Source organism: Nelumbo nucifera, chromosome 1, assembly GCF_055504915.1.
Source record: "Nelumbo nucifera cultivar China Antique chromosome 1, China Antique-T2T, whole genome shotgun sequence".
Classification (NCBI taxonomy): Eukaryota; Viridiplantae; Streptophyta; class Magnoliopsida; order Proteales; family Nelumbonaceae; genus Nelumbo; species Nelumbo nucifera.
This window is the reverse complement of record NC_142649.1, coordinates 177,261,380-177,322,706: the sequence shown is the minus strand read 5'-3', so window position 1 is coordinate 177,322,706 and position 61,327 is coordinate 177,261,380. Positions and strand designations below refer to the sequence as shown.

At 37.2% G+C, this 61,327-nt stretch overlaps 4 protein-coding genes, 1 long non-coding RNA gene and 1 pseudogene across 7 annotated transcripts; all 6 read right to left on the bottom strand.

Annotated features, from left to right (window-relative positions):
• Positions 1 to 1,275: 1,275 nt before the first annotated feature.
• On the bottom strand, positions 1,276 to 12,143 carry LOC104600399 (plastidal glycolate/glycerate translocator 1, chloroplastic). Of its 2 annotated transcripts, none has more exons than XM_010263324.2 (8): positions 11,711 to 12,143; positions 11,301 to 11,616; positions 7,669 to 7,930; positions 7,446 to 7,561; positions 4,802 to 4,911; positions 4,105 to 4,282; positions 3,144 to 3,273; positions 1,276 to 1,686 (listed from the first exon to the last, which is right to left on the bottom strand). In XM_010263324.2, exons 1-8 carry the CDS (start codon positions 12,023 to 12,025, stop codon positions 1,536 to 1,538), a joined length of 1,578 nt encoding a protein of 525 aa, XP_010261626.1. In that variant the 5' UTR covers positions 12,026 to 12,143; the 3' UTR covers positions 1,276 to 1,535. The 2 variants fall into 2 exon arrangements, with proteins under 2 accessions (XP_010261626.1, XP_088751524.1); XM_088895398.1 differs by having other exon boundaries at positions 7,669 to 7,789; positions 11,711 to 12,127.
• Positions 12,144 to 17,702: 5,559 nt separating this feature from the next.
• On the bottom strand, positions 17,703 to 24,711 carry LOC104600439 (triacylglycerol lipase OBL1-like). Of its 2 annotated transcripts, none has more exons than XM_088895397.1 (5): positions 23,591 to 24,711; positions 22,817 to 23,082; positions 22,209 to 22,242; positions 21,362 to 21,882; positions 17,703 to 18,122 (listed from the first exon to the last, which is right to left on the bottom strand). In XM_088895397.1, the coding sequence occupies exons 1-5, from the start codon at positions 23,925 to 23,927 to the stop codon at positions 17,883 to 17,885; spliced, it is 1,398 nt and encodes a 465-aa protein (XP_088751523.1). In that variant the 5' UTR covers positions 23,928 to 24,711; the 3' UTR covers positions 17,703 to 17,882. The 2 variants fall into 2 exon arrangements, with proteins under 2 accessions (XP_088751523.1, XP_010261663.2); XM_010263361.3 differs by having other exon boundaries at positions 17,705 to 18,122; positions 21,362 to 21,972.
• Positions 24,712 to 24,836: 125 nt separating this feature from the next.
• On the bottom strand, positions 24,837 to 28,734 carry LOC104600400 (triacylglycerol lipase OBL1-like). Its single transcript, XM_010263325.3, has 4 exons — positions 26,864 to 28,734; positions 26,478 to 26,713; positions 26,054 to 26,087; positions 24,837 to 25,855 (listed from the first exon to the last, which is right to left on the bottom strand). Exons 1-4 carry the CDS (start codon positions 27,186 to 27,188, stop codon positions 24,987 to 24,989), a joined length of 1,464 nt encoding a protein of 487 aa, XP_010261627.1. The 5' UTR covers positions 27,189 to 28,734; the 3' UTR covers positions 24,837 to 24,986.
• Positions 28,735 to 28,869: 135 nt separating this feature from the next.
• Positions 28,870 to 30,199, bottom strand: LOC109114901 (UDP-glycosyltransferase 71K1 pseudogene; annotated as a pseudogene).
• An 8,842-nt stretch (positions 30,200 to 39,041) lies between these two features.
• LOC148804195 (triacylglycerol lipase OBL1-like) lies at positions 39,042 to 41,631 on the bottom strand. Its single transcript, XM_088899974.1, has 2 exons — positions 41,566 to 41,631; positions 39,042 to 39,392 (listed from the first exon to the last, which is right to left on the bottom strand). Exons 1-2 carry the CDS (start codon positions 41,629 to 41,631, stop codon positions 39,042 to 39,044), a joined length of 417 nt encoding a protein of 138 aa, XP_088756100.1.
• An 8,407-nt stretch (positions 41,632 to 50,038) lies between these two features.
• On the bottom strand, positions 50,039 to 54,233 carry LOC148804194 (uncharacterized). Its single transcript, XR_016085663.1, has 4 exons — positions 53,949 to 54,233; positions 53,838 to 53,871; positions 52,609 to 53,210; positions 50,039 to 50,380 (listed from the first exon to the last, which is right to left on the bottom strand). It is a non-coding gene; the product is annotated as an uncharacterized LOC148804194 (long non-coding RNA).
• Between the last annotated feature and the right edge of the window lie 7,094 nt (positions 54,234 to 61,327).

Genomic DNA, 61,327 nt, shown 5'->3' with positions numbered 1-61,327 from the left:
GGGCTATTGAGAAGCAAACACACACCTTTGAACGTACCATTGTCATTTGCTTCCATTTGTTGGTCCGGCCATCTGGGTCTTGGGAGGGGTAGACTAGATACAAACCTAACCTTTTGCCTTTGGCGTTTTATTTTTGTTGCATAAAATGATTGCTCTCAGTTTCTTTTTTTTTTTTCCTTTTTTTTGGTATTACACGTTGCAGGGGATTAAGGGGTGGTAAAGAGAGAAGGGAGCACGCAAGGTCCACTTACATTACCATGAGAGAGCCTGGAGTTTTACTGGTTCGATCCTGCGCCTTCATATTGGAAGGATGCCAAGTGGACATCTCAGCCATCGGGCCATGGGCAAATGGCTGCTATCAGTCTTGAACCTGCTTTCTCACACTTGTAAGCCTGGGATTTTACCATTACACTAAGTAATTTCCCTTTATATATATATATATATATATATATATATATATATAAGGCAGTTCATCTGGGCAACAGCCCCACCACATACATCCACCAGTTGTGAAAATGGTGCCTGCACAGAAGCTGCCTACTAGTATTCCTCTATATCACAAAGAAGAATGCTAATGCTACTACTGTAGCATTAGAATTCAGCAGGGGGAGGGGGGTGTCTACTGTCTAATCATCCACAAGAAATATTGAATGCATCAGTTTTACAAATAGTCCTTGTGTTGTGATGCAGTCACATTAACAACTCTACTACAGGGAATATTTTATCTTTTGGCTTGAGAAATTTCCATTTTTTTCAATCTATCATTTTAGTCACTTTGAGTTAAAAACCATTTGTACCACTTAAGGCTATACCATGAATATTACTGGTAATGGCATTGCTCATCTATGAGATGCCATATCCAGTTAGGTCTACTTGTTTGGCTGGAATAAGATTTGGTTAACTGATGACAAATGGTTTTGTCAAGGTATTTCCAACTATATATTTTTTTAATAATAATTTCAAATAAGGGGTTTTTTTTGGGTCTCCAATCGATGAGGCATGATAAATTGATTGGACTTTATTGTGAATAGTCAGGTTAAACATTCTTGATTGTTTTGAAATTTTATCATTTGGTTTTATTGCACTTAAGGAAATTCCAATTTACTAGCTTCTATGAGAGATTCACAATAATTTGACAGTAACACTACAACTGAAGTGGAATTTAAAGCCAAGAGATTAGTGTCCCTACTAGGATCCTCCTGCATATTATGATTGAATTTCTGAAGCATAGAATAAGGCATATGGGAAAGAGATCTAAGGGAAAATATGAATCTATGAGGTGAAAGCCTTAAAATTTAATTCTTTATTTTATATTCTCTCATGGATCCAATAGTCTCCTTGTGAATGACTGGATCTAAAAATCTGAGCTTATGGACGCCATACTGCAAAAGACTGATGCTCTTGATGCTGATGGGCTGTATTTTCCAGACCATTTCACTAATATAATCTTTTCTGCAAAGCTGAAAAATTACTCCAAGAGATGTGTGTAATGATACCACTACCCATACATGATCACAGATTAGTGGCAGGTAGTTTCACCCAACAATAAAAAGCAAGCTCTGCCTTACTGCTGGTACTGAGCAAATCAATGAGCCAAATATACCAGTGAGCGCATAGGCGATGGCACAAAATGGGAGAGCTTCAGGTTCCTTTGCTGATAATGCTGCTGTTCCCAATCCATGAGCACTGAAGCAACAAGCAGAATAAACAACTTTTAACATATATAGATTTGCACTTTGAATTTCCTTTACCTTCTTTTTTTTTTATTTAAAAAATGGACAAGCTGATAGAACCGCTCACTTTGGCAGTCAACTGATCTGGCAAAAAATCTGAACCTACCAGTTCCCTAAGTTTGAGTAGATAGAATTCAACCTGATTGCTCATTAGTAGAGCTTCACCTCATCTTTTACTGAAGAACCTAGCTGAACTGTCTACCCCTTCACCCTGGCTATTCCTAACTCAGACCTGACCAAACCTCTATACCAGCAAGCACTTTACAGGTTTGCAGAACATCGATACAGTTGAACTACACACACAATTCCTATCAAGGCCATATTACTTGAAAAGAAAGCTCTCTTCTGTGGACTTACTTAAAACTTTATACAACATGGAATAAAACTTCTATGTAGCAGAAATGGGTCAGGAATGTACTTTTAAGGGTCCGAACTTATCCACATACAATAGATTCAATAATTTATAAATTGGATGTTTCTACAAATTTAGAAATCTTAAAGTCAAACATAATGTACAAGAATTCAATTACAGGAAGTTGGTGATTATCAATAAATTTCCATTATGTTACTGATTAATCCTATAAAGAGAAGATTAGGAACAGAAGGATGCAGTAAATAAATTGCAATATGCTAATGACTAAACTATCTACTAGAAGTTTATGGTTCAAAAAGTTAAATTGATCTTAAATAGTGCAAAATAGTGCTGATTTGAAAGTACAATAATTTTCATTTTTTAACAGTGTATAATAATTAATGTTGGATGCTTGTTCAAATATATTGCTCCTACATACTCAACCCATCAAAACTAAAGACCAAGGTTTTTAAAACCGGACTAGACAGGGAACCGTTCTTGGGTCCGGTTCCCGGGCCAAACGGTCTGACCACCTGGTCCGAACAGATGGCCCGCTCTGAAAGAAAAAAAAAATTAAAAATTTAAAAAAAGTGAAAATGGCCAAAAACTGTTGTCTGGGTTGATGGTTCAACGGTTCGACCACCTGGGTCAGCAGTTTGCTGATCAAATCAACTGTTTTTGGCCCAAAAGCGGTTTTGGGGTAAAATGGAACCGGTCAGGTGACCCATTCCCGGTTTTTCGGTCTGACCATCCGGTCTGGTTCAGTTTTGAAAACCATGCTAAAGACCGAAAGGGGGTAGGTAATTAGTGAATCTGACACTTCCTATACTTATACCCATGTCATATACCATGTTGGCATCAATACTTTAGCACAAAATGATGGGTCTGGATATGATGTCCTACAAAGTGCATGAAAGATGTGGTTGTGGACCATAATATTTACTGCTTACATCATAAAGCTTAAAATTCTGCACTTTGCAGGACCCATGGTTTTCTTGCTCCAATATTGGGTTGATGAATAGAAATGGATTTATCATTTGCAAAGAAGAGGTGCATACCTAGAGGCAGTTGCTATTCCACGAGCAATAGGATCACTCAAGCGAAGTTTATCAAGCATTGCTTGCACAAAATTTGCTCCTATCAGACCCGTTAATACAACTACAGCAGCTGTTAGAGATGCATTGACACCTGCAACCAAAGAAAGCAAACTTGTTTTTAAGAAATAGTTACAGAAAAATAAAGTGGTAATACCTGTTTTCTGTCATTAGGCATTTTAATTCTTATGTGGTTTATATGAGAAGCAACAAATCCACAAGACAATAGCACTGATGAGGATATTAAGAAGGATGAGTTGTTGGACTGACAAGGATTGAATTAGAAATGGGTGCATTCATGGGAATCTATGATTAGCAGCAGTGGTGACAGGACGAGAAAAAGTCAATGTAGATGGGTTTGCCATCTGCCTATAAGAACCTATTGCAACAGTAAGAGACCAAGGGATGATCTGATGTAGGTTAAGGGTCCTAAAAGAGCTAAAAGGAGGATGAAAAGGATGTGAATTCAGTACCAAGAAAAGATCTGATGATTAAGTTAACAGACAGACAGTTTGACCCTTAATAGAGTGGAATAGGAAAGTAGGACTCATGTGGCTTACCTGTTGATTCAAGTATCTAGTTTGTAACAAGAAATATGATCACTACCAGGATAAATAAACTTAACACAAAGGTTTCCTGCAAAAAGTAAACTTGGGTGGCCAGGGTTCAAATCTTGAAAACAGCATCTCTATGTATGTGCAGGGGTAAGGCTGTGCACATCTGTCCCTCCCCAGACCCCGCATTATTAGGAGCCTCAGGCATTGGGCTGCCCTTTTTTACAAAGGTTTCCTGCAAACCGCTAATGGAGAACACTATGGTCTATTTCATATGATGAACTTAAAATAATTATGCTTACTAGGAACCAATATATCTTCAGAAACAAGATTATTCCTAATGACAACCAAGTATCAAAAGGCTACTATACCTTCAAAAAAGGATACAATACTGAGAGCTAATGCCACGGTTATACATCTGGGTAAAATAGATACAGTCAGAGAAGGTTCCAACCCGACAAGACGCCCTATGAGAGCAGTTGAATACAATGAGAATATTGTTGATATGATCACAGATGAGAAAATCTCTGTCGCATGCCTCTTGACAAGCTGCAAAAGAGTACATTACAACATAAGTCTCTTCCAACAGGCAATTTAGGCAATAACTAAATAGGGAGATTTGATAACATTCATCATCATCCATGCCTTATCCCAACATCCCAACAGTCAGATAACAGTCATATATATATATATATATCAGTGACTCCTCACGTGTTCTTTGTATACCCACAGCAAGCTGGTTCATATGGTGCATATACTGGTGGATTCACAAATAAATAATCCCATCTTGTATGTCTCTTACATTCCTAGGCTTCCCTTCGTACCTTCCATATGGTGCCATTAGTTGCATTCTTATGATCAAATAACTTGATGGATTTTGGACAAAGGAATTTTTCAAAGAATGGTTGTGCCATCCATGCATGAATTCTACCTAATCGTTATGCTTTGGTCTACCAAACCATACCATAAAGTTCACTTGAAAATTAAAAGCTAGCTACAATATATACAAAATGAAACAGCCATGTCCTCCACAGATTTGAACTCCACAAAATGAAAATTGCTTGTTACCTTTCTTTGTTTGAACATTGAAAAAGCAAAAGAAATAATTACAGATCCCAAAAATCCCATTAGAATGTCACCAGCTCCAGGATTAGATGATACTTTTGTGAGGTAGTATCCTGCACAAACGATGATACTACTACTTTAGCTACAGGGGGAAGAAGGATAAAAATCTCAACTGATATGCATAGAACATTAGGAAGCAAACCACAATTCTTCTAAAAAAATAAGAATTTTCCAATTTGGGAACTTTAGAAAATAATATTTGTGTCTCATTGAAAACCATCTATATGTTATTCTATTTGAACAGCATTTGAATGAGATACTGTAGGTTCTTATTACCCGAATCTCATGCATCACTAGCCATAGACCACTTATCATTAAGAAGATATTAGGAATATGCCTGGTAGACCTGACAATGACTCATAACTAGCATTCCTGTAGACTTGTTTATCAGGTAAATCTAAGATCCTAATCATTCTATGGTTAGAAGTAGGAAAGATATGATTCCTACATTTGGTGATCATAAATTTTACTAGAAACAACTTTGGCATTTCAGGAGCAGAGGACTTATCTATTTTAAAAAGAAGATACAGGGGGTTTTGGTAAAAAAAAACAGAATCATTATGGTATTTAGGATTCTAAAAAGGAAAAAGATGTATGTAAGAATGTAGGATAAATGTAGGTTCATGCTTAATGATTCCGAGAATCAAGGATTCCAGTAAGAACTTCAATATCAGTAACTAAATTACTAGAATGATGTTTTAAGGTCCATGGAGAAGTAAAAAAACTAGAAAAAATTTGATTCAAGAACCAAAAATCAAAATCAAGATTTCAAGAGGTGATACAATAGGAACTTCAAGATCAGTGACTAAATTTCTAGTATAATGAATTAGTTCAAGGTCCATGGAAAAGTCAAAAAACTAGAACTTAGATTCAAGAATAAAAAATCAAAACCAAGAACTCAAGAGGTGATATGGTAGGTTTGGTTCCATCCCTGTTATTGCAAGAAAGGGAAGAGAAAGAAAGAGATGAGAAAAAAAGGACGAAAAGAGTCATGTAATGAGACCAAAATACCTGGGCACATGCTCATTCATTTACCTCTTTTAAGAGAGCAAAAGGATAATTATTCCCTGACACAATAAAGAAATAACATATAATGAAAAAAGGCAACAACCCAACAGTTCTCAAGCTGAGCATAGATATTTATTATGCCCAGATTGACGAAAATATTATCTTTTAGTACCTTCACAACTCCTTTTCTAAGAATATCATCCAATTGATCTTCTGATTTACAAATGGCAAACAAATATCACCAAACATAACTTTTTCCCTGATGAAGTGATGACCAACTTCAATATACTTAGTGCTAGTCACAGCTTGAATGCTTGATTATACAAAATTAGAGGTGTTTCAAAGTCAACTCCTAACTCCATCAAAAGTATCTATAACTAGAAGAGATCAGACACCTTAGACAGGTAACCATGAATTGTAATATTGGCAACTCATTGTGATCTCTTCCATTACCTTGGTTTGATAATGCATAGCAAGGGAGAGAATGAGGATGGTGTCACCCATAGAAATGGAGTAGGATGGGCAAAATAGATGAGTGCATTTGGAGTCTTATGTGATAGGAGAACAATACTTGGGCTAAAAAGAAACTTTATAAAATGGTTGTGAGACCAACAATGTTGTATGGAGCAGAGTATTGGTTAGTCAAGAAACAATATGTCTAAAAAATGAATGTGGGAGAAATGACAATGTTGAGATAGATGAGTGGGAAAACTAGAAAGGGCAGGATTAGATATTAATTTACTTGAAGGAACCTAGGAGTAACTCCAATAGGTAACAAAATAGGGAAAAGTAGAGTAAGATGGTTTGGTTACATGTTAAGAAGATCGAATACAGCACCCATAAGAAGCAGTGATATGTTACAAGGGGCCAGAAGAGATTGGGACAGACCAAAAAGAACATGGGTTGAAGTAGTAAAAACTGATTTAGGGGCTCATAAGTGGGGACAAGGCTTAGATGATGACGATGATGTGCACAGTAAGACGATTATTTGATGTTCAATATGGATGCACTTTAAAAATTAAGCCATATTCCAGTGCTATTAATTCCTAAGATAACTTTAAGTATCTTGTCTTCTTGTGACATAACCCTATTGTTAACCAGAACATTCTGAAACCCTTGGACTGTAGGCTAGGGGAAACATGTACATGGGGCCATGAGACTATTCTTGGAACAACTGGTTGCTATTTTGCACTTGTGGATTAATTCTCCATTAGCGCACATAGAATATCTTTCCTATCCTTGAACAAACAAATCAGTTGATAATGACTTCACTGTCACACCATTTTGACCGAAATAATATGGCAAGTTGTCCACAAAAAGAATCTGACAACCAGATTTATGGGACCATAAAATTAGGAAGAATATATTTGACTAGAAGATGTCCTGGTGAGAATCTCCAAATTATAGGTTCCAACCCTGTGCATATGGTGTGGGAATCCATTGGTAGGTACCTTGGCAAGATGTTGGAATTCTAAAAATTATTGTACATAGTTTAAATAAATCTAACCTCTCAAAAAACATAAGGATAAGGACTAACAAATAAACAAAAGGATGCTATGACATTAAGAAAGTTTTAAACCTAGAACAGCATCCAGTCCAGACTGGGACAAATACCCAAAAGCAAATGCAGCAAGATCTGCAGATAGTGCACAACATATAATTGGATGGAAGACCTTCTTGACATCAGATGGCAACCTACAAAACCAAACAACATAGTGAGGCTGATGTGAAGAAAAATGACATTGCAAGAAGATTAAAATATATGCTGTTTTTTACATAATAAAAGGGAAGAAGCATTTTACCCAGAGCCAACCATGTAACCTAGCACGGTAGCTGCAAGTAAGAAAGGAAGGCAAGTTCTTGCATTTGTTCCAAGTGCTGTTGGATATAGCAATGCTGTAGCAAATGATGAAACAAAAATCCCTGTCCATGCCAAAACTTCAATTCGTGAGAATGGAGAAGGTTTTGCCATAGGCTCTGCAGCTACCATTTCTGTCTTTACAATCTTCCTTACAGCTATAGCTGTGTAACCTGCAACAGAAAGTGAAGCCAGCCAACCCCCAACTGCAAAAGAACAAAGGGAAGAGCCCCTCTCATTTTGTAGAAAGAAAAAAAAAAGAATTACCTACTCAAAATTCAACAAGAAATTGAGAATGAGGACAGCGATTCTATATCTTACATCATTAGATGTTCTAAAATCTAAATTAGCATGATCTAAATATTGGTTTTGATGAAATCCTTCAAGATCAGTTACTTTTTCTTTAGATATTTGTTTTCAAAGTTGAAAAATATAATTATTTTTCCAGTTTTACATGGCTAAAACAAATCTTCTGATAATAATAATAATAATAATAATAATAATAATAATAATAATAATAATAATAATAATAATAATAATAATATCAATTATCAATTTAAGCATTCGTTACATACAATATGGACATTACCTAAGGCTATCAGACTGTAATATATTACTTACATGAGTATGTAGGTTACAGAAACAATGAAAGTCTAGCCTAGCATATCTCTCTGTTAACATCCAACAGGATGCAGACAATCAGGCATGAAAACCAAAAGACAGAAACTAGCTTGGTCAGGAAGCATACAAGTTTCAAGATACTCAAACTAGGACATCCTGATGGCTTCCCGTGACAAAACATGTCATCAGAAGTAAATGAACCTTCAAATGATTCAAATAACCATTTGGAGATCTAATGCAAAATGACTTAATTGATATAAAAATTTTGTTCAAAATCTGAAGTTTGAGGTGCCTAATTTTGAGCTTCTAGAGATTGTTAAAGTCTCCCACTTTTGTGTGTGATATACTATTCTTTAATCAACCATGGAAGATACCTTAGAGTGTTAATGTTGTAGATAAGATACCTAACATATTCTCTGTCCTAGGAGAAAGAATAATTTTCTGATGTCCCATACATATTAAACCAATCTCTTAGACCAAGAGTCTAGGCAAGAGAAAAAAACTCTAGTCATTAACTACTAGTTCAAAAGAATCAGGATTTGACAAATATACCACGATATCAAAAGGAATGTGGGCTTCTGATAGATTTGTCAATACAGAACTGGAAATCTTACTGGTGGTTGTTACTACTGGTTAGAGTTTATGCTTGGCTTTCGGATAGGTATCAGAAGGATTGAGCTTAACAGCTAACAGCTTCAATTTCTGGAAACCCCAGATGAATAGGAATGACAACAGGGTGGGGCGGGGCCAGGTTTTGGATGCCTTGTCCCCTACCCTGAATTCAAATACCCTGACCTGTGTCAAACAGGGCTAGAAATCCCAACCCGATTCCGGTTCCCATGCCAAAATTTCCCCGCCCCATTTTTGAAATATAGTTGGGGTGGGGTGGACAAATACCATCCCCGCCCTGTCCCCAGTCACCAAAAGTTGGGGCGGGGTGGGGTGGAGCCCCACGGGGACGGGTCAAATTGTCATCTCTATGGATGAATCTGATAGTTCAATCTCCTCTCATGTGTCTTTTTTAAGAAGAGTCTTAGAGTGGAATCTCATAATATTATCTCAGAACTGATAGAGTTGTCTGTGCTCCTTTTAGGCTTGACCAGAGTCCATTAGGACCCTCTGGGCCAGTCTGGACAAAGGCAAACTGAAGTTAATTGTTTCACACTGACCTTACCAATCAGAGAAAACCCCATTTCTGATGCCAACTGGCATGGTTGTACACGGTATTTAATAAAGCTATAGTTTTTTCAAAATGTATCCACTTCATGTTCCAACACTGCAGTAAGGAATGGTTACTAAATAAGTTGTACATCTCATGTTCTTAAATCAAAGGACAATATCTGAGATAAGTTGGTAGTCTGATGAAGTAGAGAGCTAATCATCATCAGAATTGGTAAGACTCCAGAGTTGAGAATGGTATGTCATCTCAGTTAAGTCATTTATGAGATATAATTGACACAGGAGAGTTGGTCTATTAATAAATTATACAATGTCAGTGAAAACGTTGTTGATCATGATAGCCTAAGAAGAAAATCCTTGTAGATTAATGATGATGCAAGTCTCTCTAGTATGTTGTTTGAACTTAAGTTGCAGATCTAACAGATTTTTTTTTTTTTTATTACCTTTAACACAGAAATAAGAATGAAAAAGTTTTTTTTTTTTGTGGCTTAAGAAACATTCTCGGACATGATTAACATTGGTGGGATTTAGTGGAGTAAATGATATTTATCAATGAAGCAGAAGAAATGAAAAATACCTAGGATAACGTACTATAAAACCTCACTAATCATATCTATCCTCTATAATATTATTTGACCATTAATCTATTCATTGCACAGAAAGTACATACTTTTTTCCCTCAATGGAGAGCTATTTGGCATTAAGATGTAGAAAGAGACAGTAGGTACCATTTAAAGAAAAAGGATTATATCAAAGTTTGTGGTTTATTGGAAGCGAACTTGTCTCATTGATGAAAAAATGAGCATGATATCAACGTGAAGTATTCTGCCTTAGGCAATTATTAGACAAGATGGAGATGTTCTAAGAAGATACATCATTGTTTACTACAACCAGTGTTTTAAAATAAAGAGGCGTGATGTGAGGCTTTCCACTACCCAGAGGTGTGAGGCCATAGTTCAGAACTCTAGAGACATATAAGCCTGCTCAAGAGGAGGAGGAGGAACAAGAAGAAGTTCTTGTTCTTTTCTTTCTTTCTGTATGAGGTGTGCATGAGGTGCATGAGGCGTGCATATGTTCTTCACATGCCTTCAAAAACATTGATTACAACAGATACGTAAATAACAGTTTAAACTAATTGTAGGAAGTTTAGAACACTTGATCTTATTTTCTCAGCTTGGTTAGATGCAGAGGATATGAGGAAAACAGACTGACGTTCTAAAATGGCATCTGGTAGCTCTATTATTTATTTGATAGGTATTTGCCTTTTCAAGTACAGGGGCTGTGATGTTAGATAATAAAATACTTTTAAGAGAATTTCATGTTTCTTGTGGTCAAATGTCTTGATAATATGTGGAAATGTTTGATAGAAATATAGACAATGGCTCAGACTTTTGGAAGATAGCAACAACAGAGAGGACAAATTAGTTGTGCAACTTGCAGTTTTGCTAGTTGTTTACAGTTCGAAGAACTATTTTTGTGGAACTCCATTAATGTATACGAATGATCCATTGCTTTCCATAAAATAGATACTGATCTTTTGACTTCAGTCACAGTAAGCAAACTCACTGAATGACTCAAAAACCCATGTTTACTATAATTCCTGATAGACCAGTCAGAGAATCCAATTGCACGGTGAAAAAGATTCGTCCCATTCCGAGAAAACCGCAAGCCATAAGCATCCATACTACATTCTAATAAGTAGCATTTTGAATGAATTTCACAAGCTCAAATAGATTTAGATTGCAAAGAAACAGAAACAGGATAGAATTTATATACCCAGGATGAAAAAGATCTTAATCCCTGAAGCAGCAGGGATATCCTTCACAGCCAGAGGTAAAACCACCAAAGATGGAACGTAAAACAGCGGGAGCCATCTCTGAATAAACAGATTTGCCGGCTCGAAGAACTTCATCAAACCCATCGCAGCAGAAGGAGCAACAGAATCAAGAATCATCAGAATGGAGAACACACAAAACATCCCAAAAAGGGCACTTGGGAACTTAATGGCAGCGGCTACAAAGGCCCGTTTCAAGAATTTATCCATCGCTACGATGATCCCCAGTGAAATGGCGAGATGCAAAACCCCAAAAACCTGGAAGACACTTCTCCATTATATGTATATACCAACACAAAAGAAAACATGCATCAACCCAGTATCCTAAAAAGGCAGAGAAACCATCACTTACGCTTTGAAATCCAACAGAAAGAGTCTCGCCATTCGCACCCATGGGTTTCTTGAGCATTTGACGATGAGTTCTGAACTCATTCTGGCTCACTTGCAAGAACCTAGAACCAGCGCCTATGGCTTTACTTGGGAGCAGGATTCTCCCTTTTTGGGGCCATTTATGTGAGGCTGGGTTGATACTGAAAGCAACTGATGATGTCTTCATCGCAGTCTTGTCAAGTTTGGCCACTGAGATTCTGGGTCGTCCATGGAACCCAGTTGAGTAATTGGGACATGAAAGAAGTAACAGCCGGGAATTGAAGGAAGCAGCCGCCATGGAAAGAGATGGAGAGGCTGATCTACGCTTGCTCTCGAAACATAAACCATTTCTGGGTTCGAAATATTTTGTGGATTAAAATGCCGTTTGAATAAAGATCAGGTTTCATCCCTTTCAACGGATAGATGGCGAGATGGCAATTTTCCTGGGAACTTCAAACTCTAGCCAGGTTTATTTTTAGTACCAAAATACCCTCATTATTTCAGAGAAAAGACATACTCGGAAGCACTTGCAAAGTTGTTATTAATAATCATTATAAAGAATAGATAGTGAGATACCAAAAAAAAACTAAAAGAAGGGTTCTTTTGGTATTTTGCCTATAATTCCGCAAATTAATAACGGAAAAAATAATTTGAGAGAAATAAGGGGTGGTTGGTCGGTTACATTGGAATTGGTGAACTCTACGTGGGGTTTCTCCTCCTTAATAACAACAATAATAATAATAATAATAAAATACAAAAACCTCCTTGAAGTTTTTGATAATCATAAAAATTTTTTCTATAATTTTATTATTTTAACAAAAACCTCTTTTTTATTTTTAAAAAATTCAATAAATACCTTTTTTTCGTCAATGATCAAAGACAGAAAACGTTTTTTACCCTTTTTATGAATTAATGTGCATATGTTTTTATTAAAATAGCCCTATCTTAGCAATTCCATAATCTGTCTGAATATTGTTCATCTTCTTCCTCACAACGCTGCCCGAATATTGTTCATCTTCTTCTTCATGATGCTACTCGAACACTGTCCCGCTCGACTAATTTGGTTCTACCTGGTTGACTGCTATTGAGTTTAGAAAATGGCACATTGATTATACAAGGAGAAGAGTCTCGTCTCCACCTCTTCTAGATCAATCTTCTCGACTACGATTCTCTAGTGGCCGTGATTAATGGAACCATCGGCGTATTCCACCTTGCTTCCCTTGCAATGTGGATAAAGTCAAAGACCCTGAGGTCCATTCTCGGAGGCTCTGAGGCAGAACAGGTGAAATTAATTTTATTTAATTAATTGAGAGAGCTTTTAGATCTGGCGATCAAAGGGACGATTAATGTGCTGAAAGTGACGCAGGAGTGTAGGGTGAGACGGGTGGTGGTAACATCATCGATCTCCGCCATCATACCAAGTCGGTATTGACCTGCTGATGTCGTCAAAGGGGAGGACTACTGGACGGATATCGACTATTGCAAGCAGAACGGAGTGAGTTTTCTAATTAACTTTTTCGCCGTTTCTAGTTGAGGTTTGAATATTCGATTAAAAATGAATTCCCCAGATTTTTTGGTGTAATACTGTTATTTGGGAATGTGCCTTTGAATTATCGAACCCATCCATCTCCTTTGATGGAAAAAGTAAAATTTCATTCACACGTCTATAAATTAAAATTCACGCAGTTAGTCCAAAAAGCAGTGCAGGATTATTAATACAAATCCTAATAAATCAAAGAGAGAGAAAAACTATGAGGAGCCTCTGCGAATCGGATGGAGGTTGAAGCCAGAGCACGTTGTTTGTCTGGTCAAGAGCGAAGAACTGAACCCTAGTCTCGAAGCACCCACATCCAAATGTACAAGCTTCTTCTCCAATTGAAGTGTCTTCGATAGTTCGATGCCTGGAACCACCGTATAAGGCCCATTGCCGAAGAAAATAACTCCGTCCAATGCGGTTGACGATGGTAAACAGATAGTGAACTTCCGATCGAAATTAAACGTTGCTGCAAGTTGTGACGGTAACCCAATTCAGTTGAGACCGAAGCCCACCATTCCCTTGACACCGCTCCCCAGATGAGCCAAGACGGGAGTTGGGGCACACGAGAAGAAGAAATGATGGGCGGTAGCAATTGGGCTAGGCTTTGATCCGTACGCAGAGGGAAGGGCTATCACGTCTGCTGCAAGCTCGCCGCCAGTTATAGTGTCGGTGACAGTGTTCTCTGGGGACAACGACACCGATGTGGTTGTTATAGCCAGAGCGAGGAGTAGAGAAGCAAAAGCTGCAACATTGGGGAGAGTGAGATAGAATCAAAGGGAAATTAAAGAAGAGGGAAGGTTGGACAGGGCTATTTTAGTAAAAATAGGTGCACATCAATTCGTAAAAGGGCAACATAGGCAATTTGAAAAAAGTGAATCTTTTTAATGTTTTTCGTCTTGATCATTGACGAAAGGGAGGTATTTGTTGAATTTTTAAAAAATAGAGGGGAGATTTTTGCTAAAGTGAAACTATAGGGGAGGTTTTTGTATTTTACCCTAATAATAATAATAATAATAATAATAACAATAATAATAATAATAATAATAATAATAATAATAATAATAATAATAATAATAATAATAATAATAATAATAATAATAATAATAATAATAATAATAATAATAATAATAATAATAATTACATATTAGTACATATACTTTGGACGTAGTGCTACTTTGGTTCCTAAACATTAAAACGTGTCAATCTAATACCTAAATTTTCAAAATGTGCAAATTTATCACTTACCATTAGTAGTCGTTAGTTATCTATATCATGTGTAGAGATGGCAATTTCCCCCATCCCCAATGGGAACCCGACTTTCCCAACGTATCGGGTTGGGGATGGGAATTGCTTTGGCAGGGTGGGGATGAGGAATAGGATTAATAGGAATCCTCGGTCGAGGTTACGGTCAGGGATGGGGATTGAGGTCCCTGCCCTGTCCCGACCCCGATTATATATATTAAATATATATTATTATATATGATATTATTTATGCATATCAAAACTTGGACTTCGTGTTTGTGGACTCCGTGTTTGTGGTTGTTGGGCTTGCCGAAAACTCCACGAAACTTGGACTCCGTGTTTGTGGTTGTTGATCGGTTTTCTAAGATGGCACATTTCCTCCCATGTAAGAAGACTGCGGATGCAACAACAACAGCCAAACTATTCTTCAAGGAGATTGGCCGTTTACATGGGGTGCCTAAGACCATTACGTCAGACAGAGATACGAGGTTCCTAAGTCACTTCTGGATGACCTTGTGGAGGTTATTTGACTCTTCATTGAATTTCAGCAATATAACTCATCCGCAGACTGATGGACAGATAGAAGTGGTGAATCGAACTCTGGGTAACCTGATCCACAGTATTTGCAGAGAGAGGCCGAAGCAGTGGGACTTTGCTGTAGCTCAAGCAGAGTTTGCCTACAACAATGCAGTTCATAGCTCTACAGGTAGATCCCCATTTTCTATTGTTTTTATGAAAGTACCTAACCATGCTTTGGATTTGGTGAAGCTACCTAGGGTACCGGGTCTTAGTACTACAGCGGAGTAGTTGGCAGGTCAGATTCAGTCAGTACAAGAGGAAGTACAGTAGAAACTTCACAGGGCCGATGAGAAGTATAAACTTGCAGCTGACAGGCATCAAAGGTACCAGGTGTTTGAAGTTGGTGATGAAGTCATGGTATTCTTAAGGAAGGAGCGATTACCCGTTGGGAAGCATAGCAAGCTAAAGCCTCGGAAGTATGGTTCGTACAAGATTTTCAAGAAGATCAATGACAATGCTTACGTAGTGGACTTGCCAAATCACATGGGTATTTCCAAAACGTTTAATGTTGCTGATCTTCATGATTATTTGCCTGAGGTCATATTTGCATACCCTGATCATGACTCGAGGTCGAGTTCTTTCCAAGAGGGGGTGAATGATGGAGTACCAATACGTAACCACCCGAACCAACCGGCGCCAGCTCCGCCTTAGAGAGGAGTCCCCATGCTAGAGGATTCCTTACGCTACCTGGCGTTGGATGATGGGCATCAAACGGCGGACATCGAAGGCATGCTCGAGTTACCTAGTTGCTTTACAAGTTCAAGTTACCTAGTTGCTTTACAAGTTCGAGTTACCTAGTTGTTTTACTTTACAAGTTTGTCAATGTTTTGATACATTATAAATATTTCTGTTTTAAGCTTTAATAACACAAGAATTTCTTTCATCAATTCTCTCTACTGTTGAGGCTATACGCCTAGTATTTTATGTGAGTCTTATCGAGTCCAGAATCAAACTCGATCGAACGGGTGTTCGTAGAATTATCTCTGTCTAACGCCTCATGCTCGTCAGGATCTCTCCGATAATAATCTCACTAAACCAATTCCACAAGAGCTACAGAACCTAAAGCTTGCCCTTCTCAATGTTTCCTTCAATTATTTTCATTGGATTACTTAAGCACTTCTAAAATTGTCAATATATTGGTAAAACTATGTTACTTTGCCACGGGCTATTATTTATTAATGCAATTCTGTTTTGATTCTAATTTATCTATCAAAGGAGCAAACCAAGATATTGCAGAATAGGCAAACAGAACTGGTTTACAATTAACACAAAGGCAACTGTTTTACCAGATACTAAAAACTTTGAGCATAAACCGATTGGAGGGATGGTTGTGGGGATGTAATTAATGAATTGCATTCCTTTCCACGTGATTTAGCTTTGATGAGGCATGAGGATACCGTAAATAATTAGATTTCTCTTATTTAATTGTACTCTTTTTAGTGAAACTGTTTTGGCTAATGCAAAGATTGATGTCTTTTTCTTCTTGGTTATACTCTTGTTAGTACTATTTCTGAAAATTTTCTTGAAGATCCTACTGATGAATTCTGTAATCTATTGGATATGCGAGAACTTTTACAAATGGCAACAGGACATCTCCCTCCCCAACCCCAATTCTGAAATTAATCTCCATCCTCGATTCTTGACAGGGATGGGTTTTCCGTAAGGACCCGAATCCTCAATTTTTTTTAAATAACATTATTTTTTGAAAAATAAATTTACTTAAAATAAATAAAAATTATAAAATATAAACTATATTTTAAATATGTTTTAATATATATATATATATATATATATATATATATATAAATGATGTAAATAATTTCATATATATAATAATATATTTAATATATATAATCAGGGTTGGGGTAGGGTGGGGACCTCTCTCCCCATCCTTGACCCCGACCCCAATCGTGGATTGCTATTAATCATTGTCCCTGCCCCACCAAAGCAATTCCCATCCCTGACCCCATCGGGTACATTGAAGCCTTTTTTATGAAAAGATCCTGATCCTGGTATGTCATTGCAATAGTGAAGCCACTCTACCCTCTTTGGCCAAAATGATCTAGGATCCAACCAGAGAGAGATCTGTTGCAATAGAATGGAGGTGGCATTTTCTTTTGAGGGTTCGTCCCATTGTGTTGAGAGTGAAGGAAGTAATGCATCGATCGAGTAAATCGATATACATTTTCCTTGGGTTGTTACTGTTTTTTTAATTATTGTGCTTTTTTTCTTTTATTTATAATTTATAATTTTATTTGGTCTTTAATTTTACACTTCATTGCCCATGATTAGTACATATAATAGTTTTTTAATCACTTTGTATTATTTATTCTTTTTCTTCATTTTTTTACTCTCAAGTACTCGATATTACTCGCCCGTGTTGAGCATGGGCACCCCTCGCTAGTTTTTATTTATACTAGTACAAATGCATAGGAGTGTAAATGTAAAGAATGCAAATTCTGATTTAATTTTGTTTTGAATTTTACTTCATTCTATTTCAGGTTTTATTTTACTTCATTTGTAATGCAATCAAATAACATAAGGCTCATTTTGGAAGTACAAATGCAAATATGTACAACATAAATACATACAAAATATAAAATTTTATATTCTACATATTTGCATTTGTACTCCTTTCAAACTCAGCCTAAGATAAAATTTGAAACAAAAATAAATCAGAATTTATGAATGAATTACAAATTCACAGATATTTGGGCCAAACTTCTCTTATTAATTATGATAAACATAATCACAACTCCATGAAGTCTCATCCATGTTGCCAATCATGCAACAGTGATTAGGTGTGGTCTGGGCATAGCCTTGCGCAATTAATATAGTCTCTTGGAGAATGGGAACTTACACCAGGGATGAGGAGCCCCACAAACCTTTCAAGTAATGAGAGTAAATTCTCTTCGAAACTTTCACCTTGTTGAAAACCCACAAACAATGCCCTAAACAGGTCCATCCAAGCATTCCAGTGCATGGGAATGAAGTACAAGGGATTGAAGTAATTTTCATCTGGTTCTTTTTCCAAAACCTGTAATAAAGCAATTATGATTTATGAAAAGAGCTCAACAAAGCAAATTACAATTCACTTCTCTAAAGATTGTCAAAGCTCTATCTATCTCTGTTGTTTTTTCCTTTTGCTATTGAATTTATCAGTGGGATGTTTCTTGGTTATTGATTAGTTTTTCAAGTGGACAAGTAATAAGGGAGGAACTCCTTTATTTCTGTATGATTTTCTGTATATAACTATTTGTTCTCTCAAAGACAAACTGATCATCATAACCAATTATTCAGTTCAACCAATTCAACAATCATCAAATGTCCTCCCAAAGGGTCGTCCCACAGCACATCTCGACCTTTGTATTGAAAATATCTCTTAATGATAAATACGGGAGATGATAAGGAATCATCGGGAGATGTTCTCAATACAAGATTGGGATGTGCTGTGGGGCATTGTGGGGCACTGATGTGAACTCGATAGTTGAACTTGCTAATTTTATGCTGGCCATAATTTCATTGCTTTGGTGGGTTTTGAGTTTAACAACTATGCCTACTTTATTGTGCCAAATGCATGGTTGGAACTTGGAAGGAAAGTTTTCTATATTTCTCAAATGCACAAGCATTGGGACAAAACAAAAATTTCCAAATGAAGTTTCAAATCTACATCTACATTGTATCACAGTATGGCTATTAGGATTGTTAATTAGGCTCCGTTTGGAAGGAGTACAAATACATACAAAATACAAGGTTTTTCTCTCTATATATTTGTATTTGTACTCCTTCCAAACTGAGCCTCGATTTTTAATGTCTACTTCTAGTAAATTAAACCATAGCCAGGGAATTCCTATTGAGTTCATCAAGAATGGAACTCACACAACTTGGCTAATTATGTGTATGTGTTCGTGTAGTTTGCAGAAAACAGAATATGTTGTAGCTAATGCTAATTACGTTCGGATAAACTTCTGGATTTCTATTTTTAAGGCTCAGTTTGTTTGGAAGTAGTACAAATACAAATATATACTGTGCAAATACATACAAAATACAAAGTCTTGCATTCTATAAATTTGTATTTGTACTCCTTCCAAAAGCCTTAGACTCAGTTTGGAAGGAGTACAAATACAAATGTGTAGAGTGCAAAACCTTATATTTTGTATTGTTTTGTATGTATTTATACTGCACATTTGCATTTATCATTTTTCCAAACTGAGCGTAAGGCTTAGTTTGGGAAGAGTACAAATATAAATATGTACAACGCAAATACATACAAAATAAGGTTTTGTACTCTACATATTTGTATTTATACTCCTTCCAAAAGCTCAGTTTGGAAGGAGTACAAATACATACAAAATGATATAAAATGTAAGCTTTTGTAGTCTACATATTAGGCTCAGTTTGGAAGGAGTTAAATACAAATATGTAGAGTGCAAAACCATGTATTTTGTATTATTTTGTATGTATTTGTACAATACATATTTGTATTTATACTCCTTTCAAACTGAGCCTAAAATACGAAAGCACAAAGCCCCGATTTTAGTACCTATTTGGGAAGGGTTAAACTTTGGTTGAAGTGCTTTGAATAAGCCCCTAAGAGAAGTTTTAACTGAAAGTTGTTATTTTGCTGAAGGACAACAAATGTGGGCTTTCTGGGCTTTTAACCAAACATTGCATATAGACTGTCTTGGTGGTGCCCACCTTGCAAAGGCAAAAAGCCCTATGGGAAAGCCCTTCCACACGAGCAACTAGTCGAACCCTAAAAGTGTTTATGGCTTTGGGTTGTTATGGTTTTAGGGTCTGATGGAGACAAAACATGAACGGGCCAAGTTGTAATGATTTTGGGACTACGCCCCAAAGCTCAAGTTCTTAGTGGCCCTATTAATACCATTTGGGCCCAGATAAAGGGTGCTATGGGGCCATGATCAAGAGAGGTGGGTGAAATAGCATTTGGGCCTGGTTAAAAGGTGTTTTGTGGGCCAAGAGAGGTGGGTGATTCGTTTTTGGAAAGGGCTGGGTGTGAGAGTTTGAGCCCATTGAGGATGAGGAGACTGTGGTGGATCCTGACACCTTGCATTTGGAGGGCTTAGTTAGGGTTCGGTCCGATCTGACAGACCCGAACCAATTGGGTCAGTTCTGGTTCCAGGACCTGGGATATTCTACCCAATCCCAAATTGATTCAGACCCGACCCAAGTGTGGCCTGTTTGGGAAGGCTTCTGCATTGATTAAACTGAGTTGAGTGAGCTGCTTATCTAATATAGTTTCACTAGAAAATCGATTTTTTGGCTCAAGTAAGTCTATTTTCTGCTTTTCGAGAGCCAAACATGCTTCACAAGTTCTTGGTTTTTCATCTCATGTAACACCAGAAGCCACTGTGCAAAATCCCTCCCAAATAGGTACTGTAGTATTTTGGCTTTTGAAATTTATAAAACAAAAGGGAAATTGTCTAAAACTCACCATGAGTTTTCAGTATTTCTCTTAAACTCATAACAACTTTTCAAAATGTCTAAAACTCATCATGTCACTAATTTGACGTTAAACAGACTAGCGGGCGGTAATATATTACCATTTTAACCTTCATAGAAAATATAAAATATAAAATATATACAAAATAAATTAATGGGTGTTAATATATTACCATTTTAATATTTAGACATGAAAAAAGGAAAAAGTTCAAAAAAATATTTTCAAATATAAAATACGTAAAAACATAGAAATTACAAAAAATATAAAAAATTATAGAAATTGCAAACAAACTAAAAATTATTTTCAAATTATAGAAACTATAGAAATTGAAAAACAAAATCAGAAAAAAAGTGTAGAAAAACACAAAAAATTATAGAAAAACACAGAAATTGTAAACAAATAACAAAAGTACAGGAAAATTTATAGATTGTAGAAAATTAAAAAAATGTAAAAAAATAGAAATTATAAAAAAATTGAAAATTGTAACAAAACATTAAAAATGCAAAAAAAAAAAAACAAGAAAAGTTGAAAACTGAAAAAGACCATTTTTCCTCTAACTCACTATTCAAGAGTAATTTGGTCATGAAAATTGTTATTTATGTTGACATGGACCCCTCTTTTAAGAAGCATTAAGGGTGCACTAATGAAAGGTGAGTTTTGGAAAATAAAAACTTATTGACATGGTGAGTTTTAGACATCTTAAAAAGTTGTGGTGAGTTTAAGAAAAACATTGAAAACTCATGATGACTTTTAGACAATTTCCCAAAAAAAATTCTTGCCAAACACTGGAGTGGAAACCCTTATCAGCTTACCTGTTTCTGATACCAATTGGTGTAGTAGATGCATTTTCCAAAGTGGGCAAATGGTGTAACGGGAGAACCAAAAGGCAACCGAGGAACAATATCATATCTATAAACCACTCTCACGTACTTCCCTTTCAACCTTCTAGCCATGGAGCTTCTGAATGTCTCATCTCCAACTCTGGGCTGCCCAAAGGTATAAACACGTAACAATTTGTTCAATATGGCTTCTTCCTTTTCATGCACAAGTTTAGCAACAAACAGGATTGCCAGTGCACCACCCAAGCTGTGTCCTGTTACTAGTATCTTCACGGCTTGGTTTCTTTTCAGCAATCTCTTCAGCTTTTCTCTTATGGTGTAGTATGCCAAGCTTTTGTTCCCAGCTTCTGCATGCTTCCTTGACCCAACTCCATTGGTTTCAGCTTGATGAAGGCCCAGGGCTTTCATGAATCCTTGGTGAACTTTTCCAATTCCAGGGATGGAGGCCCAAGAGATGTCGAGGTCGGTCAGCCAATCCGCGGCATTGAAGATTTCTGTGCCACGGAATGCTACAACTATTAATCGAATGCTACTTTTCCTGTCGCAGAATATGAAAGCTTGGGTATCGTAGTTCATTGAGCATTCTGTGACAATCCATAAAATTAATTATTTCATATGAATTTTGATGTATGCACTTGTTTATATATAAAATAATAAAATAAAGTTGAAAAATTATAATAAAATTGGCTTAAAAGCATGTTTAAGTTAAACGGTTTTTTAGAATGCACATGCCTAAAGTAATTTTTTTATTTTTTTTATTTTTTGCTTTCTGTTTTGGGGTTTTAAGATATACAAAGAGAGTGATCATCAAGGGCCTTACCATTATAGAATTCAAAGAACCCCACCAAATGCATCTGCATATAAAAGTAAAGCCATAATTAGAACCATGGAATGCAATTTGCAGTTATTTTAATCCACTTTTACAAGTTCCAACACTCAAACATCAACTGAATAATCACAAAAGATGCTGTAAAGGCTGCAGAAGCTCCTCCATTTTCTGATAACAGATTTGTTTTTTAATCTTTGGACCAATTTTTTATAGCCCATTGAACTTGACAAAATTTTGTTTCTTTGTTGAATGTTTAGAATACTTATTTTTCTCTCTTCTTGTTTATGTGCCAGGCATGGTACATACCTTCCACTTTATTGTTTAGAAGTTTTCATAGTGATGTAATATTTTCCCTTTGTTTTTCATATTTGTGCAAATTAAGCTGAAGTAATCTCTTTTTTCCTTCATTTATTTTTTTACATTTTGATTATCTATTTAGGTTTCCAAAAACTTGATTCTAGAAATCTAAGTTTCAACATATGAAAATAACCAGGCTCAAAAAAGTATAAAAATAACAGGAAAAATATAAAAAAAAAACAACATACTTCTTTTAATTCTTAGTTAAATTTCTTATATAAAACAGCAATTAGTAAGATTACCTTCCAATGTTTAGTGACCACCTTGTGCACATATGCTTTGTTCTCATAAGCTACTTTTGCTGCCATGATGCAAAGATCTTGAGTATTGATTCTATTGATAGTCCTCTCGTCCAATTCCGCCCATGGAAAACTAAGAAGCCCTGAAACTGATCTATGGAGTTCAGTTCGTCCATCTACAAGGCTAACAAGTGACATGAAATCTTCAGAGCCTCGGTTGGGAATTACTAGTGTAGGGCTGTGAATGGATCGGATCAAATTGGATATACCTAGATTCAAATTTGATTCAAATTCAATTATTTTCAAAATGAATTGAAAGGAACTTGTATGAATATTGAACTATGAAAATACAACATTCAAACCAATTTTACTGATAAATGCAATATATAAAACTTAAGGGAAAATCTATGATGCCAGAAAGACATGGTATACCTGAAAGGCTCTGAATCAGAACCCTCCGTGAATAAAAACCCACCTAATTGGCCATCTTTATGATCCCGGCCGGTTGATTGGTTGTAAGTTTTTCCGGTATCATAGTTGAACCCAAATTTTAAATATGTACATGCATAAATATAAATTGAATTGAATAATATCATATTAAATTTTAGGGTATGGATATATATATCCATATTCAATCCAATTTGCAGCCCTACACAAGTGAGAAATTATCAATCACTTGATGCAGAAATACAGGTAAGTTACTAATTAAGTAAAATGTAAATGCAAGTCCACCGGATGAACTGCTCAAGAAAGATATACATGATTGAGTAAATATACCTGATATAGTCCTCAAAACCATATGTACAATGCCACCATTAAGATAAACCAAATTCAAAGTGAACTCCAGTTTGTCACCCATTCTTTTCAATCGTCCACTCAAAAGTAGCAAAATCTTCTGGATCTTGCAGACTAGAACAATAAACCAGCCAGCATTCGGATTCTCAAGAAGATTGATGGTCTCATTGCATGCAGCCATGGAATAAGAATAGAAGAAGAAGATCCAACTAATTAAGGGGTTGGTGAGTTCTTGCAATTCTGATACAGAGCATCTTATATGGCTTGAATCCCCGAAAGAGACACGATACCATCTTTTTTCAGTTGCTTTGGCCGCCATGAGAATGAAAGACAACTGGATCCACCATCAATCAATCGAAGAGAATAAAATCCAGAAAAATAAGACGATGACATTGATTTGAATATCTCAGCGCAGGCTTTAACTGATGAACTTTTATTGATCTTTGTGAATGAGTTGGTACGACGACTTTGTACTGAATTATTGAGCTTTTCTAAATAGTTCTGATTTCGGAATTGGGTTGAGTTCTTATTTCTTTTTCCGGCAATGAGTTGTTCAATTCTAATACTTTATTTTTAAATTCCTTCAATTTCTTTTGCTACACGAAGAGAATCAGCGAAATACTAACTCCAGTTAAATCTGTTTGTTTGTGATGCAAAAGTATATATAATCAAGAATAACATATTCTCGTCAAACTTTGCAAAGCGGGAACATATATATATATATATATATATATATATATAACATGAACCTATCACTTGTAAAAATATAATATTTAAATCAATTTTATTGAAAAAAACATAAATTTAAGTATATATAAGCATATATTTTAAATCCGATTGAATTTGAATTTGATAGTCTTTGATAAAACTGAAATCTGAAAAGTAAAAACAAAAAGTTCTTTTTAACTGTCTAAAGTTTAAAAGCAAAAATCTACTTTTTTACAAATGCGTGAAAATAAGATTGAGATCGGGTACGGTGTTAGGCTAAATCAGTGTAATATTAAATTTAATAATGTTTATAATTAAATTATTATTGTAAGCTTATGTATTATATATTAAATTTAATAATGTTTTGAATCTTATGCGAAAGATAATAGATAGTTTATGTATTTTTCACATGTTTCAATTAAATAATTAGAAATTTTGATATATATTCATGTTATTTTGTTTTTTTTTTATTGTTTAAATATAACCCGCTATACTACCCAGTTTGGTGGTTGATAAGATGTCCAACCCGATGAAAACAATAAACTATTCTAATATATCTTACAGGAAATGCAGCAATAAATTCAAATCAATATCGAATGCGGATTTTGAATTAAATAATTAAAACCCTTATTTGCAGAGGAAAAAAAAAATGAAAACCCTTTAGAATCAATCAATCATCTTTTCTCTCTTCTTCTGCTTGGTCAATTGTTGTGCTCAGCCTTGCGCTATTGATGTAGTCCCTAGGAAAGTGGCTACTCACACCAGGAACCAGAATCCCTATAAGCCTAACAAACAAAGATAGGGAATTCTCCTCAAAGCTTTTCCCTTTCCTACCCACATAGAAGGCTCTAAGCAGGTCCAAGCAAGCATTGAAATGCATGGGAATGAGGAAGAAAGGATTGATGTAGTTCTCATTTGGTTCTTCTCTCAACACCTGTGCCTTGTACCAGCTACTGTAGTAGATGCAATTTCCAAAGTGGGCAAACTGTGTAATGGGGTCACCAAAAGGCAACCTGGGAACAATGTCATATCTGTACACAACTCTGAAGTACTTCTGCTTCAACTTTGCTTCCATCAATCTCCCAAAACTCTCATCCCCAACTCTGGGCTGCCCAAATGTGTAGACACCCAGCAAGCTGTTCAGCAAGGCAGCTTCCTGGTGATACACAAGTCCAGAAACAAACAGGATTGCAAGGGCACCACCTAAGCTATGTCCTGTCACTAAGATCTTGGCATCTGGGTTTTCTTCCAGCAATGCTCTCAGCTTCTGTCTTATGGTGTAGTATGCCAGATTGTTCTCCCCAGAATACTCCCTTGGCCGAATTCCATTCGTTTCATCTTCATGTAGGCCAAGTGCTTTCATGAATCCTAAATGAACTCTTCCAATTCCACCGAAAGAGATCCAAGAAAGGTCCAGGTCTGTCAACCAGTCATCAGCATTGAACATCTCTGTGCCACGGAATGAGACAATGATCAACCGAACCTTCTTTGGCTTGTCACAGCATATGAAAGCTTGGGTATCATTCTTTTTCGTATAATCTGCAGCACAGAAGTTGGAAAGAGAAGAATGTATATCAGCTTATTAGTGCAATTAATGTCAAGAGGGGAAAAGATCTCAGCTGACATAGCTGACCAATTAATCCAAGTCCATTAATTAACCTGGTCAGGCTTGGTAAACTTGGGCCAAATCAACCCAACTGGGATCTTAAAATTCAGAGATAAGGTGAACGGGCTTACCATTATAGAACTGGAAGAATCCCCCAAGGTGCATCTGCATAAAATAAAACCACAATTATTATTAGACCAGAATATGGAATGAACTTAGTTTGTTATTTTTTCTACCCTTAATCAATAGTGAGGCTGAGATTGGTCTATCTCAATGAACCGTTCAACTTAAAAATATAAGCAAGGCTTTTATTTTCTAACACACTCCATCACGCGAAAGCTTATTGGACTTGAAGTATAGACAAGCATAAACCTACCCGTACTTGTGCTAAAATTTTATTAATTATAATCGGGGTAATAAGGATTGAACACCAGACGACTTGATCAACAAGATCTGATGCCATCTCAAGGCACCAAGAATTAGCTACTCTGAGTTGAGAGAGAGAGAGAGGTTATAATATATTGCTTGAAAGAGAGTATTGGGAATGGGAATTACCTTCCAGTGTTTATTAACCACGACTGTGGCATATGCTTTGTTCTCGTAGGCTACTTTTGCTGCCATCATGCAGAGGTCTTGAACATTTATATCCTTAATGGTGTTCTCGTCTATCTCCGCCGGTAGAGAGCTAAGAAGGCCGGAAGACGCTTTGTAGAGATCCTTCCGTCCATCTACATGGGCGAGAAATGACTGGAAATCTTTTGAGTTTTCTTTTATGGGTTTCGGAAGTGATCCTTCACAAAGAAAAACAATTGCACGAATCAATTAATTATGATGCACAGAGAGAGAGAGAGAGAGAGAGCTGTTGAATTGTTTAATGTCGGAGTGATTAATTGGAATTGATGAGAAATTATCAACTATTCAATGGATAAACAAGTGAATACCTGATATAGTCTTCAGAAACAACTGCACAATGCCTCCATTTCGAGAAACCAAATTCAAGATAGCTTCCACCAGATGACCCAGTGTTTTTAATGGTCCATGGAACCATATCAACATCTTCTGCAGCATCCAGACTAGAACAGTAAACCAACCAGCCTTATTCATGAAATTCTCATCAGAATCGTTAGGCTCATGACAGTGCTGTACAAACTGATAACTTTCTACGCTTCTCCACGACACTAAGAGCTTAAATATATCCCATACTGTCAGCTTGTGAACATGGTAGATTGTATGATAATTTGAACTCTTAGTGCTAGAGAATTCCATGGGAGAAAGAAATATTAAAGCCTGAAACAAGAATTCCTTCTCTACTTTTGGGGAGGAGGGATGGTTGTTCTGAACTTCTAATGCAAGGTTGTGGCGATCTAGCTAGACAGCATCTTATAAAAGCCTGAATTCCTAATTAGCAATAAGAGAGACTGGGTCCCTTCCATCACTCACTACTTTTTATTAATTAATTTCATGCCAAAGATGACTGCGTCTTCCTCAGACCAAAATATGGTATATATGGAGAGGTTGAGAGAATAAATTCAACGCGCTCTACCATTCAAAATTGGACAACTAAGACCATCAATTAATGCTTTCAGACGCGAAAATAGTCCCGCCTTGTGAAAAGCAAAAACAAAAACAAAAGAAAAAATTGGTGTTTTGTGTAGACCCATAATTAATAGTCAAAAAGTAATTTGCATAAAGAACAATTAATAATGGAGTATGTCCAAAATAATAACACCCAGAAGTAAATTATAGCATCCGATGAAGTCTGTAATCTGTAGTTGATTGAGAAAGTTCAATGTTTGGAAATTGAAATCACCGGGAGGTTTCTGTTTAATTTTGAAACGACGAGGGTGCTTCAGTTTTGACTAGCTACCGCGCGACTGCTGAAAAATTCAATGAGAGGCTAATGGGTATGTAGCCAACCAGTTGACTGTTTCGTGGAAGTTAATTAGTTCGCTCTCTTTCCTGTGTTCTTCCGTCTTTGTTTTCTGCTATAAAAATGTTTGAGAAAAACTAGGCACAGTTTTCTGTTAATTACCCACTGTCAATAAAATCTTGGAATAATTTTTATAATAATCAATCCAACCTCAACTTTATTCAATAAAAGACATTGCAATAAACAATTGAGTAGTTCAGCCACTTCATTTTCTATAAAACAAGACCACTAAAATACTAAGGTTACAACTTGTGCTGGGTTAGCTCAAATCCAACCTGTAAAGGTTCGATTTAAAATATGAACATATGTAGATGTAGATGTAGGTATGCATTTAAAAACAAATTATGTAGGTTGAATCTAGTTCAGGACATGGTAAACCCAATCCCTACATGATGAGAATGTCCAGAACTAATTTCAAACCAAAGCCCATAGTGATGGAGGGCCAGCCCATCATCTAGGCGACAGCTCATAGGATAAGAGGTACATGCAGGATAAAGATAATTCCAAGAAGATCAGATAACCCATGCATGGATAGAACTAGGGAGATTGGACGGTGGAGATCAAGGCAACCTCAAAGAAGACTTCGATCCTAGCTAGAAGAGTAGATGTTTAGATCACTTACAACTTTTTCGTTCTTAGTTACTCTACAATTTTCCGGATGTATTATAAATACTGTTATTTCCAAGCTATTAGACACATTCGAGTTTTCGCCAACTTTCCTCTCTCTTCTAGAGATTCATGTATAGCTCTAACCGGCTTTACTACGAAGCCTTGTGTTCGCCCGGTACTTGCATAGCCAGCCCGGTTTGTTGCTTCCACGCTGCGTCACATAGGGTCTTTCGACTGGGTCTAACCTGAACTGGACTTGGTTAGTTTGATATCTGTGGATTCGTCCAAAGTTGCAACCCCTTAAAACTATTTAATGCAATATTTTAATGGCAGTAGGGCTGTAAACGTGTTGGGTCTGTGTAGAATTGAAGAAACCAATATGAAAGAAATATTAAGGAATCCGAATCAAACCAAACCCTATGTAGGCCTGTCAATAATATCAGAAAATCAAATGCCCGATTCAACATCTGATCCAAATTATTTTGGATTTGGATGGTGTATATATGTAATCGGATCGAATTCAGATGTTACAATCTACATCTGATTAATAATCAGATCACATTTGGATTTGACCATCTGATCCCATTAAAATCCAAATTTGATTATAATATAATACTTATTAGTTTTAATATAATTATATTTAAAATTATAAAAATATATTTTATATATTATATTATATATGAATTTATATATATAATAAATTTAATAAATTAAAAAATGGATAAATCTCTTAAACTATCCCTACTATTTAGCGTAATGACATGCCGTACCCCTACTGTTTTGCTATTCTCTTGTTGTACCCTTAAGTTTTACGACGGTTGTCATTATCGTTAAATGGGGACAGAAAAATTGATTTTACGTTTTTACCCTTTCGTTAACTCTCACTCAGATCTGCCGTTGCTGTTAAACCTTTCCTCTCATCTGTCTTCTCCCACTTCGCTTGAGGCCAATGGCTATCTCTTTTACCTGGGCTTCATCAAAGCCGCCCATGCTGCCAAAGCACAGGAGCACCACCGACTACAGAGGCTGGTCTTCGAGACATTTCATGATCTCGCTGTATTGGGTGTGGGTGCGGGTGCGGTCGGACAACGAGTGCGACAGACCCTCGAGTTGAAGCAACGACCCAACCGGGTAAATCGCTGGTGTTTGACCATCAGACAGCGCGTTAACGGCATGGGATTCAAACTCTGCAAATGTGTTAATTATGATGCCCTTCGCCTCCTTGAACCTGCGACTGTGTTAGACGAACCATGTATAGCCATCTTCCTTCCTGTTCCACAAGGACTTAGGCAAGGAGAACGGAGGAACTGGGTTGACAGGTTGGGAATTTTAACTCAGTCTCCGCGTCCTTTAACTCGATGCCAGTGGGAATCTGAGTATCGAGTGTTGGAAGGTGGAGCATAAGATCGAGCAGCCCTGCGGTAGAAGTGAAGAACAAGTACGAAGGGATTCTGAACTCGTTCGCTACATCGATCATGGAGGTGCGGAAGAGATCAATCACCATCCCAGCGACTCGAACCGTGTCAGCATTAGAACCGGGCGACATAAGGTGGGTGAGAGCGTGCCTAACGTGTGGTTTGTAACTTTCAACGAAGAGGGATATGAACCCATCTTGACCATTATAAACTTCCGGCGACGGGGGATCAACCTGCGGCAGACCAATGAAACGGATGCTAGGGTTGGAGGCAGCAAGGGATTCAACGTAAGGGTCAACATCGGAAAAAGATGGTGGCTTCATACACAGGACGGTGATGGAGAGGCGATCATCTCGATGGATAAGTCACTTTGCGAGCTCAACCGTCGAGAACAGGTGACCAACTCCATATACTGGAACGAACACGACCTTCGTTTTCTCCATCGCTTCTCTCTCTTGTTTTCCAATCCGTTGTAGCCGCAACTCGTTATACCTTTTTATCTTCCACAAACCTGAAAAGGAAGTGCAGCAGTTGATCATCCACAGATGGACAGATCACACAATTTGCGACACATTTAGGATAGGATCACGACAACCTTTAACCAGGTAGACTGCTTGGCTGTTGTGATTCGGTAAATGGGAGTTTAACCAGGTAGACTGCTTGGCTGCTTGGCTGTTGGATCTCAGCTGAATCTAACATTTGAAAAAAGGTTTTCTCCTTGTTTTGGATCGCTCCCAAATGGGAGTCTACTGGGCACAACCAACTCGGAACACCACGAACCACAATCGCAAGAACAAGCGGCGAGAGTCATCGAAAACTGCGGGTTTCTTCTCTTCTGTCGCAGTGGAGGCTTCGCCAGTCCACATCTGCCCTGTTGTTAGTTAGGAGGCCATCCTGAGAAGAGCGCCAGAGAAGAGCCGTGGTTGCAGCGGTTCCAAAGAGAATGAGAGGAGCGCCGACCTCTGTAGTTCCGGAGAAGGGCATCGATTTCGGAGAAAAGCGCCGGAGAAGAGCGGCGGTTCTGAGAGATCTATAGTTCTGGCCTCGTTGGCGTCATGGTGATGATTTGAGTGTGCATGCCTTGAGAAGTAAAGAGGAGCGCCGACCTCTGTAGTTCTGGAGAAGGGCATCGATTTCGGAGAAGAGCGCCAGAGAAAGTGGCGATTGCAGCGGTTTCAAAGAACGAGAGGGGTGCCGACTGAAAAACTACAACAGAATAGAGACAAAATAAAGTGTAAATAAAAAGCTGCAAATAAAGAGTAACTCCACTTGAACTTGATGGATCCGACAATACTTGAACACAATCTTATACTTCACAAAGCTACAATCCGAATTAGGCAGAACCTTGTTGGAGGTTTTGATAGCCTTCCAATAAAGTGAATAATTTTGTTGGGGAGGGCTTTGTGACTTCTGCACATTCCCTTTTATAGGCCATTGCCACAACGTCTCTCCTATGAAAAAAGGAGATAAGAGTCACTGCAAAAGATTTACTCACCAACACTTATCTTGTTCTACCCCTTCGGATTGATACAAGTGTCTCAATGATCATGATTTTAAACCACATGATCACTCAACCCATTCTAAGCCAAACATCCTCTTGCTGACTTAGTCAAAAGCTAGTCAAAAGCTGAAATGGATCCAACTTAGACCCAATAACCACCCTGTGAACAAGTCAAAAATAGTTTATAAAAAACATATTTATTTATTTATACTAGAAAATAAATAATAACATAGAACAAAAATTATAATTGGTGTGTGTTGTATTGTGTTCACAAAGATGATATCATTAAGCTACTCCATCAACGTGTGGCTTTTCACATGGCCAGTGGATTCTCCTACACATTGAGGATTCCAAATCGAGGGCCTATGGCCACCTGTTCCAACATCTCCCACTTGGCTAGTTAGGCCCGAGATGTTTGGTTGCTTCTCAATCCCATTGACACCACATGCCTTTTAAAATCACTAATCCCAATGGGCTTTGTCAATGGATCAGCAACCATATCATTCGTCGGCATGTGCTCTACTAGGATCTCATTCCGTTGGTAGATATCATGAAGATACCGGTATTGCAAGTCAATGTGTTTTCCTTTTGGACCAATTTCTCCATTTTTTATCATCTTGATGGCCGCTTCATTATCATTGAACATTCTGATAGATCCTTCAGGTGCACCTGGTATTTTTAATTCTTCCAAGAACCTTTTTATCCAAATTCCTTCTGATGTTGCTGTGCTGCAAGCTATGAACTCAGCTTCCATAGTATATTTGGTTACACAGCCTTGCTTTTTGCTTGCCCAAGAAATGACTCATCCTCCCAGAAGGAAGATGAACCTGTTAGTAGATTTTCTATCATCCGGGTCTCCTGCAAAATCAGCATCACAGTAACCCATCAATTCTAATTGATCACAAGAGTATGTTAGTCTATAATCCTTGGTTTGTTGTAAATATCTTAGAATTCTTTTAATGGCTGACCAATGTGCAGTTGCTGGATTACTTTGGTATCTACTAACAAGACTAACAACATAAGACAAATCAGGTCTTGTACATAACATTGCATATATTAAACTACCAACTGCTTGTGCATAAGGAACATTCTTCATGTAACTTTCTTCTCTTTCATTTCTAGGTGACATGTCCTTAGACATTTTAGTTCCTTTGCAAATAGGAGTATCGATTCCATTACAATCTATCATGTTAAACCTTTTAAGTATCATTTGTAAATAATTTTCTTGTGAAAGAGATAATGTTTTATATTTTCTATCTCTTTCTATTTTTAATCCAAGTACATAGCTAGCATCTCCCATGTCTTTCATTTCAAAATTAGTACTTAACCAATGTTTTGTTTCATTTATCATAGATATATTATTACTAGCTATTAGAATATCATCAACATATAAGGAGAGTATAATAAATGAACTCCCACTATTCATTGAATAAACACAATGATCAAATGGATTTGGGATAAACCCAAGTTTTGTGATGGAATTATGAAATGTGTAATACCACATCCTAGAGGATTGCTTTAGTCCATATAGAGACTTGTTCAATTTATATACTTTATTTTCCTACCCTTCTCTTATGTATCCTTCTGGTTGTGTCATATAAATTTCTTCATTTAGCTTTTCATTTAAGAAAGCGGTTTTTACATCCATCTGACATAACTCTAAATCAAAATGTGCAACTAAGGACATTAAAATTCTAATGGAAGTAAATCTTGCTACCGGTGAGTAAGTTTCATCATAATCTATACCTTCAACTTGTGTATATCCCTTTGCTACAAGCCTAGCTTTGTATTTTTCTATAGAACCATCTACTTTTAATTTCTTTTTGAAGATCCATTTGCTTCCAATTGGTCTTCTATTGCTAGGCAAATCTACCAATTCCCACACTTGATTTTTATTTATTGAATTTAGTTATTCATTTATGGCTTCTTTCCATTTTTCTTTATCGGGTGCTTTCATAGCCTCCGAATAGCTTATTGGATAATCTATTGATTCTTCATTTAAGAAGGTATAATAATCTTTCAATTTGGAAGAGGGAAACCTTTCTCTTTGAATTTTTCCTAATGTATCATTCTTTGTTGTATATGTTTCTTTTTGTATATCTTCCTTTTCTATTTCAAATAATTGAGTCAAGACACTATCATTTTTATCTTTTATTTGGTCTTCTAAGAACACGACATCCCGACTTTCTATGAATTCAATAGATCCATCAGATTTATGATTTATGAATTTGTAACTTTTGTTGTTTTCTGAATATCCTATAAAGGTGCATCTTATGCTTTTTTTATCTAGTTTGTTTCTTAGTTGACTAGGAGTTCTAACATAGGCACTAGAACCCCAAATTTTAATATTATATAGGTATGGTTTTCTACCAGTCCAGATTTCATGAGCTGTCAATTTATTCACTTTAGTTGGTATTTTGTTTAGAATATAAATTGCTGTAGTTAATGCTTCAACCCAGAAATGTGTTCCTAGATTGGAGTGTGATAACATTGACCTTACCATGTCAAGTAGAGTTCTATTCGTATGTTCAGCAACTCCATTCTGTTGTGGAGTATAACTCATGGTTAATTGATGTTTTATCCCATTTTTTATACAAAAATCATTAAATAGATTAGATTTATACTCACCACCTCTATCACTTCTTAATATCTTTATTTTTCTTCCTAATAGGTTTTCTACCTCTAACTTGTATTCTTTAAATTTTTTTAATACCTCAGATTTTCTTTTAATCAAATAAACATATCCATATCTAGAGCTATCATCAATAAAGGTCACAAAGTATTCCATTCCCTTGTGTGTCTTGACATTTAGTGGACCACAAACATCTGAGTGTACAATATCTAACAATTCTTCTGATTTTCTTCCTTTATTAAATGGTAATATGGATAATTTTCCACTAAGACATGGTTCACAGTATTTAAAGTTAATTTCCATCTTAGGTATTAAGCCACTTGAAGACATCCTCATCATTTTGTCTTTATTAATATGGCAAAGTCTCATGTGCCATATATAGGCATTTTCATCCACATTATAGAAACCACACAAATGATACCTTTTTTGGATTTGCATATATGGCGAGAAGAACCCGAATCAATGCACCAATCAACATAATCAATATCAGTAAGTAATGATATAGAAACCACACAAATGATACCTTTTTTGCTGATTTATTATGATTGTTATCTTTATTCTTCTTGTTTTGATAACAATCATATTTGGTATGGCCTGGTTTCCCACAAATAAAACATTTGCCTTTAGTTTTCTTGAACTTCTTTGAAAAATTAGGTTTATTATGATACTTCTTTCCTTTACTTTTATAGTTCTCAGTTTTTTCAGTAGTTTTATTAGTTTCAATTGGACTAGTGGCAACTATCAATGATGATGATTGAGCCTTTTTGCTCTTTCGTTCAGCTTCCAGGCCTAGCAAGGTTGGTAGGTTTTTCATATTAATGTCTCTTCCAGAAAGATTTAAGGCAACAACCACATTATCCCAAGAGTCTGGAAGACTATGCAATATAGTAGACACCTGAATCTTTTCGGGGATGGGATTCTCAGTTGCTGCTAATTCTTTTGCAATAACACTCATCTTATTAATATGATCTATTACTGAATCTCCATCTTTCATCTTACAAGCATAATATTTTTCTATTAACATTTGAACATAAGATTCAATTACCTTTCCATAAGCTTCCTTAACTGCATCAAATAATTGTTTAGCATTCCCATATTCTTCAAACAAGACTTCAATGTCTGGTTCCATAAAAGTTAACAAACAAGAGCGGGTTGTTTTATTATCTTTTAGGTATTTCTTATAGGCTTTTCTACCAGCCAACGATGCATCATCATCAGGAACAGAGGGAACATCTTGTTCTAATATGTATTCAACATCTTCTTGATCTAGTATAAGTTTGATCCTACGTTTCCAGAGAGAAAACTTACTACCGTTAAGTTTTTCAGTTTTGCTTAATTCATTTGCTATTGCAGATCCAACCATTATGTCTATGAATAAACAAGGAGGCTACAAGAAAAAATAGAATGAAATTTATAGTGTAATGGTAAGCTAATATGAGCAAGCATCTATTTTCAATCAAAAAAATTGGTGAGATCTAACTATGATTAACAATTAACTGAAAATCATAAAAAAGAAATCAGCTTTCTTAAATTTTGCTCCGTAAGAATAAGATTAATATTTTACCCAAGATAAAGCTAAGAAAATTTATAGAAGCACAAAATAAATGCTTAGCACACAATAGCACAGAATAGACTTCGGTAGAGGTATCAATCATACCAAGCAACAAGTATTCAGGAAAAAAAAGTTATTAAACACTACTTGAATGTTTTCTCAAAAAAAGGGTTGAAACCCTAAATGTAAAGAAAAAGTTTAGAAAATACCCAGATAGATCTCTGTAATAGAGATCTCAAACCTTTTATGTTTTCACCGAATCTCGATGTCGTTTCACTAGACCGGATGTTGGAGTTGTAAATCAAATAGGGTAAGCTTTGTCCTTATTGATAACAAATATTTTCTTTTGGGAAGACAAATGTGTAAGAGTAGTGAAGAAGAGAAGACTCCCTTTTTGGGGTCTAAGAAAGAAAGCTGCCGAACCACTTTTGCTCTTTCTTTTTACTTGCCCATAGTCCCTTTTACTTTAAAGGACTGATATGGTGTAGCACATGCACATGCACACCATAGATAACAAAGCTCTGATACCAATGAAAAACTATAACAGAATAGGGACAAAATAAAATGCAAATAAAAAGCTGCAAATAAAGAGTAACTCCACTTGAACTTGATGGATCCGACAACACTTGAACACAACCTTGGACTTCACAAAGCTGATGATACAATCCGAATTGGGCAGAACCTTGTTGGAGGTTTTGATAGCCTTCCAATAAAGTGAATAATTTTGTTGGGGAGGGCTTTGTGACTTCTGCACATTCCCTTTTATAGGCGATTGCCACAACGTCTCTCCTATGAAAAAGGAGATAAGAGCCGTTGCAAAAGATTTACTCACCAACACTTATCTTGTTCTACCCCTTCGGATTGAGACAAGTGTCTCAATGATCATGGTTTTAAACCACATGATCACTTAGCCCATTCTAAGCCAAACATCCTCTTGCTGATTTAGTCAAAAGCTGAAATGGATCCAGACTATGATATAGCGAGCTGCTTTATAGGCTCGTTACTTAGCCGTTACCAGACTATGATGCTGAGCTGTTGCTCGTGCTGAGTCAGGTCCACGTGTCATCATTTCGTAGGTCGGGCCAAATTATCCTCTATCAGAAGACAAAAGTTCCATTAATTGATATTCCAACTAGTTATGTGGAAGGCATGGTGGAATGGAATAAAACAAAGGCTAAACTTTGGTTTTTATGGGAATCAGATTCACTCTATCATCATATTATGGCTGTCTGATTCACTGCACATATTGGAATAAATCCTCTTGATGATATCCAAAAGAACTGATTCACAATTTCATAGAAAAATTTTTTAGGACTTACTTTGAAAGAGTATAAATACAAATATGTACAATGCAAAACTTTGTATTTACACTGCACATAGAGTTGAGCTTCAGTCAATGCAAAACCCATTCAAACAGCCTTTACAGCGTTGGATTGGGAATATCTCCATACTTATATACTTTATTTCATGGGGAGATTTTTCTGTTCGAACGGTATGAGCATGGCCGTGCATTGGCCGAAGCTGAACTCTTTGTATTTGTACTCTTACCAACTTAAGCCTTAATTCTCTTCAGACCAATATGGGATATGAGAAATGGGCAAAATCATGGCGAAAAGATTCTAAATAAAGGTGGAGAGTGTACATCTTTATTTGATTCCAACATTAATCAACTTCCCCAGAAACAAGTGTTGCATAATAGCCAACACAAAATCATCTATATCACTTTATGTTGATGGATCCTTCAGAACGGAATCTACAACTGCTGCAACTGGTTATGTAATCTAAACAAATGATGATCAATTTTTTCATGCAGGAAGTAGAAGAGTTAACACAACCAACAGCCTTCAAACTGAGTGGTGGGCTCATTGAGAAAGGCAATCCAACTAAATCTAAAGTCTCTTTCTGTTTTTTTCTGATTCAATAAGTGTTGTAAATGGTATATCTAATCATGAAGGGGTAGATTAGTCAATCAAGGAAATCAATCACTTGCTAATCTATTTTGATATAATATGTATGAATCATATGGGTAGATCTTCTAAGTATGGCAGCTCATGAACTAGCTAGCTTACAATGCTTGTAAAGACAACCAAGAAAAATGTACCACACCTGCCTTTCTAGATATATTGATGTTCTTAAGGTTCCGTTTGTTTGCGATATAAACACTGAATCGGGATTATGTATCCTGGTTCGTGTTTGCGAGCATTTGTTTGATATGTAAAAATGTAATGATTATCAGATCAAAAATGTATTTTTTGACATTTTTATACTTTGAGAACAGAGCATTACTGTACCTATTTTTTGATACAATTTTGTGTTCTTTTGATAATTAACTTTTTGACCAAAGTTAAGGCATTGGAGCATAAGATATAGTTGGAGCATTTAATGATGGGTCCACACTTTGCACCAATTTCAAACAAACAAGATGAATACAAAAATGGTTTAAAATGTGATCTGTGTTTGCATTCATAAACCGAAAACTAGGTAAATATGTAGTTTACATATTTGTGTTTGCATTGCAACTAAATGCAGCCAAGGCTCAGTTTGGAAGGAGTACAAATATAAATATGTAGAGTGTAAAATCTTGTATTTTGTATGTATTTGTACTGTACATATTTGTATTTGTATTCTTTCCAAATGGACCTAAATGAATGATATTTCTCTATGTTTTGTTGTGGCCAAAAGAAAATAAAAAATCTCTAATTTTGTACAAAACACTAAGGCTGCGTTTGGTTTGAAGGAAAAAGTAGGGAAAGGAAGGGAAATGTGAATTGGGATCTGCTCCTCACACATGACGCCTCACACCAACCTCACAGGCTCATCTCACCATGCATTGGGAGCACCTCTCATGAATAATAATGTATAAGCACGGGAGATGTTCCTAATACATGGTGGGATGTGCCTATGAGGTCGGTGTGAGGCCCCCTATGTGAGGAGCAGATCCGGTCTCAAAAAATGTGGAAAAACCTTTACAAATCTTGTATAGGTTTCCCTATCTTTCCCTTCTTTTCCCTACTTTTTCATTTAAACCAAACATAACTTAAGGGTGTGTTTGACAACATGGTTGATTTTGTTTTTGAAAACAAAAGCTACGGCATTTTTTGTTTTCAAAAACAAAGCCAACCATATTGTTAAACACCCCCTAACTAAATATAATTCTAGAAGAGATCCATGCAACAACGGACTGGTATTAAAAGATACCCATCACCCATCTTTTAATAAGTTCTCTGACTAGTTGTAGGGGAGAGTTGGGGTTTGCCACCGGAGTTGGGGGTTATGGGTATGGAGAATGGGCTACCCCTATTGTGTAGCCACATGAAGCCAGAAAAATGGAAACAGAATTTATTATAGGCGAATTTAAGTAGTACCATTTTTGATATTTTTTATTATTATATTTTTAAGTCAATGGAAAATCACAGAATTTTGAGGGGTGGCAAAGAAAAGGGAGGAGGAGAGAGGATAAGATGACATGGACCAAGACCACTAACTTGTGCCTTTGTACCAGCTGCTGTAGTAGAGGCATCCACCAAAGTGAACAAATTCTGTAACTGGATCACCAAAATGCAACCTAGGAACAATATCATATCTATAAACTACTCTGAAATGCCTCCTGTAATCCGTATTCAGCTTTTCCTCCATGAATTTCCCAAAATTCTTATCTCTAATCCTTGGCTGTCCAAATGCGTAAACAGCCATCAGATTGTTCAGAATGTCATCTTCCTCATGATGTGCAAGCCCAGCAACAAAAAGAATTGCAAGTGTACCACCTAAGCTGTGTCCTGTTACTAATATCTTGGCACCTTTGTTTGTTCTCAGCAATCTTCGCAGCTCTTCCTATCAACCGGACGTTCTTTGGCCTGTCGCAGAACATGAAAGCTTGGGTTTCGTTATAGTTTAGATAATCTGTACGTAACACCGGGAATAGTTCTCATTAATATTACTTCATTCGTCAATAGTTTTGAAATTTGCCCAGTATGAGCCCAACAAATGGTGAGTCCTACTCCTACCTTGTAGATCAGTTGGACAAAAAATCAGTATGTATAGAAGATTATCAATCACCATCTGGTTATACTGGACTAGGAAGCTTAGTAGATAAAAGTCCAAGTCAGGTAGTTGGAAGATATATGTTTAGGCTGATCTTTGGCATAGGCAAGACCCCATTTTATGTTGAATCAATTCTTCAAAAATGGGTAGATGCAAGGTTTTTAAATCCGGATGGAACAGGAAACCATTCTGAGGATGAGTTTCTGCATCGAATGGTTCAATCGTCTGGTCTGAATGGATGGCCCATTCTGACAAACAATAAAAAAGCGACCAAGAAACATTGTCTGAGTTGACGATTTGACTGCCCAGATCAGCAGTTTACTGATTAAATCAACGGTTTTTGACCAAAAATGGTTCTGGGGTGAAATGGCTTTTCCAGTCCAATCGTTTGGTCCTGTCCAATTTTGAAAACACTGGTAAGATGGCAAGTACTGAGGGCCACATGCCCCACCATACCCAAGAAAATAAAAACAGAAAGAGAATCTGAGTCTACATAGTTATGCCACTACTCACTAGGGGTGAAGATAGGCTTGGGCTTGATAAGTCCAGTTCTGGTCTGATTATTAAATGGGCTTACAAGTTCTGCTCAGAACCACAGTGGATTCGTGATGTTTTGGGGCCGAAACAGGCCCATATCTATTATACATACTAAAGCGGAATGGCCTTTTCTTCCCGCAAGAAAAGGTATCTGCACGTGAAATCATTTTTTCCGTGCAAAAATAGCATTCCCTGGCGAAACCGATGAAACTGATGAAACCATTTTTTGTATCTGTTCAAAAGGAGTCATGGTCCATCTGTCCTGTTCCCCGATTGCATTCAAGGCGTCTACGTTTGTAACGACGCCGATCCCCTGTTCGAGCCTGTCACCGGTCACCATTTCTTCGATGGTGACGGTATGGTTCATAGTTGTTAGCATCCACGACCGCTCGACTAGCTACGCTTGCCACTTCACTGTGAGCTTCACCGGCCATTCTGGTATTGCTCGGCTCCTTCTCTTCTTTGGCCTTATATCTAAATGATAATGTCTGCATATAACTCTGTGGCCTGTACTACTACTGAGAAGTGAGAAACTGAGAATACAAATGAATGTATGTAGGTTAAATTTTACAGAGAGAGAGAGAGAGGAGGTTGACCTTAGAAAGCTCCAAAAATTATCAAAGAAAGGAAAAATAGGAATAATGCTACGTGGGGTCATAGTAAGTAGGCAGTGCGTAGCTGCCAGAGTCATCACTCATATATCAGGTCAGATCAGACATATAACCTATCTTCTTCAGTAGATCCACACGGCACACGCAACACAACCATGGGTGCGGAAAAAAACAACTGATTTTAATGTCTTTGGGTTTCATTATAACATGAAAGTACAGGGAAGGCGAGGGAAGCAAACAATGCATGCAGATCTTCGAATCACAAGAAGGAAATGAGAGAAAGACGTACATTTTCGATTTTTATACATGCTGGGTAGTATGTAAATCCGCCTGAGAGATCAAAGGGAGAAGCTACAACACTGAAAGCAAAATTACAGAGAAAACACTAATAAATGATTAAGGGTTTAAAGTAAGAAATCCTTTACAGGAAAAAGAAAGCTGGCTAGAACCCTAGAGTATCATCAAGGACGATTGGAAAGATAAAGAAGTTCGAGTTGGAGCTTTTTGGAAGACGCTGAGATGGCTGAAACAGAATATACGTTTGCATGCAAGAAACGAATGGTGGGATCCCTATTTACAAATTGAACCCACAAACATACCCCATTTACAAAATGGGAAAGCAAATAAAAGAAAGGAAAAGATCAGAACTAGAGAAATGATGTAACAAAGAGAGTTGAGAGAGTTCCATCTTATTTTCGCGTGCACGTTCCATCTCTTCTGCTCTCTAAATCCTCTCTTTCTTTCTTTCTCTAAGCCAAGAGAAATACAGAGATTCTCTCTCTCTCCTCTGAATTCACATCTCCTCAGGCCCTCACCTTCATACTATCGGCTTTCGTGGTAGCCTGGTAGGACAACACTTTTCCGCTTTTACCGGCAGCCATAGGTAGCGGGGTTCCCACTGTTTGTTCATTTGCAAAATTCAGTAATTAACTACGATTGTACGAACACAAAAGTTTCCGTTTTGAGTCATTTCTTAAATACCTCATCATCATAATCATAAATAAATAGCACCGAATACCATTAAAAAAAACAGCTAACTAATCTATATATATGGTGTATAATTAAGTTCAAATGTGGGCAAAATCTGTTAAATGGTGTATAAACAGCACCGTCAAAAAGAAAAAGAAAATGTAAATGAATAATATCCAAAATTCAAAGTATCAACATGTATCGACTTGTATTGATCGATATGTATTATTCCGGCACCTCATCGATATGTTCCTACAGTAGGTGTATTGGTGGTCTGACCGGTTCAGGGTGTGGCGAAGACCTAAACCGGTTCCTCTACAATTGGCGAAAAAAATAAAACCAAAAGGAGTATCGATTCACTTGATACGCCCATACCGGCGTATCGATATTTTGAACCTTGATAATATCTTTAATGTCGTGGAAGTTACTAGTCTTGAAATATGAATTAATGAAAAATAAATAAATTATGAGATTTCTTTAATATATGATTAATCAAAATCAAAATTCAAAATTTCAAATGTCATAAATATTCATTTCGGTCTCTACTATTGTCAAATTCTCGCTCTCCAATGTATTCTTTATCTATTATTTTAATAAAACTAGCATAGATATTTCATAATTTGTTTTAAAAATAATTTAGCAGCACAGGACCGGATTACATAATAGGATTTGATAGAGAATGAAAGAGAAAGTTGAGGTAAAAATTTTTAAGAATTTCCATCAACCTTCTTATTCTCTTATTTTCTATCAAATTCATGCCGTGTAGGCGTTGCAATCATAAATTGAAGAATGGGATTAGTCCATATTTTCTAATTACCATTCATAAATTGTACTGAGCAAATATCGGAAACTGACACCGTGGCAGTTTTCCTTGACCGCAATATTCCACATTCTGACCGTAATATTTGGTTAATCATGGTAGCATAAATTTGGCTCGGATTTTCTCAACTTGAATTCAAAGGTGTTGTGGAGGCTTTGAGCACATAAACACAGAAGGACTCGTTTTCAAATGATTTTTATTTTTATTTTTAATTTGCATTACTTCAACTGGCGAATATGTAGAAGGGTAGAGTAGTTTAAAGCTGTCAACTTAGGTGAGCATTAGAGATTTTGCATGGTTGGGCTTAGACTTTTGGATTCTGAATTTAACTTGGGTTGAGGCTTCGGGTATTTAGACACAGGCCAAATCCGGCCTAATGGCTTTAATTCAATATGTTGGATTAATGTTGAAATGCAAATGCAAATTTGTATTTGCAATTTTCCGGGCTCAACTTGGATGGAGTATAAATACAAGTATATAGAGTGCAAATTTTTATTTGTATTCTTTTTAAATTAAGCCTAAGATTTAATTTGGAAAGAGTATAAATATATAAAATAAGACAAAATTTAGACCCTATTTGATTTGCAAAAACAGGGGTCTGGAATTGGAATGGGTTATTATGGTTTTAACTGTTTAATAGGATCTTTATTCACTGGAAATAGAACGTCAGAATGAGGAAATGAGATGATCTAGATTTATCGTGACTATCCAAGAATTTCAATGTTTAAATCAAGGGTCCACAATATAAGGTTTATCTGATCAATTGTTAAAATCTTTTTTATCGAAAAATCATGAATGTTTGTAAGATAGTATTAAAGAACATGGTTTTAAAAATCGGATTGGACCGGATGGTCGGACCATAATAACCGGTAACTGATCAGCCACTACCACTAGGGTGAAAGCGGAGATCAGCGTGCTGGATCTGCTTATCCAATTTGTGCCTCTTTGGTTTATTAATGGGGTGATGATGGAAGTTCTCATCATACATGAGCAACTGCCCAGTTTTTGTTTCATTTGCAGCAGATTAGGTCATGATCGGGAAGGATGCAAGATCAGACCTAGTATTCTGGAGTGCTTGGAGACTTGCAAGTCATCAGGATCAAGAGAAAAGTTAACATGCTCTGGCAGAGAAAATGGGGCTGAATTTGAAGGCGGAATGCCTATGGGATGGGTGTCAAAGAGTATCAAGGGGCTGAATTTGAAGCAGAGGAGTCCACCTTTTGACAAAAGTCAGCTGTTTCACTGGGTGTGATGGGAGGGATGCCGGATCCGAGAAGAAGGTAGGGGTGGTTGGGGTTGGTAGGATGTTGATGTAGAAGTCCATTGGAAAAGGCAGTCTTTTTTTCTGTATTTTTTTTTTGTATTTTCTGTATTTATCTGCACCTTTTTATTTTATTTTTCTGTATTTATCTGCACTTTTTTTGTTTTATTTTTCTGTATTTTTTTTTGCAATTTTCTGTTATTTTTCTGTATTTTTTATTTTTTTTTGTGTTTTTTCTGTATTTTTAGAATCTTTTGTATTTTATTTTTATGTTTTCTATGTGTTTGGTACTGTATTATTTTTTATTTGGATAGTTTTATTTTCTGTTTTTTATTTAATTTTATGCTATTTTTTATTATTTATAAATATATTTTTTATTTTTTATTTATTTATGACGTCAAGGGTCGAACCGTTCGACCTGGATGGTTGACCGCTTAACTGAAAAACCATGTTAAAGAGATCTCATCGAAAACTTACAGCAGCTTGCCAAACAAGGGTTAAGAGAAAAAAGAGCACAAGTATGACTAGCATAAAAGAGCATAAACCTCTGGCAATTTGGCAAAGAAAAAACTACTCGAATGAAAGGTAAAATTAAGACAGATATAGATCTAACTAAAGATATTAAGCATAACAAACATTTCGTTCTCGGAAAAAATTGCATTTTGATTGAGTTATTGATACAAGGGGAAAAATGAAGAAAGTGACGCCATCCTCACCTTCCTCCGGCTTATCACCGGCAGTCTGTTCAGAGTTCCAAACTAAACACGAGGGTTGCGATCATTGCGGGACTTAACCCAATACCCTACGTCACAAGCTGACGACAGTCATGCACCACCTGTGTCCACGTTCCTTAAGGCACTCCCTCTCTGTCAAGAGGACTCGTGGCATGTCAAGCTCTGATAAGGTTCTTCGCTTATTACCTATCCATCTATTTGTGTTCTTTAAAAAAAATTGTTTCATTCATATCATAAGATAAAATATGATATGGGGTTAAATTGAATTCTTGCTGAAATTTCTCCAGGTAAATACAAATCTCTACCTACCCATATATTGAAAAATTAAAAGTATAGATTACATGTACCATGTACCGATTGAGCCAATGACTATTCATGATTCCATATTGAATCAATTCATACTGGTTTCAAATTTCAAATTAGAGGAATGTTATGGTAAAGCTTCGTTTGAAACAATATGGGAGAAAGCAACGTGCAACTTGAAGGACATAATCGGCTGTGGATTCTTACATCCACCATTTTATATGGGAATGAAGGTGCTCTCGGCTCGACATTGTTTGTTCTGTTCCACTAGAATCCCGATTTTTGGGGGTTGTAAATAATACAAGTACATGATGGAGCTCGAGCAAAAAGTAAGTATTGGTTCGTTTCTCAGGGGCAAGGATCAATAAGTCAGAACAACTTTGTAAGTATATATTCGATATAGAAACTGAAAGGATCCGATCGGAACAAGTTTCAAATTCAAAAGGCAAATTTGTTGTAATTGGTCAAACCATTTTGATCAAAAGTGTATCACACGGTAATCAATTATTCGTATGATTCTTCCATGGAAAGAAATCACAAAAGATATATTGCTGCCATTTTGAAATGATTAAAGATCACCGAAGTAATGTCTAAATCCAGACGGTCGGACCGTTCGATTTGGGAATCGTTTAGGTAATTGGTTTCGTTTTACCTTAAGCATTGTGTCTGACCAAAAATTATTGAATCGATCGATGATCCATTGACCTGAATAGTCAAATCGTTGACTCATTCAATACTTTTGGTCGTTTTTAAATTTTAATTGTTTTTTTTATTTTATTTTATCAGAACGAACTGTCTGTTCAGATTGGACGGTTGAACCGTCAACCTAAAAACCAGTGGCTAACCACAAATTTCAGAACTGGGTGGTACCACAGAAGGGATTACTAAATGATAAAACGTCTCCTTCCATTTGTTTGGACGTGTATTGTTCTTCTTTCTCCTCCTCCTACTTTTAAGTTCTCCCCACCATTAATTAATCTAAATCTTTTTCTTCTTTATTAAGAGCAATTAAAATCAACCGGTGCACAACTACAACTTACAGAGATGAATTAAAAGAAAAAGAAAAAAAAGGTAAAATAATTCTATGAAATTAGTAAATATTTACTTGATATTCTATTTTATTCCTCACTTCCGTGCTCGGCACGGGTTACTTTGCTAGTACTAAATAAAATGTTATTGATTTCAGGACCATGGCTACACCCCACCAGGCCAATGCCACGCCAAAGAGTACCTATTGTTGCATCATGGTCTAGTGGGCCTAGAAAGCCATACCCAGGCCTGGACCATGGGCTTAATTATGCAGCCCATGGTTGGTTGGGCTCAGTGTCCATATTGGAACAGGCCGGCTCATGTGAAACTCGTGTAACTTGGCCAAGTTAATTAGGCAACTCTATCAGTCCTATGAACTTGATTAAATTCGAAGGAGTTATGAGAGAGAGAGAGAACATGCATGGTTACCTGAGATCTTGTTTCAAACCAATGGCACTAACCCACCATTTAAACTTTAAAGCAACCAAATTCAAGGCGGACTCCACCCGACGCACTTCTTTTATGGGCTTTCAACAATTTCTGCAGCGTCAGAACTAAAACAGTGAATCAGGTTGGGTTGATAAGCTGGGGACTGTCGATGAAGTCACAACTCGCTAAGCTTCTCGGCAGTACTAGTTTCTTAAATACATCCAACACTGTCAACTTCTCTGGATGATGTAAGATATATTCTGAAGATCTAGTTGATGAGTTGTGGGGCGCCTCACAACGTCTCACGGTACATTCCCACCGTGGGAACATTTCCCAATGATAATACCAGTTTTGATGATATTATCATCGAGAGATATTCCGAATAGAAAGGTGCTGTGAAACGTTGTGGGGCGCAGATGTGAATTCCTAGTTTGATGAAATTGCCATGCGAGAGGAAAATTAAAAAACAGACAGTGGGCGAATGAAAAGAAAGCCTTTCGGTTCTTAGTCAGTCAGTTCTAATTAATGCACAGGTCGCTATCTTTACATAAAGCTTGAAACACAGTAATGTGAGTCAGACACGATACCTTCCGTCACTGACTCACTGATTAATGAATCTTTGCATGTTTATTACCTTCCTCTCACATTATGGCCATGTGAATACCTTCCCTCACCGGACTGTTTTCATTATTCAAATAGTCTCCACGGTATTAGTTAGTCTTTATTCCCCATGAGAAACACGAATTTCTCGGCCCTTTAAGCTTCTTAAATGATTTAATTAATTTCTCTACTTTTCCTAGAGTATTAACTACTACTACTACTCGCCACTCATCCTCAATGTTCTTTATTTGTCCATCACTTCCGCCATTGTCCTCATACCCACTTCAGTTGATTATGTGATTTTATGTTCGTGCCTTGAATTCTACATGGCGATCCGCTTTATGAATTCTCTCCAAATTAATTTGAAAAAAAACCCAAAGGCAAATTTTTATAGTGGTTTGTGGTGGATGTGTATGAGGGCGCAATTCTTTCAGCGGTATAGACCCGATTCATACTCATTTTATAGGTCCGAACTGAATACGAAGAGATGTATTTCGGGAGTTATCTCTTTTGTACGAAGAGTCTGAGTCTTGTGAGAGACGAGTGAGACATTGGATGTATTTTGGGGCTTAGGGTTTTCTATGAGAGCACAACTCTATATTACTTTCCCATTACCAACTTCATAGTGGATTTTTGTTCCTCTTTCGCTCGTGGATGTAGGTTATAAGCCGAACCACATCAGTCTGTGTGTGTTCTTTGTGCTTGTTTATCTTTATCTCTGTTTTACTTTCATTTTGAATGCCATTCGAATTTGTTTTCTTGGGTTTTCCACAACAAACTGGTCTCAAAGCCTTATTTTTCGTTTGGCACTTATAATGTCATCAATGAAGTTTGATATTGAGAAGTTCGATGGTAGCATTAGTTTTAGTATTTGGCAAGTCAAGATGCATGCCATTTTGGGACAAGACGAACTACACAAAGCTCTGTACGGGAGGGAGAAGAAACCTGTAACTATGAGTGGTGAACAATGAGAGGAGTTAGATTTTAAAGCCTTAATCACGATTTAGTTTCTACTATCAAATAAAGTTTTGCGGGAAGTTGTTCATGAGAAGACCGTTGTGGGTTTGTGGCGATAGTTGGAGTCTCCATACTTGTCAAAATCTCTTGCTAGTAAGTTCTACTTGAAGCAACGACTTTTCCTGTTTCGGATGGCTGAAGGAACACTTATAAAATCTCATATTGATGAATTTAACTCTATTATCATGGTCTTGCAAAATATTGATGTTAAGGTTGAAGATGAAGACAAAGCCCTTTTGTTACTCTATTCTTTAAAATGGTATTACTCTCTAAAGAAGTGATTGATAAAGACTTGACTATGAATAGTATAGAGTCTTGATTCATGTTTGTTTGTCTAAATTTCTACAATATTATATAATATGTATTATATATGTCATATTATAAATAATTTATATACATAGAACACTAAATATAAAATAAAAGGGAAAATCTATGATATGGAAAAGATATGGTATGGAAAGAATTTTGGCCAATCAAAACCCAAGCCTGAAATTTCTGGGCTGGCCCACGACTGGACTAAAAAGGGGCTAAAATTTTTCAATTCAAAATCAAAATACATGTAGCATATTGGAGAGGGACCTTAGTTTAACTCAAATAAAATATCTGATACTGAGAATGGACAACAATGGAGAACTGAGCGAAGAATAGATGGTCAAGAGGGTTTTTGTCTTCAGTGACATGGATCTCGACCAAGGGAAATTTACGAGGCGATCCGAGGAAAGTTTCAGGAGAGTGGGTACACGTTCGTGCCAGAGATTGTATTCTATAACCTAATTTAAGGCTGTGTTTGGTTGCAATGAAATTTTATTTATATTAGTACAAATGTATGGAAGTACAAATAAAAAGAATACAAAGAAAGGTTTAATTTTGTTTTGAATTTTACTTCATTTAAATCATGAGGAGGTTTCTGTTTAATTAAGAAACGACGAGGGTGGGTGCTTCAGTTTTGACTAGCTATACCGCGCGACTGCTGAAAAATTCACTGAGAGGCTAATGGGTATGTAGCCAACCAGTTGACTGTTAAGTGGAAGTTAGTTAGTTAGCTCTCTTTCCTGTGTTCTTCCGTCTTTGTTTTCTTTCTGCTATTAGAATGTTTGAGAAAGACTAGGCACAGTTTCTGTTAATTATCCACTGTTAATAAAATTTGGAATAATTTTTATAATAATCAATCCAACCTTAGCTTTATTCAATAAAAGACAAAGCAACATTGAGTAGTTCAACCACTTCATTTGCTATAAAACAAGCGAACCAAAATGCTAAGGTTGCAACTTGTGCTGGATTAGCTCAAATCCAGCTCTATTTAGGATAGGGTAGGACCCAATTCTTACTTGATAAGCACATGCGTAGAACTAATTTCAAACCATACCTCATAGGGTGTTTCTGGTCTAACCTGAATTGGGATTGGTTGGATTTACTACCCACAACTCTCTATCCACTCTCTTCTCGCCTTGAATTGCAACCACACATCGCCATCGTGTATTATGAGATGTGCGGCTGCAGTATACTGTGGGTAGAGAAAGTGAGCAAGAAATCTATATTAGGAAAATGGTTCAGATTTCCTACGTACTCACAACCTTCAAAGCGGGTAGATGAATGGGTCAAAGTTGCAACCCCTTAAAACTATTTAATACAATATCTTAATGGTAGATGAATGGTAGGCATACAGCTTGATCAAACTATTGCATAAAGGATCCTTTTAAGATCATGGATTTCGACCACCTGGGGTGTCAAAGAATCATTCAACCTAAAAGCTTAAAATGTTAGGTGAGGTCTTTGAATAGATTAATATTCTTTAATACATTCCCTCACCCGAAAGTTCGTTGGCTTTGAAATGTGAACAAGCACAGATTCATTCATACCTTATGCTGAAACTTAATTAATTATAATGGGCAATGATGATCAAACCCTAAACCACTTGGTCAAAGTGACTCTGACACCATGTCAAAAAACAATTTAAACTAAAAACTTAAGCTATTAGGTGAAGTCCTTGAATAAATTGCTATTCTCTAACATAGGGCCAAGGCCTATTATTAGGCCCCACATAATATATTCCATATTCAAGGCTATAGTAGTGAAAATATGGGATCAAGGAGAAAATATTAAATATATATCCAATTTTGTCTTATTGTTGTACTTTTCATAAGCTCCACAACCAATCAATGTATCATGAATTTCTTGACCTCATTTAATTTATTAAAACCCTCAACACTTCCATGCTTCTCCATCCTGATAATTCATTTACGGCGTAGCCTTGCTCCATTAATATAGTATCTTGGACTGTGGGAACTCATACCAGGAACAAGAAGCCCCAGAGCCCTAACAAACAGGGAGGGAAAACCTTCATTAAAACTTTTCCCTTCTTTAATGCCGACAAAGATTGCCCTAACAAAGTGCAAGCAAGCATTGAAGTGCATGGGGATAAAGTACAAGGGATTGAAGTAATTCTCATTTGTCTCCTCTTTCAAATCCTGCACTTACTCCATAAAAGCAATTACAGACAAAAGAAAATCAATAATGCCCATTTAAGTTAATCATGTAATGTTAAAATTAAGCTCTAAAATAGTAAAATTATTTTCTTCTACTAAAGTTTTCACCGTATATAATACTTATAGAGCTAGGCCTTTGCTAACAACTTCTACCACTGACAAAAGAAAATCACTCATTTGGAAGACAAAAGTTTCATCGAGATTCCAGCTATTTATGTGTGGAAGGTATGGTGGAACGGAATAAAAACAAAGGATAACCTTTAGTTTTTAACGGAATCAGATTCACTCTGTCATTATGCTAGGGCAGTCTGGTTCACTGCAAAGATTGGGATAAATCCTCTTGATATCCAAAACAACACAATTCACAAATTCATAGATGAATGGAGGTGCAAAAAGCTGCGCCTTTTGCCCATGGAAGAACAGCATATTCTCATAGAAATTTTTTAGGCTTAGTTTGGAAGAGTATAAATATTCCTCAACCTTGTGTTCGCACTTTATATATTTGTATTTGTACTCTTATCAAACTGAGCCTTATTCTCTTCAGACTAATATGGGATAGGAGAAATGCAAAAATTCATGGCAACAAGATTCTAAATCCTGTACAGCTGAAGATCGGCTTCCATCCGGGCAAACCTATACCCATACCATTCTAACAGCCTTTTGTAATTTTGCATTGAGAATATTTTCCATGAAATAAAACATATAAGTACGAAGATATTCTCAATAAAAGGCAGTAAAGGCTGCTTGAATGGACTTTGCCCTGACTGAAGCCTACAGCTGGTCAAGCTGGTCAAGAGTGTACACTTTTATTTGATTCCAACGTTAATCAATTCAACAGCTTCCCCAGTGTTTCTACATTCACACATAATAGCTAGTCAGCTCAGAATATCATCTCTATGTTGATGGATCCTTCAGACCGGAATCTCAACTGCTTCAACTGGTTTTATAATAATCTAAATAAATGATGGTTAAATTTTTCATGCAGGAAGTAGAAGAGTTGACACAACTAGCCGCCTTCAAGCTGAGTGGTGGGCTCTTCTCCGAGGCAGGCGATCCAACTAAATCTAGTCTTTCTGTTTTTTCTGATTCAGTAAGTGTTGTAAATAGTAAATCTAATGATGGAGTAGATTGGTCAATCAAGGCTATTATGGAGAGGAAATCAATCACTTACTAAACTACTTTGATATAATATGTATGAATCATATAGGTGGATCTTCTAATATTGTAGCTAGCTCATGAACTGGCTTACAATGCTTGTAAAAACACCCAAGAACAATCTACTACGAGCTGCCTTTCTAGATGTACTGATGTTCTTAAATGAATAATATTTCTTTGTGTTTGTGTTTGTGTTTTGGCCAAAAAAAAAAAATCTCTAGTTTTGTGAAAAATACTAAGGGGGTGTTCTTTTTTTTGGATTTTGAGAGGGGGGAAAGTTGATCAATGAGATTTTGAATCCCATTCACCAAGAAACCCATATTCTTTTTTTCAGATTTATGTGGGGATCAGGGAAAATTTATTTTCTTGTGTATCACTTACTCATTTCCTAGGTGGGTAAATAACTTTCTTAGCTGGGGGAAAGTTGCCAACACTTGAATGGGACAAAAATGCCCCTTTTAATAATTGAACTTTATAGCTAAAATGGTCATTGCCTTATTTACATGGGAAATAAAAGAACATGAGTAAATGCACTTACCCGGGTAAATCTTTCCTAGGAAACACTTACCTGGGTAAGTGTATTTACCCAAATAAATAACTTACCGAAAAGCGAATGGAGCCTAAGGGTGTATTTGACAACTTGGTTTTGTTTTTGAAAACAAAAAACTGTGGCATTTTTTGTTTTCGAAAAAAAAATAACCATATTGCCAAACACCCCCTAAATAAATGTAATTCTACAAGAGACCCATGCAACGGCGAACTGGTGACAAATTCTCTGACTAGTTGTAGCGGAGGGTTGGGGTCAAATCCTATTGCCATAAGAGTTGGGGGAGTTATTGGTTATGGAGAATGGGCTACCCCAGTTGTGTAGCCCCATGAAGCCATAAAAAAGGAAGCAGAATTTATTGTGGGCGAATTTAGGTAGTATCATATTTGATATTTTTATTTTTATTTTTTTAAATTCAATGAAAAATCACAAAATTTTGAAGGATTGCAAAGAAAAAGGAGGAGAGAGAGAGAGAGAGGATAAGCTGTGATGGACCAAGACCACTAACCTGTGCCTTGTACCAGCTGCTGTAGTAGAGGCATCCACCAAAGTGAACAAATTCTGTAACTGGATTACCAAAAGGCAATCTAGGAACAATATCATATCTATAAACTACTCTGAAATACCTTGTGTAATCCCTATTCAGCTTTTCCTCCATGAATTTCCCAAAATTCTTATCTCCAACCCTTGGCTGCCCAAATGCCCAAATGTGTAGACAGCCAACAGATTGTTCAGTATGTCATCTTCCTTATGATATGCAAGCCCAGCAACAAACTGGGTTGCAAGTGCACCACCTAAGCTGTGTCCTGTTACTAATATCTTGGCATCTTTGTTTGTTCACAGCAATCTTCTCAGCTCTTCTCTTATGGTGTAGTATGCCAAATTTTCTTTGCAGTGTACATCTTTGCCCTGATTTTGTTTTCTTTGCTTTGAAGGCCAAGGGCTTTCATGAATCCTACATGAACTCTTCCAATTTCACAACGTCCAGGTCGGTCAACCAATCTGCAGCATTGGCTATCTCTGTTCCACGAAATGCTACAAGTAGCAACCGAACGTTCTTTGGCCTGTCGCAGAACATGAAAGCTTGGGTTTCGTTCTTGTTTAGATAATCTGTACGTAACCAGGGAATAGTTCTCATTAATATTACTTCATTCGTCAATAGTTTTTCAATTTGCCCCATATGAACCCAACAAATGGTGGGTCCTACTCCTACCTTGTAGATCAGTTGGACCAAAAATCAGTATGAATGGAAGATTAGACTGATCTTTGGCATGGGCAAGGTCCCATTCAATGTTGAATTGGTTCTTCAAACATGGGTCAGATCAGACGGCAAATGGTGGCGACCACATACCCCACCATGCGTTCCACCCTTGGCCCCACCACCAAGAAAATAAAAGGAAAAAGAGAAACTGAGTTGGCATGGTTAGGCTTAGGCCACTACTCAGTACTCTCTAGGAGTGAACATAGGCTGAGGCTTGATAAGTCCAGTGCTGGTCTGATTATGCGATGGGCCTACTAATTATGCACAGACCTCAGCCTAAAAATATAGCCCGAGAATCGCACAGTGGGTTTGTGAATTGTGATCATTGTGGGCTGAAGCTGGCCCACTGTTAAAGAATACCTATTATTGCATCATGCTCTAGTAGACCTAGAAAGTCATAACCAGGCCTGGAACATGGGCCTAAGCTTAGGCCCATGTTCTATGAACTTGATTAAATACAGAGTTATGAGCCTTACCGTTATGGAACTAATAGAATTCCTCAAAATGCATCTGCAGCACAAGTAAAACCACAATGAGAGAGAGAGAGAGAGAATGAACATGCATGGTTGAGAGTACACAAAATAGACCTGAGATCTTGTTCTAAACTAATGGCATTAAGCCACCATTTAAAGCAACCAAATTCAGGGCGGACTCCACCCGACGACCCACTTCTTTTAATGGCTTTCAACAGCTTCTGCAGCGTCAAAACTAAAACAGTGAATCAGGTTGGGTTGATAAGCTGGGGATCGACTGTCTATGAAGTCAACAACTCGCTAAGCTTTTTCGCAGTTCTAGTTTCTTAACTATATCAAACACACTCAACTTCTCTGGATGATAGAAGATATAATCTGAAGATCTAGTTGATGAGGTTGCCATGGGAGAAGAAAATTAAAAATCAGTTCTAATTAATGCACAGGTTGCCAATCAAGGCCATATATATCTTTACATAAAACTTGAATCACAGTAATGTGAGCTAGACACGATACCTTCCGTCACTGGTTAATGAATCTTTTTGCATGTTTACCTTCCTCTCACATTATGGCCATGTGAGAGGCAGGATACCTTCCCTCACTGGACCGTTTTCATTATTTAATTAATTAGTTCGTCCACTGTATTAGCTAGTCTTTACTCCCCATGAGAAACACGAATTTCTCGGCCCTTAATTATTTATTAAGCTTCTTGATTTAATTAATTTCTCTACTTTTCCTAGAGGATTAACTATTACTACTATTAGCCATTCATCTTCATTTTTCCTTACTTGCCCATCACTTCTGCCATTGTCCTCGTACCCACTGGCCTAAACCCAACCCAGTTTTAGATTTGGGTTGAGTTTGGGATGGCCTGATTTCTATATATATATATATATTTTTTTTTGGAGAAATTGTAGATTAGTATCTTGTACTTTGAGCCTAGTTTTACTTTGGTCTCCAAAATTCAAAACGTGTTAATTCAGTATCTGAATTTTCAAAATCAGTTATGTGTATCATGTGATGCCATGTGCCACTGAAATAAAACACTCTTTATCATCTTCTTCCTTAGAAATAAGATGATGTTCATCATGTGAATCGTGTCCTGCTTCCATTGATGTATTCACACCACCTTGAAGCCAAACACCAACCAGATTCAATATCTTGGAAGCTCAACTCTCCAACCTTAGAATTCTTAAAAAGATTTTAGAAGAACTCAACTCTCCGGCCTTTTGCTTCAATTATGAACTGATAGAATCTCATATCAACAACTAGATCTGTTGCTACCTAGGATGGAGCCGAGGGCAATAAGGTAACTTCGCTTCTACCTGAGGCTTACGAGTCCAACCTGAGAGTAAGAAGAGATCACAAGTTAGTGGCCCCGGGTGTTATCCTAGGGGCAGAGACTCCGACGGTCAAGTTAGTCAAGTGCTTGAGAGGGGTCGGACCAGGCTTGAGACGATGTCACTCAAGAGCAAGTAAGCTAGAGAGCAAGAGTGAGCAAGATGGTTTACCTTGAACTGAGCACCCCAATTTATACTTGACCTTACCATGGAGTGGTTGGAGGTTATTAGGAGTGGACGGCCAAGATCTCATCCGACCGATGACACATGGTGAAATCCTAGGCCTTGTCGTGTGCACCTATATCGTCACTTGCTCCCCACTCTCGAGGCCGCAATGGTTGAGGTCAAGCGGTGCGTTTGGAGAAGACCTTCGCTTTGACCGGAAGGAGTACTATTTTGCCTTGTGGAGGCGTAGGATGGCATGTTTAATAGAGGCCATGACTTTGGTCGGAGAGGGCATCATAATGAGGTGCGGAGGCATCAACCTCAACTACTGAGAGCTTCCGTGGGTAACCCTATGGCGGTTGCTTCCTTGTTGACTTCTCGCTTCCTTGGAGAATCATGGTGGGTCGAGGGCGCGAGACTGTGCATGACACGGATGTTAAGCGTCTGCATTCGTCTCTGTATGGGTGTTGTCATGGATCCGTACATGGGACGAGTGTTGGTGTCGACCGATCGTGTTCATTGCATGAGACGGGTGGCAGGTTACTCCTGACCCATAGTAGGCGGTTGAACCGGCTAGTCCTCTTTGGCATCGTTTTGCATTCCTGAGGTCAATGCCATGTGGCACACGTCGGTTCGAGCTATCAGGTCAGCAGCTCCGTAGTTATTGGATTGAAGCAATTTGAGCCATACATACTCCTTTAAATAGGGGCACTGGTTGAGACTGCTCCCTACCATTTGCTCGCTTCCACTTGTGTCTCCAAAGACCTCAACTACCAACTAGTCGATCCTTACTTTTCTTCCTCAAACTCAGCTTGCTAAGTAAAGGACTTCTCCTGGAACCATGTCATACTCAGACTCTGGTCCCAAGTGTCGCACTCCTTGTTCCACCTCGTCTAGTAGTGAGGATATTGATAGTGAATCCTAGAGCTCCCCTAGGGTGCCTGGAGCCTAAGTATTGAGGGAAAGGACTGCCATTGGAGGCGTCGAGTGTGACTGGCAGGGTAGGGAATCTCCCGATGAAGGTACCAGCTCTATGAGGCTGAGGGGTGATGCCGCTGGGAATGCCTTGGCACATCCCAAAGTAGGGGAGCTAGAGGAAGCCAAGGATTTGACTCCTGAGGAAGTTGTCGAGGCGGAAGGCCGAGGTGTGATGCTGATGCATTGTCCACGCTTTGACCTGGACAGTAAACTCAGTAAGGAGCAGGTGAAGGCTCTTGCTGAGATGTACCATATTCCCGGGGGCTATAGGATTAGAGTCCCTAGCATCGGCGATAGGCCATGGCAGCTAGTCGAGGGGGAGGTGTGTGTGCACGAGCACTACCTCCACTTCGGCCTCTGATTCCCTATTCCTCTGCTTGTCTTCTAGCTCCTTAATTATTATAAGATCTTCCTTAGTTAGTTAGCTCTGAACGCTATTAGGACCATTATAGTTGTGTTGGAGATGGCCCGCCTCCAAGGTGTGTACATCACCGTGAACATCTTCCGATGTATGTTCACCTTAAGGAAGCATCCTATTGGGTTGACTTGTTCTACTTCCAAGGCTGACGGGGTAAAGTAGTGGACAACTCATTGTTTGTCCACAACTGGAAGAAGAAGAAGTACTTCTTCGTGTCCTGTCTGAAGGGTTGGCCTTTCAGGTTTGACTGGGGGAGCTAGATATTGTGGCCAAGAGGATATGGCCGTATAATAACGATGAGGAGGCCGACGTGATGATCTGGATTCGGTTGATAGGGACGATTTGTGATGAGCCCTTGGTAGCGAAGGAAGCCTTGGTGTGGGCAGGTCTTAGCCTCGCCCGCCTCGTTATGGGCACTCTTGCCGTCAGTTGTCTATGTCATCTTCATTTTCCATTTCGTCACTATTCCAACTTGTTTCATGTTGAATTGCAGAGATGGACGGTGGCATCAAAGAATGAATCATGCAGATGGAGAAGTCCACCAAGAAAGGCTAGGGTGAAGGGCCTTCGAAGAGGCCCTCACCGAAGGGGCCAACTGCACCAAAGGCAAAGGCTCCCACCGAGGCTGAGAGGAGAAAGGTGACCATGCCCAAGAGACCTACCAAAGCCCCTCAAGCTTCGAGGGGAAGAGACTGGCGGTGAGGGACCGCCAAGCCGAGGGTACTGCTGCGGGCTCTCGACAGTCCGACTCCCACTCTTCTGACCACCGCAAAGAGATGCCATTGAAGGCTCGTAGAATCTTCTGCCCTAGCTGGAGCGTCCGAGAGGGCGACTCCTTTAGCATCCCGGTTGTCAATCGAGCCCTAGTGACCGGGATTCTCCTAGTAAGGGATAGGCAGTCCTAGACCTAGGTGACCATCCAGGGGGTTCGGGACACTTTGCTCGATCGACTGGTCGAGGTAAGGTCCCCTCTTCTTTACATTTAACCAATTTTTTCTTTGCTTTCTCAACTAACGATCGCTTTTTCCTTGTAGACGTCTTCCACCGTCATCGGCCTATGCGACAAGGTGGAGGTCCTTCTTTAGTAGCTAAGGACCTCCTAGGAGGAGATCGACTAGCTGAAGCATTAGCTAGTCGAGGAGTAGACTGGCTGAGAGGTATCCATTGTAGTGGTGCGTGAGGAGTTTTGACCGTAGGAAGGAGATGGAAGATGAGGTCTCGACAAGGAGGGAGCACCAGAGGGCTGCTTGGGCTTCTTTGAATGAGGCCAAAGAGAAGTTGAAGGAGACCGGGGAGAAGCTCTAGGAGGTGGAGAGGAGGACAAAGGAAGCCTTGGTTAAGGTCATCGAAGAGTGGAAGATCATCGAGGCCTATAAAGACAATATGGCCCGATTCAGTGTCACTTCATACTTGGAGGGAATCGAAGACACGAAGGCCCAAGTGTTGGCGCTCCAACTGGACTTCAACGTCAACCTACTAGGGGTCCAATATGGGAGCCATCCATTGGCTGAGGCAACGGGCCAATTGAGGTAGTGTAACCAATCCAAGGCCAAGTCGGCGCCGAGCAGCCCGCGCAAACTGAGGCGGTCGACGAACACGTGGACGTCGAGGCTTAAAGTTGCTTCATGTAGGGCCAAGGCTTAAAGTTGCTACATCCAATTAGAATCCGATCTGATTGTAGCCTTATTGGGGAGAAGATCATATAAGGCCTAAGGGGAGAGAGAGGAGTAGGTTTCATAGCGGCTTTATTATTATTTTATTTGTTACAAGCGTGAACCATTAACTAAATAATATTTTATTTTATTTATCTAATTACAAGTGTTAACCGTTAATTAAATAAAATTAGAAAACTAAAAAAGGGTAAAAATGGAAAGTGAAAATTAGGCTTTTTCATGAAACATTGTCACCATCCTTATTTTTATAAATGGTACAGAAAACATTCTCATTTTTTAGTATGGTATAGAAATTTTTATGATTTTCTATATTTTTGTAATTCTTTGTGTACTTCTTTGTTTTTTCTGTAATTTATATTGTTTTCTTCATTTTGAGGAAAAATGTGCATAGGATAAGAGAGATGTCATTTCTGCTTCCTCCTTCCTACTGTAAAGTAGGGGGAGTGGATAAGATATACACTATGCAGAGAAGGGTCTAAAGAAGAGAATTGGGGTTTTAGGATTTATGTTTTCGCTTCATGTGTGAATGATGACATTTGGCCTTTTGCCTCCTACCATTTTGCTCATCAATGGTGGGGCCGTTATTTACATATCTAATGCTTAGCATTAGGATATAGGTTAATCTTGATTCATTTATATTCGGATTCGAATCGAACATCCATTCGATTTATATAAAAGAATCCAGATCTCCTACCAACAAGATGCATTCCAAACCCCTATGGCCCTACCAAGTACAATCCCTATGATATTATGTTGGTAGGGTGTCAGATTATCAGATTGGCCCGATGATCATCAAGAAAAAACACCTAAAATGAATCAATATAATGAACCTAAGAGCATTTTCTGATCCGATACAACTTATTATGTTAAGAGAGACAATTGAAAAAAAAAAGCTTCATTTAATCATCTTATTGTTTCCTAATGAAAAGAGAGGTTGAAAAAAATCCATTCTTCCCTTCAATTCAAATTTGTGGTTTGGGAAAATCATCCGATACTTGACATGTGTTGGCTCTAATCAATGAAGAGGTTCATTAAGTAGGTGCTTCAGGAGAAGACAGATAAGGCAAAGAATATGTTCCACAATAGTCTTATTGTTATTTTATTTGTTTTATCCAATTACAAGTGTTAACTGTAAATTAAATAAAATGGAAAAATAAAAACATAACAAAGGGTAAAAATAGAAAGTGAAAATCAAGCTTTAAAATAAAAAAAAAAACATTATAAAGGGTAAAAATGAAAAATGAAAATTAGGCTTTTTAACAAAACATTGTCACCATCATCATTTTTATAAATGATGAGATACAAAGATTATCTAATTACAAGTGTTAACTGTTAATTAAATAAAATTGGGAAAATAAAAAACATAATAAAGGGTAAAAATGGAAAGTGAAAAACTAGATTTAAAATAAAAAACATGATAAAAGGTAAAAATGGAAAGAAAAAATCAGGCTTTTTGACGGAACATTTTCACCATCCTTATTTTTATAATGGTACAAATTTAACAACAATACTAATAATGAGAAATAATAGGGTAGCGTTAGACAATAGTCAAACAATAGGAGTATACTTAGCCAATTAGCTAAATCACAAGTGTAGTTTAAGAAATTTATCCAATGTGTAATCAATGTGAGTATCAGGTTGCACATGTTATAGTAAAAAACTTAGAGACTCAACTCGAGCTCAATCGAGTTTCATGTTTCTAGCTCAAACACGACTTGAGTCAATACTCGTGAATTATTCGAGCTGGGCTCGACTCAAGTCAACTATAAATAAATTAGTATTAAAAATTATAAATCAACTATAATAAACATATTACGAAACTTGAGTATATATTAAAGAACTATAGATAAATTGATAATATAAATAAAAATATAGTATGCAAATCAATTACAAATTTATTTATTTATTTATTTTATAAAATGTCAAAAAAATTTAATGTCTATATATATTATAAATGCAAATATATTAAAAATAGTATTTTATTATGAGCTCAATTAAGATTGCCAACCACTCCAGCCAAGTATCATGAAACTTGAATTGAACTTGAATTGAGCTCGATTCAAACTCAAGTACTTCAAGCTATGTTCAAGTATTTAGCAAAATGAGCTTGAATAGCTCATGAATTGCTTCAGCTTGCATATACCCGTAGTTGACATACATACATACATAGATGCATACCTACACATACACATATTTATAGATGTATGATTGCGCATATACATGCATACAATTAGACCTGTTCATGGATTGAGCTTTTGCCAAAATTTGAATAGACCCAAACCTGAAATAATGTAGAATGTTCATGGGCCGAGCCCGAGCTCGGCCTATAATCAGGTCTACATGTAACATGCATATATACATATGCACATAAGTACTTGCATAAATAAATGCTCATAGAAATGTTTTATGGCTTTGTATTTAGGCCTAATTAGCGATGGGGACTCGCTATGAGCAGAAATTGTGGCTTTGATGAAAGGTGTAAAAGGGGTTGAGGAATTAAATGCTGACAGGCTGATCATTGAAGGAAACTTTAGAGTGGTAATCTTATGACTGTTTTATTTGAATAGCTTAGTTTCATATTAAGCTATTAGCTATCGTATGGGTAAAATGCTGCTGGTTCTAAATAATTAATTTTTAATTGGTTGGGCCGTATATCTGTTGGATGAGCCATGCTTAATTAATTGGGTTTGCACTCGTATTTGTATTCTTTTCAAACTGAATTTTTTTGGCTCAGTTTGGAAGGAATATAAATGCAAATATGTACTATTTAACAGCACCAGACTATTCTTAAAAGTTTTGAATTTGGAGCGTAGAGTGTTCCACACTGACCTAACAGCATGTTCCAGTTGTACATCGGGGCCTGCTACCCACAAGTTATTCCCACATCCATACCATAGAACATCTCCTCATGAATGACAAGGG

What these genes read in the sequence shown, in the direction of transcription:
- LOC104600399 (XM_010263324.2), bottom strand. Translation starts at nt 12,025, where the DNA reads ATGGCGGCTGCTTCCTTCAATTCCCGGCTGTTACTTCTTTCATGTCCC. An exon ending in TAAGATCTTTTTCATCCTGG is followed by an intron (nt 7,931 to 11,300) that starts GTATATAAATTC and finishes GTTCTTTTGCAG; the next exon opens with TTGGGGGTTGGCTGGCTTCA. An exon ending in TGGACTGGATGCTGTTCTAG is followed by an intron (nt 4,912 to 7,445) that starts GTTTAAAACTTT and finishes TCGTTTGTGCAG; the next exon opens with GATACTACCTCACAAAAGTA.
- LOC104600439 (XM_010263361.3), bottom strand. Translation starts at nt 23,927, where the DNA reads ATGGCGGCCAAAGCAACTGAAAAAAGATGGTATCGTGTCTCTTTCGGG. An exon ending in TGGTCACTAAACATTGGAAG is followed by an intron (nt 22,243 to 22,816) that starts GTAATCTTACTA and finishes TTTTATATGCAG; the next exon opens with ATGCATTTGGTGGGGTTCTT. An exon ending in CCAATTGGTATCAGAAACAG is followed by an intron (nt 18,123 to 21,361) that starts GTAAGCTGATAA and finishes GCTTTATTACAG; the next exon opens with GTTTTGGAAAAAGAACCAGA.
- LOC104600400 (XM_010263325.3), bottom strand. Translation starts at nt 27,188, where the DNA reads ATGGAATTCTCTAGCACTAAGAGTTCAAATTATCATACAATCTACCAT. An exon ending in GTTTCTGAAGACTATATCAG is followed by an intron (nt 26,714 to 26,863) that starts GTATTCACTTGT and finishes TTCTTTGTGAAG; the next exon opens with GATCACTTCCGAAACCCATA. An exon ending in TGGTTAATAAACACTGGAAG is followed by an intron (nt 26,088 to 26,477) that starts GTAATTCCCATT and finishes TATTTTATGCAG; the next exon opens with ATGCACCTTGGGGGATTCTT.
- LOC148804195 (XM_088899974.1), bottom strand. Translation starts at nt 41,631, where the DNA reads ATGGCTGCCGGTAAAAGCGGAAAAGTGTTGTCCTACCAGGCTACCACG. An exon ending in CGAAAGCCGATAGTATGAAG is followed by an intron (nt 39,393 to 41,565) that starts GTGAGGGCCTGA and finishes TCCGGTTGATAG; the next exon opens with GAAGAGCTGCGAAGATTGCT.